The 72,089-nt window shown below is 40.9% G+C and overlaps 1 protein-coding gene and 1 long non-coding RNA gene across 2 annotated transcripts; one reads left to right on the top strand and one right to left on the bottom strand.

Annotated features, from left to right (window-relative positions):
* The first annotated feature begins 16,043 nt into the window (after positions 1–16,043).
* eno4 (enolase 4) lies at positions 16,044–43,969 on the top strand. The gene is given in 10 exon segments (XM_078160881.1): positions 16,044–16,129; positions 18,637–18,692; positions 19,364–19,533; positions 19,620–19,748; positions 19,981–20,092; positions 20,567–20,691; positions 20,883–21,008; positions 37,262–37,420; positions 38,869–38,977; positions 43,938–43,969. Coding segments are annotated over 10 exon segments (1,104 nt in total).
* Positions 43,970–56,035: 12,066 nt separating this feature from the next.
* Positions 56,036–59,748, bottom strand: LOC144458387 (uncharacterized). Its single transcript, XR_013487879.1, has 3 exons — positions 59,715–59,748; positions 56,751–56,868; positions 56,036–56,199 (listed from the first exon to the last, which is right to left on the bottom strand). It is a non-coding gene; the product is annotated as an uncharacterized LOC144458387 (long non-coding RNA).
* Between the last annotated feature and the right edge of the window lie 12,341 nt (positions 59,749–72,089).

Below are 72,089 nucleotides of genomic sequence, written 5' to 3'. Positions count from 1 at the left end.
CTAACGAGACATCACTGGACTGGAGAGCGAAGAGTCAGGAGAGGGCTGACCATGTGATGACTGCTGCCCAGTGGATTAATGAACATCTGAACAACATGCTGAAGGGCCAAAACCCCTGTGATCAATCCGATGTCGACCATATTCTCAGGTAGTGTTCAAATGTTTTTCAAGTTATTATTTGAGGTATATGTCTCTGGAGGGGTAAGAAGAGATTTTGGTGCTGTTTTTTGTAATAATCATTGTTGTTTCATATTTGTCCACACTTTGTATAAAATATTTTTTTCATGTTGGCTACTATTTGGTATGTTGTCTTATATTCAATTGTGGTGGTCAGTCTGTTTCCAAAAATTACTAGCCTTAAATTATTCTGTTACAGTGGAACATTTTGGTGTACTTTGTAATAAATGGTGCTGGAAAAGCTTTTATAATGTGAGAGTAAATTCTGGGAAAAGCAAAATACTTGCAATTTTTCATTTATATAAAAATGTCTTATTCATTGCATCTGTTGGTGGGGCTGTTTAATGAGTTAGCTTTGCAGTACACAAAAAAAAACATGCATACAGTACTTCCCCGGTTCTAGGACTCTTTCTGAGCAGACTGTATTTTAAAATACATTACCCTTGGTTTGTAAAAATACATAAGAAATGTTGGAAGTCTGAAATTCATTAAGTTAACAACTCTGATAGTTATTCACATTAGTCTTGAGTTCAGTCATCTTAATCAAAAACTACAAGCTAAACAAACAAACAAGAATAAATATGTAGTGCTTTGTTTTTGTGCATTAGGATCCAGTGGGGTTGCATATAGTTAGCTATGCATTGACCTCCTGGAATGGGGTCATGCCAGGGTTAAAGGACAACTTCGGCATTTTTCAACCTGGGCTCTATTTCTCCATGTGTATGTGTGCGTATGATTCATGGGTACCACTCGTTCTAAAATTGGTTCAGTATTGAGCCGCGAAACGAGCTAAAATGGTAATGGGGGCAAATATGTCCTATAAAAGTGCTTTTTTCGCCACTGACCTGTTCAGATTGCCAGTGCTATCTCTGTAAATAGCATATGGTAGCGGCCCTGGGGCAGTGGTGAGTGTGAATGAGTGGAGTCAGCTGTCAGTCAGTGTTGGAGCAGAAAGGCGGAAGGCGTCCCCGCTTGGTAATGTAAATGAGTATGTGTGTGTGTGAAGTGTGTGTTACGCTAGAAGAGTCAGAGGACGGAGTCTTTTACATGCTACCCCCTGGAGTGTTACCAGAGTTTTTGGAGTGCTCAAATAAATGGGCCTTTTACCCGAACGCAAGAACAGGATGTCGCGCAACACCCCGTACAGCTTTCACAGGCTACCTTTGTTGGATGGCGAGATGCTCAAGTTGTTGCTAGTTGTGCTACAAATGGATGCTAACACTCCTCTCCAGACACTGCGCCTTGCAGACCATCAGGTCTGCAATGCTCACTTCTCCTAAGATGACTACTGCCAGCTGAAGAAGAGAAGACATCTAATCCCGAAACACCTCTTCCTCAAGAAAACGGCTGTCCCACGAGTAGAGACAGCTACAGACACAGTGGAGCAAAGCTCATGACATCACACAGCCCAGAGGTAAGGGAAAGGCTAAGTTAGCATGCTATTTACAGAGATAGCACTGGCGATCTGAACCGGTCAGTGGCAAAAAAAAAAGCACTTTTATACGGACGAATTTGTCCCCATTACCATTTTAGCTCGTTTCGCGGCTCAATACTGAACCAATTTTAGAACGAGTGGTACCCATGAATCATACACACACATACACATGGGGAAACAGAGCCCAGGTTGAAAAATACCGAAGTTGTCCTTTAATGCTTTGCATTTGTTTGTCATTGTATTGTAGCCTATCATATCATCATGATGCACTAAGCCCCTCTCATGGTTTGCTTCTGAATTATGTCTCATGATCCAATAGAAAAGCTTAATGAGTTACGAGGCATCAGTACAGGGGCTGGGGTGAACAATGCCATATTTGTGTTGCCCTGCCTGTCTTGTAATGGATTCAAATTTTGAACTACATGCAGTGGAAATATTTCAGAAATAACAAATACATAATGTCTTATATTAGTTGTAGTTCATTAGTTTGGATAGATTGATAAAGTACTTTATTTATCCCAATGGAAAATGCAGTTTTAGACTAAAATATACTGTGTCTGCTATGTTATACTCAGTCTGCATCCTTAAAGGAACACTATGCAGGATTTTTCTAAAAAACATGTATGGGGCATTCTACCGAAATGTGTGCAAAGTTAGGCTGGAAATATTTTGAAATTTTGTATGTTTTATTTCCAAAACTTTGTCCCTATATATATATATTGTACCATATGTAAAGGTCACATATCTAGTAAAATGACGAAATGAAGTAAAATTTTTATATTGTATTTTCAGGCTGTTTTGGAATGTTTTTCCTCTCCCCAAATTTGTCACTACCAAAACATATAGTATTATATTATACAAAAAAAATATATCAACCTGTTATGCTTGTTCCTTCCCTTGTCTAAAGATTTAATTTTTTACAAATTTTGACTGAAGGTTTTCACAATTAAATCTATAAATATTAATATTTTAACAAATTTTGAAGTTCAAATTATAGAATTCTTCAAAATCTAAATGCAGTCTTTCTTTGTAAAATGCATAACACTGATCAGATTGATTTCAGAGTTAATAATTGATGAAACAGAACATAAATGTAACCGATTAGCATCATAATACTTTAGTTGATAACTCAGTATACTTTATTTTTTACAAAACACCCAGTGTTTTGGTAGTGACTGCACTGTTTCGGTAGTGACTGTCCTGCTTCGGTATAATAGAGGAGAGGAGAACAGAGTAGAGCAGAGAAGAGCAAAGTAGAGTAGAGTAGAGCAGAGTATAGTAGAACAGAGTAGAGCAGAATATAGTAGAGTAGAGCAAAGTAGAGCAGAGTAGAACAGAGCAGAGCAGAATAGAGTAGACAAGAGTAGAGTATAGAGTAGAGCAGAGCAGAGTAGAGTAGACCAGAGTAGAGTAGGGTAGAGAAGAGTAGATTATAGAGTAGACCAGAGTAGAGTAGAGTAGGGTAGAGAAGAGTAAATTATAGAGTAGACCAGAGTAGAGTAGAGTAGAGTAGAGCAGATTATAGAATAGAGCAGAATATAGTAGAGTAGAGCAAAGTAGAGCAGAGTAGAACAGAGCAGAGCAGAATAGAGTAGAGTATAGAGTAGAGCAGAGCAGAGTAGAATAGACCAGAGTAGAGTAGGGTAGAGAATAGTAGATTATAGAGTAGACCGGAGCAGAGTAGAGTAGACCAGAGTAGAGTAGAGTAGAGCAGATTATAGAGTAGAGCAGAGCATAGTAGAGTACAGCAGAGCAGAATAGAGTAGAGCAGAGCATAGTAGAGTAGAGCAGAGTAGAGAAGAGTATAGTAGAGCAGAGTATAGTAGAGTAGAGCAAAGTAGAGCAGAGCGGAGTATATCAGAGTAGAGCAGAGTAGAGCAAAGTAGAGCAGAGTAGAACAGAGCAGAGTAGAGCAGAACAGAGCAGAATAGAGTAGAGCAAAGTAGAGTAGAGTAGAGCAGAGCAGAGTAGAACAAAGTAGAGAAGAAAAGAGCAGAGTAGAATAGAGTATAGAGTAGAGTAGAGTAGAGCAGAGTAAAGCAGATTATAGACTATAGCAGAGCAGAGCATAGTAGAGTAGAGCAAAGCAGAGCAGAATACAGTATAGAGTAGAGTAGAGTAGATTATAGAGTAGACCAGAGTAGAGTAGACCAGACCAGAGTAGAGTAGAGTAGAGTAGAGCAGAGTAAAGCAGAGTATAGACTATAGCAGAGCAGAGCATAGTAGAGTAGAGCAAAGCAGAGCAGAATAGAGTAGAGTAGAGAAGAGTATAGTAGAACAGAGTAGAGCAGAGTATAGTAGAGTAGAGCAGAGTAGTGCAAAGCAGAGCAGAGTAGAACAGAGCAAGACTTTGGACCACAAAATTATGGGGTTTAACTACTGACCGTCCCATTTTGTCACTACCGAAATGATCATGTCACTACCAAAACTTTACCATAGGTTTCTGTAGTGACTGTTTCGGTAGTGACAATCCTAGCTATTTTTCAGGATAACTAAAGAATGCTAGCAGTCCCATGGCTAACAAGCCCATGTTTAAAGAGTTGTTCACACAGAAAAACATAATTTTGCATAAACCCCCCAAATTTTTACATAATTGAAGAGATCATGTGTTCGGTAGTGACAGTTTTTAAAAGTTACACACTGATTTTCAGACTTTGGAAGACATTTATTTAAAAAATGATGGGAGTCAGCGACTTACCATGCAGCCATCTGGGACAGGGGTGCAGTACTATCTCCCTTCTCAGAAATTCAGGGGTGTGGCTAAAATCCAGACTCAACCGGTGCATTAAAACTCTTGTGTTTCGGTAGTGACATGAAAACAAGGGACACTATTTTTTTTTTAGCATAGTTTCTTAATTTAAAAATTAATCCCACAATAAATCTAAATCTCTCAACTTCTATTTAAAGGCGCTGTATGTAAGAATGTGGCCAAAACTGTTACTGCACTCAAATTCAAAATACTGCCGTGAGTCGTGTCCGCCCCCCCCACCCCTACAGATTAGAGGTTGCTGGACAGCGGCACGCTGGAGACTGATTTGTTTGCCCATTGGCGGCTGCCATGGCAGGGCCGCGTCGCCATGTCCTTGATCTTCGGTTTTCCAGCGGACCATTCGAGCAAGTCCGGCTTCTCTGCTGCTAACGCTGCTGCCGGAATACAGCTCATGAGGAGCCGGCTGCTAATGCTATGTACCGGGACACTGCTAATGCTGCTTGCCGTGCTGCTGTAGCTCAGTCGTAACTGTAACTGATGCTGAGACTCTATTGACTGTGTGACTGGTAGACAACTGTGGGTGGCGCAACAGGCCTTCACAAATTCAAAACATAAACATGATTTGCGGACCGTAAAACCTTTTTTTAAATGCGAATATTCTGGCTGTACTATTGTTGTCGGTGAGATCAGTATTATTCCTTAGTGTCTGTGACATATTAGGAGGATTGTATGACTGTTTCCTTTATATTTCTTACATATAGCTCCTCCTAAACTTAATCACAAAGATGTTTTAAATTACACTTTCGAAAAAAATATGAAAAATGTTTTAAGGGTTATTTACATGAATTGCATTTTAGAGGTCAGGGTTGAGGACAGCTACTTCCCAATAGAAAGTACCCTATAAATGGTGATTTTGTATATATTTAGCTTATCACTTTTTCATTTAATGTCCTGGGTTTGAATATGTCATAACATAATCTTTGTAAATATCTATGTCTGAATACTCAATTTTATTATTTTTGTTGTTTTTTTGTTAAGGGACAGCACTTTGCATAAAATTGGTAGAATGCCCCATCTGGACTCATACAAAAGTAATCCTCCTTAAGATCCACTAGAAGTGTGTGGTGGTGTATTTATCTGCAGAAACTCTGTCCTCTGTCTGCATTTTCTCATTTTGCTATGTTTTGGACATTGCTGGGCACAGATGAGATTGGGACATTATAAAAAGATACCAGGTGCCAGTCAGAAAGCAGCACACCTCTAAGAGGAAGCTATGAAATTTGACAATAATTATTTAATAATAATAAACCAAGAACAGAACCTTGTGGCATCTCCCTTTTAAATGAGGTTGACCTAAGATCATCAGGAGAGATCACATGTGTTCTAGTTGACATATTAGGTGCTTAGTACTTTAACACTTACATTTATTTGGTGGCTTGTATAATTTTTGCCTCATGAAGAACCTTCTTTACAGATCAGCTTTGTTTAGAGTTTGTTCTTTTCGTGACCCAAAATTTAATTTTGTGTTCTGTTATTGTGCAGTAATTTCTTCATGGCCCGCTACCTGGAGGAGAAAGACATCCGGAACAAGGAAAAGGAAGAACATCGTTCACCCAGTGAGCATGAGGGAGTGTTGTCTTCTCCACTACCCCCACAGATGAAAGCCAAGAAAAGTATTGATAAAGGTAGGGAGTGACTAGTCATTCAGCAGTACTGCCTAATGTTTGGCATCAGTATTACAATTTCTCCACTTCTAAAATCTTGCGTCAGCAGCCAAAATCTGTACCTTAACATTCTTGTGTGTTTGCCTTACACGTTATTTATAGTTCTGCCTTGAATCGACGCGTAGGTTACGGCGTAGGCTCCACGTCGATTTGGAGCCTATGCCATGACCTATGACGTAGCCTGACATGCACCTTCCCAGAATTGTAACTATGCATCACAGTGACACAGACCTCCTGTCTGTCGCTGTATACTGACACCATTTCCCTCAGGGGACATGGAGCTTGTATTTACTTTTAGTGTGTGGCTTATCCTTCAGGGATTTATACTTTGGGACTTATCCAGGTTTCATATGAGAAGAAGGAAAGATCGCTGGCCGCTAGGCTAATCAATACAATGTAAAATACCATAGGCTTGTGATAATAACGTTAGCATGTATTTGTTTAAAAAACTTGTAACAGTCGAATATATGAAATGTGCCTTTAACATGATGTATACTGTGTCGCTTAACAGTAACGTCATCAAGCAGCGCTTGTTATCATTTCTGTCTGTTGAGAGCGCACCCAAACGCTGGTCGGACTACACCTATGTGCTCCCACTTTCCTTTATGTCTCTCAACACAACAGTAATGGTTGTAAGTACGTGTGGCAACTATTGTGTTCATGTGTGGAATTGTAGTAGCTGTACAACCGGGCTTGGTAAGGTTGGAGTGTTTTAAGTGGACGTAAAAATAAACGATGAGCATTTGTGAAATCCCACACGTGTGTGAAAGTGAGTTTCTGCCTGTCCTCTAACTCCAAAGAGCTACACGGACCCAAAACCATTACAAACGTGTTTAGTACAGGGCAGTTGTTTTGTCAGTGAACCTTTTGAGTTGTAATGGAGCCAAACTGCATGCCGTTACCTTTGTTTTTGTCATTGTCCCTGGTTTTATGTCCCTGGTTTTATATGAGAAGAAGAAAAGATTGCTAGTTGCTAGGCTAATTTATACAATGTAAAATGCCATAGGCTTGTGCTAATAACGTTAGCATGTTGTATTTGTGGGGAAAATGTGTCCAGATTAATACTAGTGTTTGTCTGTGAATGCTGCAAGTTGTAGTGAAGCCAATTTGTGTACTTCTTTTTCAAATTAATTCTTTTAAGCCATGTTTAATGTGTGTTTTGAATCAACTAAACTTTTTTTTTAATAATATCTTTATTGAAGCCCTCCCTCCCAAACCAACCCATGCCAGTCATCACCCTCCCGATCCCTCCCCAGCTAATCCATCGCTTACCCCCCCCCCCCCCAAAAAAAATAAAATAAATAAATAAAATAAAAAGTGGATAAATATAAGAGTGGTAAAAAGTACAATAAGAAGTACAATAAATAAAAATAAAAATTAAATTAAATTAAATTAAATTAAAGCGGAGGGTTACAGTACGTAGGCAGTAGCAGACAAGACATCAACAGTGGAGTACAGTCTTTTCATCAAATACATCATGTTGGGAAAATTTTTCTGATACCTGTTGTTGTTACACCATTAGTGGTCTTTGCCCAGCCGACCGTGTGATGTTTTGTAAGTATCCCTTAAAGCCACTCCAACATTTGTCAAAAAGATGGTTGTTTTTTTTTTTTAAGTTGAACATAATCTTTTCAGAGGCCATATATGAAGAAGTTTCTTTCAGCCACATAGAGACAGTAGGAGGGTCCTCACTCTTCCATAATATAGCTATGCATTTGTTTCCCAATCAGAGCTAGTTTAATAAAGCGTATACTTTTCCTCCTGTTAATAGGCAGGGTCGACGAGTCTAACAGAACCAGTCTTGGCGAGTGAGGGATCTCAGCTCCTGTGATCTTGTTTAGTGCATCCAAAATATAGCCCCAATATTGTCCCAATTTTGTACAAGTCCAAAACATATGGATGAGGCTTCCCGTTTCTATCTTACATCTAGGACACAGTTCTGAGATGGTACTGTTCATCTTGTGGAGTCTTTCTGGTGTAAAATAAATTCTATGGATGAGATTGATCTGTAAAAGTTTGTGGCGGCTATTTTAAGAGAAATTTTGAGCTCCCAGACAAATTTCTTCCCAATCACCGTCTTCAAAAGTGAAATTAAGGTCTTGCTCCCACTTAGCCCTGGATTTGAAGGTTTTGTTTGCTGAGAGGACTAATATTCTGCCATAGATTAAGGATAAAATACCCTTCGGGTGTTGAATGTTTTTAAAGATTTCATCAGTTAAAGGAAAGTCTAGAGGATTTGGGTGGCCCGTTGTGTGCTAATGTAGTGCCTAATCTGTAGGTATTTAAAGAAATGTGCAGCAGGGAGGCTGAGGGCGTCTCGTAACTGTTCGAAAGATCTGAGTATGTTATTTTCATAAAGGTCTCCAAATGTTTTAATTCCTTTATTATGCTACATCTTTGTGAGCCCATCCCTTAGTACAGACAGCAAAGTGGGATTATTATGGAAAGGGGTGTTTCTGTGTAGTGAGTTTACACTTTTGAGACGCGATTGTATAACTGACCATAATTTGGATGTATGATTTATAAATGGGTTGTCCATTTTATTCTTCAAAGTATAATATGACTGGATGAAGGGGATGCTGGCTAGCGGCACATCTGCTGCGTGGAACTGTTCTATTTGCCTCCAAGCAGGAGGGTTGCTCATCTCTGTCTGCCAAAACCAGATAGCTCTTAACTGGGCAGCCCAGTAGAAAAGTTTAAAACTGGGGAGCTTCAGTCCACCATATTGAGGAGTGTTATATAGGGTTTTGGAATCAACTAAACTTAACAGCACTTCACAGAAACCTCTGACGCTGACTAGTGTTTTGGAGGTGTAACTGCAGAGTGACACAGACACACACAGTGAAAATGCTCACAACAGCATAGGCGACATGTGTAGGTGATGTGCGTAGGCTACGTGCATAGGGTCAATGCACAACCATAAATCGCTCTCTAATGGGGAAAATAAATTATATAAAAAAATTTCCATTTGAATTATTTCTTGATAAAAACGCAAGATTTCTGTTTGTCGTGAAAAAATATTTTGCATATTGCAGTTGTCACAGTGGAGTATTAAAGTCTAACATTTCACTCATATGGATGGCAATGCCCCTTTTATCACATTAGAAGTAAGTTAACAACTAGGGCTGAGGAGTATGGATAATTGTGATATTTTTAGGCTTTACACAATACAATACGCAATACACAATATATATCTCAATATTTTGAAATCTCCTCTAAACTACTGTAGACTATTAGAATACAAAATTATTCAATGAACTGCAGTGACAATTACGTTAAATTAAAGAAGCTACTATAGCAAAAATTAACTATTGTCATAATGAAGTTAAACAAAGTACAGTTATAATAAAGTATTAAAAAAATACTGTTACATTAAAGTTAAGTATCGTTATGATTAAATCAATCAAATAATAAATAAAATAAAGAAATCTGGTGCTTTTATTTTGAAGTGTTGATGTTTTTGCTGTGAACTTGAAGCTTCCGGTAAACAGTTAAATGTTAGCAATGAGCAGAAAGAAAGATTTAGTCAGTGTTAGCTGGAACCAAACTAAAAGCTCTCCAGTTCATATCTTAATATTTGCTGTTACACCATGGTAGCAAATATGACTAAGTAGTAGCAATTTGGATTTCGATTGTTGAGATATATACTATGTATGTATATGAGAGTATAGGTATGTCATAATTATAATCATAATGTGTATAATAATAGTAGAAATATGACTAATAACAGCAATGGGCAGCAGGCAGGACCACAACAGCAGGTGCAACCACAGCCCGTGATAAGAAAAAACAAAACAGCTCCGGGGAAGAGGTCAGTTTATGTTAGTAGTTAGTTGAAATAAAGCTTTATTTTAGGTCACATTTTCATTATTAAGATAATGTATAACTGCATAGTATCTTAATTTCTCAAAATATAATGTTGGGAACTTGTGGTTCAAAGTATTAAAATGGCTATAGGAAAACAATATATTAAAAATAATTATTCATTCTTTTAAATTATATGCTTTAATTTACATTAAACCAACCCATGGGGCAACATTCCCGAAAAGAGAAAAACGATAGTAAATAAATTAATTCAGTCTCATCAAATATACTAAATTATCAAATTGGATCTCTGATTAATAGTTTAAATCATAACTATAATCAAAATTACACACTTTATATCCATGTACAAGTGTGGGTGTGTATATGTGTGTGAGTGTGTGAGAGGGAGAGTGTGTGTGTGTGTGTGTGTGTGTGTGTGTGTGTGTGTGAGAGGGAGGGTGTGTGTGTATGAGGGGTCAAACGTTTCACCCAACCACACTACAACGCGTCACTTGCGCCGGCTTAGGACACATCAGATCTAATCAAACCCCGCGTGAGCGCACGCCTACATTTTACATAGGGTTACTATGGAGACACAAGTGTTACACACATGCCCGCTACATGACGCACAGGCGTTGTTCGCTCCACTCACATGACACGCTCACACATCTTGTCAGTACACGTGCACAGCACGTTACACACGCTACACATACACTACACCTGCGTGTGCGTGTGAATCTTGCACACACAGTGCATGTACACATCATTAACACCTGAACGCGTCAAATTACTTTGGCAAACTGTCTGTCTCTATAGTTTACACGTGCAGGCAGGCGTGTGTGTGTGTGTGCTTCGCAAAAGTGGAATGAATAAATGAATCAAGTCGCTGCAGACATATGCCTGCATATACACACGCATGATTTTTTTTAAACTACTGACCACCCTTGATGTCTGGCTGTGATTTAAAAATATTTAACTAAGATAATATATAGGCTACAACAGCCTAGTTGTGAATATAGCCTATGTCCCTCACATTGAATTGGATCCTAAATGCTTCAAACCTCCATCTGTATGTTTTTAATCAATAGTTGTGTTTTCATAAACATTTTTTTTCACATTTTGCCCATCTGCGAATTTGACTGTTTATGGAAACAGCTTTTCAGACATCCTTAAAATCTTAAAAGATTTAGTCCCCCCCTCCCATTCCTAGTAGTGGTATATCCCACACTCTTTCCAACGGGCGAGGCTAGCAGCTGTTAGTACTTGGCAGCAGTAGCAGCTGTGGCTGGACCCGGCTGCCCACATCGCGCATCGGGGCATAGACGTCGGAACTAGGGGTGCAGGGGGTGCGGCCCCCTCCCATCCATCCCCCCTGCACCCCATCAGCCTAAAAAAAACTAAAAAAAAATAAAGAATCTGAATTTAACCTCAATTTGTCTGACTTACATTTATCTCTTTCATATCATTAATGCATTGATCTGTGCTTTTAATGTGATATGCAGCCTGCCTGACTACATACAGAGGCCCTGGACCTGCTGCGCTCAGAGGTGGAACAGCGGTTTGATCAGGAGGGACTTGCGTAGCTGCAGGGCGAGAGCAGGCAGTTCTTGAGGCAGCTCAGGGGAAACGAGTGGATGTGGGTTCCTCGGAACTGACCCCCTTTCCACGAGAGCAGCTAATAGAGCTTAGGTCGGCCCCAAAAATCCAGCCCGACTTGGCCCGAGCCCATGCACGTTATGTCCAGGACCGGCCCGGCCCGGCCCGGCTCGGCCCGTCCAATTAACTGTAATTATGGGCCCGAGCCCGATTTAAACCCGACATTTTTCAATAAGCTGGCTGTTATAATTAAGAGTATTAAACCGCAGTTCTTGTTATTTGAACGGCGCAACATGGAAGCATAATTATGTAATAAAACTGGTGTTTTTTAGGATCCAGGTGGTGAAGGGCTGTGCGCGCACAATGTCCCAACAGGGGACAGCCCTCCATTCCAAAACCCCGCCTTTCTGAATGACCCCCACTCCAAAATTGATTTTCAAGTCTATATAGTGTTTCCTGCATCAAACACTGCCGCCCACTCTCCGTCACTCGCACAACTCTGAAATTCGTTGTACTACAAAAGCTTGAAATGAACGTTCAACTCATTGTTTTTTATTGTTTTATTAAAACAAGTGGCCCACTCTCATTTTCCTATAAAGCCTTATGCTGCCAGGAGCTGAACCCACAAAGGAGTCCCCTCTACCTGCTTGTCCAGAGTCTGACCAAACCTTCAACCACTCAGGTCACTACATCACAACCACCTCAGCTTCAGGACACATGCTCCCCGAAAATTAGACCCAACCAAATTATGACAGGTACCCATTAGCTACTAGCCGCTCCATCACAACCGCTCCTCGTCTGCACGTCTTTCATGTTTGTCTCACTGACAGGTGGAGAGCCTACAGACAGGTACCCATACGAGCCGCTCCGCCACAACCGTGCGTAATAGTCGCGCGTAATGACCGCTCCTTGTCAGTTAGACTGCATGCCATTCATGTTTGTCTCACTGACAGGTGGAGAGCCTACAGACAGGTACCCATTGCTCCGCCACTGACTGCTCTTGTCCTGTCCTCTCCCTCTTCTTTCTCTCCTGTCCTCTCTATCACTAAACTCTGAGCTTAATCATTAGCTTTTAGCTTAGCAGCACTCCTAATTGAGTAGGCTTTTGAACAATGCAGGAGAAATGTTGCAGACAGTTTATATTATCAGCCTGGGCCTGGGGCTTGTTGTAACAGTAAATGGGATGTGTTGTAACTTGTGTAAGTTAAACTGTGTCTGTGTGAGTGAACATCTTACCCTGCGATGCGCGATGTGGGCAGCAGTTCCAGCCACATGCTGCTACTGCTGCCAAGCAGCCCCGCCCATTGGAAAGAGTGTGGGATATACCACTACTAGGAATGGGAGGGGGGGATTAAATCTTTTAAGATTTAAATAGCACATTATTGCGTGATTATAATGAGCACCGCTTACATTGTGCTTTCAATAAATACTACTGCATTGTTCAGAAATTATTAATTGTGTCTCAAATTATTCTAGGGGGGTACAGCTTTACTGAAGGGGGAATCATGTCCCCCCTGTCCCCCCCGGGATTTCCGCCCCTGCACACGCCTGCCTGCACGTGTAAACTATGGAGACAGACAGTTTTCCAAAGTAATTTGACGCGTTCAGGTGTTAATGATGTGTACATGCACTATGTGTGTGCGAGATTCGCACGCACACACAGGTGTAGTGTATGTGTAGCGTTTTTAACGCGCTGTACACGCGTACTGATAAGACGTGTGAGCGCGTCATGTGAGTGGAGCGCACAACGCCTGCGCGTCATGTAGCAGGCATGTGTGTAACACTCGTGTCTCCATAGTAACTCTATGTAAAATGTAGGCGTGCGCTCACGCGGTTTGATTAGATCTGATGTGTCCTAAGTAGGCACAAGTGACGCGTTGTAGTGTGGTTGGGTGAAACGTTTGACCCCTCATATACACGTATAAAGTACGCAGTGAATGCAGTGTGTGTGTGTGTTCGCTGATACGTTTCACCCCTCATATAACCACACGTCTAGGCATGTGCAGGCATTGCACGCACATTGCACATGTAACAAGTACGTGGTGAATGCACGCGCAGTGCACGCGAAGCAAGTACACGGTGATGGTTGCACATATAATGTACACTTATCAAGTACACAGTGAATGCAGTGTGTGTGTTCGCTGATATGTTTCACCCCTCATAGTGTGTGTAAGTGTGTGTGTGTGTGTGTGTGTGTGTGTGTGTGTGTGATTGGATGTGGCCATGCTTGAGTTTACAATGTCTAATGCCACACACTGTGCAGGACAAAATGGCTGACCAGGGAAAACTACACAGAAGATAGCCAAATCACAGCGGGGAGGTTCCGCCTCACCACATGTGGTTGGTCAGAGTTTAAGAACATGTGAAAGCTTAGGTTATCTCTTTGCATGAGTAGCTAGGTGTAAAGCCAAATTATATGAGTATGTGTCTGATCTCTGTTGTATAAAGATGAGTAAAAAGGATGTTTAGTTGCATGCAGGACTTTGTCTGTGGGATTAATTAATTTCACTTTGGCAAAGCCAACTACCCAAAACCTGAATACAACAAGATCACAACCAAAATTCATTGCAAAAATTAAAATCAAGACATGTTACAAAATACAGTGACAAATGTTAATAGTCTTGCTAAGACTGCACTGTTGGACTAATGCTAGGCCCAGTTGTTATGTTACCAGTACATGAATAAAGGAAGAGTTGCTTTGTTGTGCTGCTTGTTAGCTGGCAGTCATCTATTTTGGATGAGCAAAGATTTTAGCTTCCTACAGACTGTGAGATTTAAACAATCAAGCAATTTAGTGCAAGCTATACTATGTGACATGGATCCAGAGCCTGTGAGCGGAGCGGAGCTGAGCGGGGAGTGGAAGGATTTTGTGTTGAGCGAGGAGCGGCTATTTTTTTTAAAAGGTGGAGCGGATCCTTAACTCTCACTCCAATTTCACTCTGGTCGCTCACCCAGAATCTTTGCACCTACACACTATGGAGCTATATTTGTGTCTTTATTACATGCGAGAAAATAAATGATATGAGAGGGAAAAAAAATGTTTGAAAAAAATATTTGAGAGAAAAAGTTTTCACACTGATAGCAAAAAATAATAATATTTGAGACTAAAACAAGTTTTGAGAGAAAGTGTTTTGTCATAGAATATAAAAAAAATAATCTGAGATTTAAAAAATGATTTCCGAGAAAAAACTCTCTCAAAAAACTTTTACTCTCAAATATTATTTTTTTGCTATCAGTGTGAAAACATTTTCTCTCTCTCTCTCTCTCTCAAAAAACTTGTTTCTCTCGAAACATTTTTCTTCTCTCTCTCAAAACCTAAGTCTTTGCTCTCGTGTCAGGATTTTGCTGTCACTGTGAAAATAATGTCATGGGCGGGGCCACATTCCTATTGGCCAGTCTCAATCAAATTGACAGCTAGGTGAGAATCGTCTTGGGAGTCGAATTCAACTGAATCATTCATCCACCATGGTGGATTCACCGGCATAGATGTGCTGCGTTATTTGGGAGCGGATATGCATACATTAACGTTATGCATGTGTGGTCAAATGGAGAGGAATTGCACCCTAGGGAATACACTCAAACCTGTAGACTACTCTTAACAACAGAAGGTCACACAGATTCGTACACTGGTAAATATGGGAACAGGAGACGGACTTCCAAATATAACACAGAGGTCCAAAGCCGCATGAATGCACAGCCGCGTTACAGTGTGCTTTAATCAGTCTGTGGAAAACCGGCAGAACAGTGGAAAATGGAGCGGCTGCACCGGGGCTGGAGGCTGTGGATAGCCATCCTTCGGGATGCCCAGCTGACGGCCCACGTCACCGGGCTACGGAGTGCAGCCCCACACAGTGCGCAGAGGAGGAGAAGAAGCCACAAGCTGTGGCCTCAGCTACAGCAGGACAGAGAACAGGACAACCTGTTAACATAAAGTTAACAGAACTAGCAGAAGTAGAAATAAAAAAACAGAGCGAGCTTACCGGAGCGAAGGGAGCTTAACGCACAGCGCACAGCTCAAACCCAGTCACCGTCTTGCAGTGAGGAAGAGCAGACACCACGCTTTTCAAAGTCCCCTCCAAAGCTGCACACAACAGGAACGGCCAACACCGCTGTAAAGCGAAGAGTCATGGCAGCTGAGACACCATAATAACCGCTTTAACAGTACACAAACATTGCAGCACCCATGCCTGTTAAAATAATTCTGCAATAATTTAGAACTGGAGATCGGAGTCAGCTCAAAATTCAAACAAGGGTTTAATCTTGTACAAGAGGAGCATTCACAGAGCAACACGCAGGTCGGTTACAAAGTGAGGACTCAACGTCTGAGGAGAAAAGCTTGGTATTTATCTATCTCTGTGGGTGTGTTATCACTCTGCTCTTCTGCACTTAAAGGAATCATTCACAAGAAGGAAGTGATAACCTTGAGTATATATTCAATACCTTGAGTGATTATTCAATACCTTACTTGTGTCATGAAACAACACAAAGGGTCACAGGTCACAGGTCACATTACACAATTACATTGAACATTCCTGCATGCGACTTCAGTTCACATCTCTCTTCATGAAGTATAAAATTCCATCACAATGCCTACCGTATGAGTCCCAAGTTTGGGTACAGAAACCAGACCACGACAAACACAAAGCACACCAACCAGAGCACGCCACACACAGCCCTCGCCAGGTAAACGCCAGGTAGAAGTGAGCGTGCCCGTGAGGGGAAAACCAAATAACGCAGGTGCCACCACTGTGCAATTACAGGTGGGCCACACTGCCAGCGAAGTGCTGTGAAGAGCAGCGCATCGAAATTCTCGCGTGAGCCCGTTCACATCAGACGTGCATTTCTCCACGCCGGTCGACAAGCGCTTCTGCTCCCAGCTGTGTTGTCTCCGTCACATTTGGGGCTGTTTTTCCATCATGGGTATCTCTCTCTGTTTGAGTGTGTGTGCCCCGACCCCCACCCCCTATAGCTGGCCCACACTCTCTCTCTGTCTTGTGTGTGTGTGCGTGTGTGTGTGTTCGTCTCTCTCGTGCTCTGTTTAGATACCACTGACTAATATGTATAGCCTATATTCCTGCCCGGCTTGACACATTTGCTCGCGGCTCGCGCAGAAAATAGACCAGACGCCGAAACAATCGCTGCAGCATGGATGACACAATCGTTTAACATGGGCGCCAAAAGTAAACTTCGCTTCTCGGCGCTTCGAGGCTATTCGCAGTGCTTCCGTGTCTGGTGTGGCCCTGGCGTTAGGCTCCGACAACTGGAAATTAGGCCCAGCTGATGCCAATTAAGGGCGGAGGTGTAGCAGCGCTCACCCTGCCACACATGGAATGTTGGAAGAGAAAAGCACCGTAGTAAAGTAACGTTAATGGGATAACCTAGCTAGATGTAAAGTTAACACTAGCTGGCTAGTGCAGTTAATAACACAATCTCGGTAAATTAACGTTAGGTGAGAAAAGGTATTCATTATAGGAATGATTTTGATAACCAACTTGCTCAGCTAGCTACCCATCAATTGTATGTGTCACCATCTTACCCAAACATTGGAGTCTCTGCTCCCAAATAATGCAGCGCATCTATGCCGGTGAATCCACCATGGTGGATGAATGATTCAGTTGAATTCGACTCCCAAGACGATCCTCACCTAGCTGTCAATTCGATTGAGACTGGCCAATAGGAACGTGGCCCCGCCCATGACATTATTTTCACAGTGACAGCAAAATCCTGACACAAGAGCAAAGACTTAGGTTTTAAGAGAGAGAAGAAAAATGTTTTGAGAGAAACAATTTTTTTTTGAGAGAGAAAATATTTTCACACTGATAGCAAAAAAAATAATATTTGAGAGTAAAAAAAAGTTTTTTCTTGGAAATCATTTTTTAAATCTCAGATTATTTTTTTTTAGTATTCTATGACAAAATACTTTCTCTCAAAACTTTTTTTAGTCTCAAATATTATTATTTTTTGCTATCAGTGTGAAAACTTTTTCTCTCAAATATTTTTTTTTCTCTCAAACATTTTTTTCCCCTCTCATATCATTTATTTTCTCGCATGTAATAAAGACACAAATATAGCTCCATACGCACATCCACACTATTTTCTTTCAAAACTATGGAGTTTACTGTGTACTTCAGAAAAGAAACTGAGAAGTCCTACAAGTGTACCATGCCTGTAAAACTAACAGATGGTGATTATGTGGAACAAGAAAAAGAGCTACCAAGCTCATGTTTTATTTGTGAATAGAAGATTACAGGTTAGGGTAGTACGACGCAGTTTTTTAAGCGGAGTGGTGAGCGAGTGGAGTGGGATAAAATTTATGCTGGAGTGGACCGGAGCAGAGCGAAGAATGCACAGAACCAAGCGGAGCAGACGAGCGGCGCAAAGTGACAGGTCTGCGAGCGAGGAGTGGAAATTTTCACCCTGTCCGCTCCGCTCACCTGCTCTGCATAAACTTGGATATGACATGCTTGATATTTTCAGACTCTAAGATGACAGTGCCTACTCAATCACAGGTGAACTGTGAAGCACAAAATAAAGGGTCACATAATTAAATAAGCTTTAAGTTTTGTGGGCAGTGGGCACTAGCTATTTATTTCCATGCTCTGTCCTCTTTTACATGATAATTGTAAGAGCTGGAAGACACATCATACAGGTAAGGCTTCTGCTGCCACAACTCCACAAAGTTTCCCTCTTTGCTGGAAACCCCCACATTTTGTTTAACACATTTTGCCTCCAAGGCAAGCTGTTTTCTGTCTATTTGTATGGGTTTAGCATTGGTGCATCATTTCATGCTGCATTTCTATTGGTTGGTTAGTAGATGAAGGTCGTAACAGCAGTCACTCAGTGAGAAAGTCATCCCAAATTTCTGACACAGAACTCTCTCTCACTTTGCGAGGTACATTTCTTTCACGTTTGTCATCTTTAGTCTTGGAGAGCCCAAAATCACACAGTGTATACCAGGCTTTAGAAGAAAATGGTTCCAGTACAGTCTTTGCTGTATTCTATTCCAGTGGTGAAGGTAAGAGGAGTCTGGCCACTCTCTGTCCTTACAGAGTTAGCAGCTCTGCACTGATGAGGCTTTGTTCTCCTTTGCTTGAAAAGTAAGCTTGCAAACTTTGTGTCTGCCCAGCACTAACTTATTTGAAATGTTCTAACATTGAGAGGATTTTTTTGTGTCTGCTGGTTTTGAGCAGTCCATACGTGCTGAGAGCAAGGCCACAGCTCCTGGTGGGAGCTGAGCTGAGAAAAGGTGGGAGAAGGGCAGTTCCTCCTCCACCAAGGACTCTCCTCTGATGATGTCCCAGGAGAAAAGAAGAAGAATAGCAGATTTTTTTTAAATTAACTTGATGACAGTGAAAAGCTATGGGCCACAGTGACCAGTGGTGGTTTAATGGGCATGTTTTCACCAAAGGTATGAAAAAGTAAAGGTTAATTTGGCTGTCCATAATCTGAAAAGGCCATATCTACCATTTCAAGTGGGCTGAAATTAAAAGTAATGTCAGTTTACACAAATTAACAAAAATCATCTGTGAAGTCCAGAGGTCCCAACAATAAGGTGTTTCCAGTTTCAGCAACCAAAAGCTGAGGCCTAGTTGCCAGCCTGGCAGTCACTCTTAAAAGTTGGTGTTGAACCTTGCAGTGTCAGCTAGGATCAGCTCCAGTCTCCCCCTGACCTTCTAAATGATAAGAGGATATAGCTAATGGATGGATGGATGGATGGATGGAACTGCACTACACATCTGTGCCTATACTTTTTTTGCTACTATGGCACTTCAGTTTCACTGCACAGGAGTCTTATGTTCTGTTGCTCTTTTCAGTTGCTTTATAAAGGGCAGCACATGAAAATGTACATTTAGCCTCCTTTTAGCACATTAATGTCTATCCAGGTTTGTCACTTTGTTTTCTTTTGTAACATCACAGGTAGAAAGAGCAACACTGCAGAGAAGCCAATCCCTTCAGCAGAGCCACCCAAGCCAGTTTTGCCTGGGAGCTTGGCCATTGGCTCAGTGTCTCTGGCAGTGGCCAAAAGAGGGGCAAAAATACAGGATATCCCACTGTACAAATACATAGCAGCTCTGAAAAACAGAAAGGTTAGACCAGACAAGCACAAACATGCACATTCAAACAAACACTACACTGGAACTACATATGTGGATGTCTTAAAAATGTTATTCAGGCTCCAACACAGTTTCACATCCCTGTCTCTTTGGTAACTTTGCTGAACTATGGGAAGACTCCTCCTGGAAAACTGAATTTACTTGAGGAAGTCATCCTGATCCCCAAAGTTGGACAGCGAGTCAAACAAGTACTCACCACTCTTCAAACACCTCCATGTAGTTGTTGCATGTTCTATCTGTTGGCAGTTGGCATAGACGTGTTAACTGTATGAAGTCAGTGTTTTTTGTGCAAGTCCCTGTGCATCTTTTGTTGTTGCTATGATGTGGTATTGTTAAGGCACCTCAGTTCTTGTAAATTGTTTTTTTTTTTTTTTACCATAGCATTTGTTAAATACACTGAACTGTGAACTTCTTCAACAGATAATCACAATGACCCTTGAGATACAGAAGGAGATGATGAGAATAATGAACACTGCAACAAAAGCTGGGGTGAGGGACATTGCGATTTATTCACTGCAAGAATAGGGCCTGGGTTCACACAGGCTTTGTTAGAGCTCTCAGTGTAAAAGGTGGAGGCAGTATTCAAGGTTCTGTTACTGAGCTTTCCATAAAAGTTACTTACAAAAAAGGAGATTTGTTTTCTATTGTCATGGCTAATTTTCAAATTAACTCAGGTATGCAGGCCTGGAGGTATGCTTATCAAAGGATTCAATATATCTACTGTTTACCATTTCCTTCAAGCAGCATTTGCACTATGTACACAGAGTTATCTCCTGCATTGTTCAATAACCTGTAGCCCTTACATTCATAACATGAACAGTGAGGGGGGTACACATGTTCGTACTCTAATAATCTTGCAATGACAAACGTCTCCTTCAGAACCATGAATATATACTCATCTATTGTCATTCACATGCAGCTTCAGCTAAGCACAATACATAGATGTTGACAAAGTAACTATGTCTTTGCTCTGGGGCCATCCAGGCAATGCTGTGTGGCAGGGGAGTGATGGCTGCGACCTACGAGCAGCCTCTAGATCTGATCACTGAAGCCTGCACTAATGTTGGACTGGCACTGGGGACAGAGATCCATTTAGCAGTAAACTGTGCTGCCCCTGAGTTATTGGACTATGTAAGTCGACAAAGGGTAGTTGCTGGCTTTATGTGAGCCAACATGTTGGGAGTCCTTGTATATGAGTCATCGTGTAAATCAATTCTATATGCGTGCAGCTAAAGAGGTCTGTTCACATGCAAATGGAGTATAGCCACAGCCTATAGAGACAAGCAGCAAAGAGAATCTAATTTGTTTTCTTCTCTTCTCAGTCTAAGGGAAAGTATGAAGTTGTAACAGGAGTTTTGAAGTCACCATATGAATTAGTTGATCTGTACCAAAACCTCATCAGCAAATACCCAGCAGTGGTGGCCTTAATCGATCCATTTAGGAGAGAGGTAAGTCAAAGGCATTATTATTCTTTTATAAGTATGTCCAAGTTCATGCATATAGATAATATTGTTTATATATTGTATAAAATATTATTGTTGTATTTATTGTTTACTATACGGTCACCCTGTGATAGTCTGGCAATCTGTCCAGGGTGTGCCGCAACCCCTAACAGGATAAGCAGTTATGGAAAATGAATGAATGAATGAATGTGTTTTATGTCACCTACTCTGTACTTTCTGTTCTGTTTCTGAGTGTTAAGCAGAAATGTAGAAACAATTCTGGTAAATTCCTAAAAGGGCAATCTAAATATAGATTGCTTTGAAGTTGAAGGATAGGGATTATGGTATTTTATATTTTTGTGTTGAGAAGTCCCATGAAAAGACCAAAAGTAACTATGTATTGGTCTGTCTGTTAATTATTTTTGACTTGCCTCCCCTGTGTGTGTGGCTCTCAGACCCAAGTCCTTTGGTTCCTACTGAATAAGTAAATGGTAATGGATAATGGTATGTATGGACAGAACTTTGAAGAGATGGCATGTTTCTGCCAAGAAGTTTGTAATACCAGTAAAACCCTATGGCTGATGGCTGAAACCTGAAATCTAGCATGTGGGAGTTAACACTGAGATAACCTGATGACAGGCTGACATATTAAAAGTTACTATAGTTACAGATGTGGACTTGCTGATCTTCCTTACTGTGAACAGCTTGTAACTAGTAGGCCATAGAATAATCACTTCTGACAACAGCCAAAACAGACAGAAGATAGCATCAACTCTTCACTTGACCATGGTGTTTTGTTCGCATATTCAACAATACTGTAAAAAAATGTGGATGGTACCCGCAGCGGAAGAAGGTTTTCTTTGCCATTGTTCATGGTGAATGAGATGTTTGACCAATGGAAGTCATTTAAACACTCAAATGAATCAACAAGAAAAAAAACTCTAAATCATTTGTCCAAATGTTTGTTGACTCCACCAATCAAAGAGTTGACAGCACTCTGAAAGATTTGCAAGTTATTTAAAATAGCTCACAATCACCTCAGAAGGACATGGATGAGTTAAATAAAAAGCTCTGATAACTCTGCCAACCTTAGGACCATCTCTGACAGGTCTCTGCAACATTCTTATAGATGAAATAATTGATGAGAGAAATTAATTGTGGCAAGTCACACAATCTAAATCTAACCAACTGCTGGCTGATAAATTGGAACATGTCTCGAAACAAATTGAGATTGAATGGGCACATTGTAACGGGAAATATAATGCGCAATCCATCATGCATCAGATAATTGTAATGACATAACTCAGATGTAAGGATAAAGAAGAAATTCATAAAAGAGGGAAAAACTTTAGGGCACCAAGATCTACGTCAAGACTTCACTGAATGTATGAGACAGAAACAAACTGAACTGTGGCCAAAGGTCAAAGCAGCATGCAACAAGGGAATGGTAGCATATTTACAATATCACCCACCTCGAGATTTTGTATCTTGCCCCTCAGGAGTGAACTTATCGCCCTTTTCCTGCAGTGCCCATCTTGTTATGGACACTAATAACACTGTCGTGGACTCTTCCAAACCTGTAAGCAACTCTGTAGCACTTTTGAACTACTCAAACCTTTCACCTTTCTTAAATGCTGATTAGTGATGATCATTTCACTGTTTTTGATCAGAAGTTAGATACTTGCAAATACTACACAGAGGACTCTTTAAAATCAAGGTGTCTAGAAAAACATGAAAAAAATAAATTCCAATTCCAAAACACTTTAATTTATTAATTGACTACTTTACCTCATTACCTTTACACTTTTCTGTTGTCGGTCTTACTGAAAGTTGGTTAAACAACTTGAAAGTGTCTCTCTGCTCAAAAAATGGCCACAATCATCTTTTTACCAATAGAATAGATGGACAAGGTAGTGGGGTATCCCTCCTTATTATAGTGATTATTACATACACTCTGCCACAAGATTTAGTAATTGGTAATCCTAATACAGATAGTTATGTTAAATCAACTTTTATTGAGGTAATAAATGACTTTGTTTCCAGGCCATGTTATCATTGGTTGTGTACATAGACCACCAAGCCATAATATTAACTCTTTTGTTGATATTGTTGAACTTCAGAATGCTATTGTCATGAAGTGCAAAGCCTGTTCCATATTAGGTGATTTCAATATTGATTTACTGCAGCCCAGCTAAAAAAAAATTGGAATGAGCAGGAGACATAAAACTTGGCACCATAATTGGAAATGATGTCCTAATGCTTCAGATCAAATTTGATTCCATTTAGCCTGATGGTGGCGCTATAATTGATGGCCGAAAAAGGAAAAACTTTGACAGGCCATGCCCCTCACACCCTGAGTCAGACTGATTTGAAATTTGCAACACATCTACATCTCAGTGTCCTCTGCAAAGAGTCTAGTGGCCAATTAAGGGAACCATGATGGATTCTTTGGTAGTTTGCATTCTTTGCAGGGGCTTGGGCTTAAAAGGAAATAGGCCATGACTTTCGTTGTCTTTGAGCAATCCTGATTAAATTCAGTGGAGACATCTTGGTCTCATTTCCTAAACACACCCATCAAGTTTTTTTCATATCTGATTCAAAGGGAGCAACACAGGACTTTAGGTGTGCAATTACTGAAACACTGCATACACTGTAATGATTAAACAAGTATGTGATTTTTATCACTCCTTCTTTAGACAGAATTAAACCAGCTTAAACAACTTTGTTCGGCTTTGTGAAGCCTGAACCCCTCTTGCTTCTGCTTTGATTTTGGCAGTTGAGCTACTTCCTTCTGTTGGCCTATAAATGGCTTTAATAAGTGGTGGACAGAATTTTACCAAAGTTGGTGCACATGTTTGGGGTCAAGTATTAACCAAGATCAGAAGTGTCATATTGATTGGTACATGTTTGTTAGCATTATATGCTAAAAGCTCCCCCTTCACCACGACAGTCCTGCATAGCACTTGCGTGTCAGAGTCAGAACCTCTAAGTCTAAGTCCATGGTTCTCAGCCAGAAACTGCTAGATTGCTCCCTTCAGGTTGGAAGTGCGTAACTGCTCCAAGTGAAGGAGTTCAAGTATATTGGGGTCTTGTTCAGAAGTGAGCTCAATGTGACTGAATCAGATAGATTATTGAAGACTGTTAAGGACTCAAACCAGAGACTGTTATACCAAAAATATTTAGGATTTATTTTTAATGCATAGCATAAAATATACAGTACAGGCCAAAAGTTTGGACACACCTTCTCATTCAATGTGTTTTCTTTATTTTCATGACTATTTACATTGTAGATTCTCACTGAAGGCATCAAAACTATGAATGAGCACATGTGGAGTTATGTACTTAACAAAAAAAGGTGAAATAACTGAAAACATGTTTTATATTCTAGTTTCTTCAAAATAGCCACCCTTTGCTCTGATTACTGCTTTGCACACTCTTGGCATTCTCTCGATGAGCTTCAAGACGTAGTCACCTGAAATGGTTTTCCAACAGTCTTGAAGGAGTTCCCAGAGGTGTTTAGCACTTGTTGGCCCCTTTGCCTTCACTCTGCGGTCCAGCTCACCCCAAACCATCTCGATTGGGTTCAGGTCCGGTGACTGTGGAGGCCAGGTCATCTGCCGCAGCACTCCATCACTCTCCTTCTTGGTCAAATAGCCCTTACACAGCCTGGAGGTGTGTTTGGGGTCATTGTCCTGTTGAAAAATAAATGATCGTCCAACTAAACGCAAACCGGATGGGATGGCATGTCGCTGCAGGATGCTGTGGTAGCCATGCTGGTTCAGTGTGCCTTCAATTTTGAATAAATCCCCAACAGTGTCACCAGCAAAACACCCCCACACCATCACACCTTCTCCATGCTTCACAGTGGGAACCAGGCATGTGGAATCCATCCGTTCACCTTTTCTGCGTCTCACAAAGACACAGCGGTTGGAACCAAAGATCTCAAATTTGGACTCATCAGACCAAAGCACAGATTTCCACTGGTCTAATGTCGATTCCTTGTGTTTCTTGGCCCAAACAAATCTCTTCTGCTTGTTGCCTCTCCTTAGCAGTGGTTTCCTAGCAGCTATTTGACCATGAAGGCCTGATTCGCGCAGTCTCCTCTTAACAGTTGTTCTAGAGATGGGACTGCTGCTAGAACTCTGTGTGGCATTCATCTGGTCTCTGATCTGAGCTGCTGTTAACTTGCGATTTCTGAGGCTGGTGACTCGGATGAACTTATCCTCAGAAGCAGAGGTGACTCTTGGTCTTCCTTTCCTGGGTCGGTCCTCATGTGTGCCAGTTTGGTTGTAGCGCTTGATGGTTTTTGCGACTCCACTTGGGGACACATTTAAAGTTTTTGCAATTTTCCGGACTGACTGACCTTCATTTCTTAAAGTAATGATGGCCACTCGTTTTTCTTTAGTTAGCTGATTGGTTCTTGCCATAATATGAATTTTAACAGTTGTCCAATAGGGCTGTCGGCTGTGTATTAACCTGACTTCTGCACAACACAACTGATGGTCCCAACCCCATTGATAAAGCAAGAAATTCCACTAATTAACCCTGATAAGGCACACCTGTGAAGTGGAAACCATTTCAGGTGACTACCTCTTGAAGCTCATGGAGAGAATGCCAAGAGTGTGCAAAGCAGTAATCAGAGCAAAGGGTGGCTATTTTGAAGAAACTAGAATATAAAACATGTTTTCAGTTATTTCACCTTTTTTTGTTAAGTACATAACTCCACATGTGTTCATTCATAGTTTTGATGCCTTCAGTGAGAATCTACAATGTAAATAGTCATGAAAATAAAGAAAACGCATTGAATGAGAAGGTGTGTCCAAACTTTTGGCCTGTACTGTATTTTGAGTCAACTGAGGAGCAACAAAAGTTTAAATATGAATTCAAATGAAACCACATTAAACTAACAGCAATAATATAATTAAGGAATTGATTAATGTGATTGCTGCACCGTGGGGGAAGCTGGAGTAGGGCTATGAAATGAACAATGAAAAAATAAATAAATCACAAATGATGTAGGGAAACTATGGATTAAACACAACACACAAATGAGTCAATATAGATCAAATTAATCCACAACACTCAAAGTTTACCTACTTATAGAAAAATAATTCAAACCACACACATCACAAAGAGGTTTGCTGCCCTGCTAACCAGTCTCCTCCTTTAATGCAGCAAGGCCTCAGACAACAGAACAAAATAAATTGCCCAATAAATTAATAAATTAAAGTTGCAACAAAATCAATAAATTGTGGGAAAAACGGTGGTTGACTCCTCTATTTAGGTGTGGGTTTAAACTAAAATAAACAAAAGAAAATTAGTATAACAGAAAAAAACATTACAAACATTTTAATAAATATATAATTTTCAAACAAATTGTATACCTTGTAAAACAAGAAGAAAGATGATCCTCTCATTCAGAGACTTGCAGGTGATTGGATTCTAAATTCACAAGGAACTGAGTTAACTTTTGAATAAAATAAGTAAAATCTATTTATTAAACACTGTATTGTTTGGGGTGTTGGTAGTGTAGTGGATAGTGCCAGAACCCCATGTACAGAGGCATTGCCTCGCTGCAGCGGCCGCGGGTTCGAATCCGTCTCGCGGCCCCTTGCTGCATGTCAGTCCCTACTCTCTCTCTGTCTCCCCATTAGACTCTCTGTCCTGTCATTAAAGGCAAAAAAGCCCACAAAAATAATCTTTTTAAAAAAAACAAACAAACATTGTATTGTTTGGCATACCTTATTTCTTGGCTGGCATGCTTCAGCAACCACTCCAAGGTTTTACGTCAAACAGACTGGCCCTAGTCAAACATTTTTACCCATTAATTTTATTTATTTACTTTTTTAAATTTTATTTTTATTTAGAAAGGGCAGGTATAAAACGAGACAAAAACATGCACAGAAGATATATTGATTATTTTCCTTTCCTTTTTTTAGGGAAAGAATAGTCCAGAGTGTAATGTTGAACAGTCAGTCAGGGCACATAAAGGTGGGAATGTGACTTTAATCCAGTTCTCCTTTACTCCATGTGGATCCCACCCTATCTGGAAGTTGACCTCACCCCCTAGTGGGGGCCTATTATTGCATCCATTCAGCATGTTATATTAATTCATATTCATTTGGCAAGATCCAGAACAGAAGTTTAGAACAGACTGATAACAGTGAAGAAATGCCACATATGAATTAGATACATTGCTGTCCCTGGACATCAGGGGCAGAAATCCCGGGGGGGGGGGGGGGGGACATGACTCCCCCTTCAGTAAAGCTGTACCCCCCTAGAATAATTTGAGACACAATTAATAATTTCTGAACAATGCAGTAGTATTTATTGAAAGCACAATGTAAGCGGTGCTCATTATAATCACGCAATAATGTGTTATCTAAATCTTAAAAGATTTAGTCCCCCCTTCCCATTCCTAGTAGTGGTATATCCCACACTCTTTCCAATGGGCGGGGCTGCTTGGCAGCAGTAGCAGCGTGTGGCTGGAACCGCTGCCCACATCTCGCATCGCAGGGTAAGATGTTCACTCACACAGACACAGTTTAACTTACACAAGTTACAACACATCCCATTTACTGTTACAACAAGCCCCAGGCCCAGGCTGATAATATAAACTGTCTGCAACATTTCTCCTGCATTGTTCAAAAGCCTACTCAATTAGGAGTGCTGCTAAGCTAAAAGCTAATGATTAAGCTCAGAGTTTAGTGATAGAGAGGACAGGAGAGAAAGAAGAGGGAGAGGACAGGACAAGAGCAGTCAGTGGCGGAGCAATGGGTACCTGTCTGTAGGCTCTCCACCTGTCAGTGAGACAAACATGAATGACGTGCAGTCTAACTGACAAGGAGCGGTCATTACGCACGACTATTACACACGGTTGTGGCGGAGCGGCTCGTATGGGTACCTGTCTGTAGGCTCTCCACCTGTCAGTGAGACAAACATGAAAGACGTGCAGACGAGGAGCGGTCATTATGCACGACTATTATGCACGGTTGTGACGGAGCGGCTCGTAGCTAATGGGTACCTGTCTGTAGGCTCTCCACCTGTCAGTGAGACAAACATGAAAGACGTGCAGTTTAACCGATGAGGAGCGGTCATTATGCGCAAGTATTACGCGCGGTTGTGAGGTGTGCAGTGGCAGATCTCACAGCATACTGTTTATAAACCAGTTTACCAGTTTAATTGCAGGAAATGTTTAGTTTTAGTTTTAGTTTAGTTAGTATAGACATTCACTCTGCCTGTTGGAGAGATAGAGAGAAGATTAAAGCGTCAAATTGCGGTAAAAGATGCTGTATAAAAGACAGGCTACAACTTTTTTTCCTTGTCCCCCCCCTGGAATTATTCTCTAAAATTTTATTGTTTATTGTCCCCCCAACTATGAAATGGGATTTTCGCCCCTGCTGGACATACCCATTTACAACCCACCTTAACACAAGTTATCATCTAAAGGAACTATTCAAAAGAACTGTTGGGGGGGGCGGGGGGCACCTACCGCTATAGTCCAGTAAAAGAGGTATATTAAATTAAATTAGAATAAAAAATTAAGTTATATTACCTGTGTGATCAGATGAAATCTGCTCGGGTTGGGGTTATGAAAACTATCCAATTCTCCAACATTTTGTAAAATTTATCTTTCTGGTTTCTAAGTAGATAAGTAAGCTTTTCCATTCTAAATATTTCCAGGACAATACCGACCCAATCCTCTAATGTGGGTGGGATAGGGTTTAGCCATTTCCTAGTGAGTGATTTTTTGCTTGCCACCAAAAGAATTTGTATTAACTTTATATCCCTTCTCAATTCTAAAAATGAAATGTGACCCAGATAAAGAGATTCAAAGTTCAGAGGTACCTGAGTGTTAAAAACTTTGCTTTACCCATTAATTTTAAGATTTTAAAAGTTTTTTACCAAATTAAGCAGCAAACAGTTGCAGGTCTCAGTTCTCTCAGGTGTGTGTGTCTCAGTGCAGGCAGAAAGGCCCATATGAGTTCTCCTTCCCCATTTACAGACTCTGCCTACTTGCCTGGGCCCTAGTCCTGGGCCTGTTGTCCTTCCATGCTACATTAAAACTGAGGGTGAGATTGACAGGTGGATTGGTACAGTGTCAACAGTAATGCAGGCATTCTACCAAGCCATTGTGGTGAAGAGGGAGCTGAGCTGGAAGGGCAAAGTTTTCCATTTATCAGTCAGTCAGGGTGCCAACCCTCACCTATGGTAATGAGCTTTGGGTAGTGACCGAAAGAATGAGATCACAGATATAAGGAGCTAAATTGAGTTTCCTCCGTTGCATGGCTGGGCATACTCTTAGAGACAGGGCAAGGAATTTAGACGTTGACAGAGAGCTTAGGGTAGAGCCAATGTCCCTTTGGATCGAAAGGAGCCAGTTGAGGCGGTTTGGGCATGTGATCAGAATGCCCCATGGGAACCTTTTTGTGGAGGTGTACCAGGCATGTCCAACTGAAAGGACACCCTGGGGTTTACCCAGAACACACTAGAGAGATTATATATAATCATTTGGCTTGAGATCCTCCAGGGGACATCTGAAAACATTGCTAAGAAGAAGAAGAATGTTTGGATTACCTTGCTCAGCCTGCTGCAATGTGACTCAGTCCCAGATCATTGTCAGAAAACAGATGGATGAAACTTGTATTCAACATTACATCTGACTAGATATCTCGATTATAGTGACCAAATTATCACGGTAAACGATAATATTGCGATATTTTTTTAAGCGCTGTAAAATGTCCAAAAAATAGATACATTGAAATAACTTCCCTAAATCTTGTAACTTCCTTATCATACTAAAATGTTAACAGCCAAAATCTTATATTAAAATGAAACTTTCACATTAAAGGGGCAAGGGATTGGCACAGCAACAGAAAATTTTATTTTAAATTAACAAAATATGTAAACACATTACAGGATCAAAGCTTACTTGTCTGGTGCATTTTAACAGTCAGCAAAATATGTAAACAATTTATATATTATTTATTTATTAGCACGAGAGGAAAAATATATATCAAACAAAACAATGCAAGAGTAGAACAAAAGACATACAGTATATAGAATAGATATCACAAATGTGCAGGAGAAACCAAAAAAACCCTAAGGGCAATGGTCATCATTACAGAGGATAATTCAGAGGATTACCTGTATGAGAAAAGGAGTGCATGCTCTCGGTCAAAGGTTAACACGGCAGCATTTTATGTTGTTTCCTTGAGCTTATGTCAAGAAAGCATAACTGGCCGTCTATATCGATTCTAGCTCACCATACAATAAACATAATCACAGTGATTCAATCATAGTTGATCTCAATTAGCGTTACGTTACATCAGTTTATATTCTGTCGGCTCCGCTCAGTGTTTTCAGTTCTGTTTCGTTTTGAAACACTTACACGTTAGCAACATAGCTGCTAATACGGCTATTAGCTACTCAACTAGTATTAGCTCCTATGTGTCTTAAACAAAAACGGAAAACCTAGTCGCTGTTTAGGAGGACAGATAGGGCTCAAATGTCCCATATACGTTGAGAGTTACACATTATGACAATCTTAGTAAAACCGAAGTCCCTCACACAATAACTGACGTTTGCATAGCATAGCATAACTTGCATTGGCTGTAAAGCTGTGGATGATGGTCACGGAGATGAGCCAGCAGATGTGTAGTGTTGCTACCCTTCGCAGCAACTTTCTTTCTGCATGTTCTGCACACAGGATAGTTGTCCTCCACCAGCTGTCCCTCGGCATTCTTCAGAAACCCAAAGTATGCCCAGACCTCAGACTTTGTGCGTTTAGCTGGGGGGGGGAAATGTCCTGAGTGCCGCTGTCACCACCTTCCGCCATGTTTTCATTCTTTGTGTTTACACATGCTACGCATTCACGCAGCGCCTGCATCGCGAGACTTGAATGAGGCTGTTATTACATGTCCTGATAATCCACCGCGATAATGCAATTAATTTAAACATAAACGGTAATTCTTACCATGTAAAAATTAACTGAAATTTACCGTAATATCGGTAATCGTTACATCCCTACATCTGACTGCCTAATTATTATTGTCACCAACAGGTGTTGCTCTGCAAGACGTGCAGCTTACATAAAACTTTGATGAACTTCCATTAATTACAAGCAGGGCTCTGTGTAGAACTGAGGAAACGCCGCAAGTAATTTGGTTTGAGATGTAATTTGTCTTTGTACTCTTGTTTATGTTTATTTTGAGAAATGTGAAGTTAGCGACACCAGTGACCATAGTCAAATGTATCCCTGGGGCCAGGGTGGGTGATATTGAATCACATTTAAAACTGCTGGCTAAGAATAAACATAGATTCAGTAAGATTGTTATTTATGTCGGTGGTAATGACACCCAGTTATGCCAATCGGAGGTCACTGAAATTAATGTTAAATCGGTGTGTGAATATGCAAAGGTAATGTCTGACTCTGTAGTTTTCTCTGGACCCCTCCCAAATCTGGCTAGTGATCAGATGTTTAACCGCATTTCATTATTCAATCCAACCTTTCCAAAGAAAACCTGGTCTGATTAGAAGAGATTTCATCCATCCCACTTTTGTTGGAGCTTATTTCATCTCTGGAAACCTAGCCAAGTTTATTAGTGAATCCAAACCCTGACAAACCAGAGTTGAGACCAGGAATCAGAGTCGCGGTCTGAGAGGCCGTTTACACGTACACGGTGATTTTGATAAACGGAGACATCTTCCTTCGTTTGTGCCCTTCGTTTACACGCAAACGGAGATTTCTCCTCTGAAAACGAGTCTTTCTAAAAACTCCGGCCAGAGTGGAGATTTTGGAAAACTCCGGTTGCGCGTTTGCATGTAAACTGAGATAAACGGAGATAAACGGAGTTATAGGCAGCCGACGTCACAGTATGCGCCGGAACTTGCGCCTGTGTCAAAAGTGCAACCTATGTTGCTATGGTGACAATGGATACATGGAAGGCTTGAGCCTCTCGTTACACTGCCACCTACAGGTTTGGCATGCTCTTGTGTATATATACACGGGTAAGTGTAAACGAAGATCTTTTTGAAAATGGAGATGGTGAAATGTCCGTTTATGAAAATAGCCGGCGACGTGTAAACGGCCTCTGAAATGCTTCTCTGGGCTTCCTGCACTTACCCACCCATAATGTTATAAAACAGTGTATGTCCCCTAACCACCTAAATTATTTAAATCTAGTTAAAAAAAAGAGGAATTGTACATAAAAAACTAATAGAAATGAACACATTTTCTGTGAAAGAACAACAAAACAGGATAATTAAATGTGTACTTTAAAATATCAGATCTCTGTCATCCACAGCAGTGTTAATAAACAAATTAATATCAGATAATCATATTAATTTATTCTGTCTCACTAAAGCCTGGCTGTGTCATGATGATTATCAATTCAGTCAATCAATTTTATTTATAAAGCCCAATATCACAAATCACAATTTCCCTCACAGGGCTTTACAGCATACGACATCCCTCTGTCCTTAGGACCCTCACAGCGGATAAGGAAAAACTCCCCCCAAAAAAACCTTTAACAGGGGAAAAAAATAGGGAGAAACCTCAGGAAGAGCAACTGAGGAGGGATCCCTCTTCCAGGACGGACAGACATGCAATAGATACAATAGAATATGTTAGTCTAAATAAATCCACTACTCCCAGTCATAATGATACTCGCACTCCTTGAGGCAGCAGCTAAGGAGGGGGAGTTGCAGCCATTTTTGACTCTAGTCAATTACCCAACCCTAACCCTAAACTAAATTATAATTCCTTTGAAAGCTTTATCTTTAGTCTTTCACACCTAACCTGGAAAACCTCACAGCCACTTTCTGTTTCTGCCATTATCAAGTTATCATTGTAGGTGATTTTAACATTCATGTTGACATTGATAATGGCTGCCTCACTACTGCATTTATCTCATTATTAGACTCCACTGGCTTCAGTCAGGGTGTACATAAACCCACTCACTGTTTTAACCACACCCTCGATCTTGTTCTTACATATGGAATTAACTCAATAGTCTTTCCACAGAATCCATCTTTATCAGACCATTATTCAATAACTTTTGATTTCTTAATACTCAATTACATGCCACTTGGCAAAAGCTACTATACTAGATTTTTATCCGATAGTGCTGTAGCAAAATTTAAGGAAATTATTTTAGCGGCATTAAATTTATTACCATGTCCCACTGTAACAGAGACTTTCTATACAACTTTAAACTCTCCCAAATTGATTATCTTGATGATAGTGCTCAAGGCTCACTGCTAACAATGCTTGAGTCTATACAGTAGCACCCCTTTAAAAGAAGACAATGAAACAAAGAAAATTAGCTCCGTGGTACAAATCCCAAACCCGTAAATTTGATCAAATATAGTGAAAATTATGGCGTTTAACCAAGTTGGAAAAATCTCGTTTAGTCTGGCAAGACAGTCTCCACAATGCCAGAGCAAACTATTACTCAGCACTAATAGAAGAAAATAAGAACAATGCCAAGTTTTTTTCAGCACTGTAGCCAGGCTGACAAAGAATCACAGCTCTGTTGAGCCTTGTATTCCTTTAGCCCTCAGCAATAATGATTTTATAAGCTTTTTTAATGACAAAATTCTAACTTTAGAGCAAAATTCATGACCTCTTGTCCTCACACAGTACCAATCTACCTTCAATCACAGGGAACTTAAACACAGCTGTAGGACTTGATATATATTTGGATTGCTTCTCTCGGATTACTCTTCAACAACTGACCTCAATGATTGTGAAGAATTCCCTCCATCTCCGCTGACCGCGGCCGTATCAGTGCATTCCTGTTCATTGTGCGCTCTATATAAACTGCCTGGATACGCAGGGCATACTGACTACAGCCGGTTATGAGGAGGAAGCGTCGGAGAGCCGTGACTCATATCCTTATATGTTGTCCATTCTTATATTGACTGATCGATGAGTGATTGCACATGTAAGTCCACCTTTATTGTCTGTTTGTCTCTGGAGACAAGGAGGTTGATTAGTTTCTCTGAAGTTAGTTTGCTATGTGTCGCACTGGCATGCTGCCAGGTTTATTTGCCACGCCACCACTTCCCTAATTCATTCATTAGGTTGTGACGTGGGACACTTGCTTTGTGTTACGGTTTGCATTAGTCAAAAAATTGATTTCCTTTGTTCAGTGAATTAATATTAATGAATGTTAATCGCTGCAGTTATAGCCAATTAATGCATTTTTAGCACCTTGTTTCCAGCCTTTTACACAATGTATTGAGACCACTGTTCAATGTTAATATCACTCATCTGTGCCATTAAGGCTATATTTATGGTGAACGCCTTTGCTTTCAGTCTCTTTTGTTCTACTGTTTTTCAGAAACCATTTATTAGTCAACCCAGCCATCAATCATCAAATTCCTGTCACCTGTTACTTATGGACATCATGTATTGCCTGTGTTGTAACCCCCTGCTCATTTCCATTTTCAATACAAATTCTGAACTATAAAGCTGGACTCTGCCTGTTTTGTATAAGTGAAGCCAGTGAGTGGGATTCAAGTTACCCAGCTAATTACAAATTGTTTTCAATAATTTCTTTATCTAAATCATCAACGTGTCTCTTAGACCCATCCCAACTAGGTAACTTAAAGAAGTCTTACCTTTAGTTAGTTAACACTTCTATATTAGACATGATCAATATGTCTTTATCAACAGGCTATGTACCACAGTCCTTTATGGCAGCTGTAATTAAACCTCTTTTAAAAAAGCCCACCCTGGATCCAGAGGTGTTAGCCAACTATAGACCCATATCTAATATTCCATTTCTTTCAAAGAAAGAAAGCTCTGGCCTCTAGCACAGCTGTAAGAAACCTCTGAGTAATATTTGACCAAGATTCGTCTGTTACCTCCCACATTGAACAAACTTCACAGACTGTGTTTTTTCATCTGCATAATATTGCAAAATTTAGGCCTACCCTGTCTCAAAAAGATGCAGAAAAATTGGTCCACACATTTGTGGCATTCAAGGCTGGATTACTGCAATTCCCTATTATCAGGTTGTTCTAACAAGTCTTTAAAAACTCTCCAGCTGATCCACAATGCGGCAGCCCAATTACTGACAGGAACTAAGAAAAGATATAATATTTCTCTCGTCAAAGCTTCTCTGCACTGTCTGTCCATAAAATCCAGAAATGAGTTTAAAATCCTTCTCCTTACTTACAAAGCTCTAAATGGTCAGGCTCCATCATATCTTAGAGAGCTCATAGCAGAGATGGGACCAAGTCACACATGTGCAAGTCTCAAGTAAGTCTCAAGTCTTAACCTTCAAGTCTCAAGTAAGTCCCAAGTCATTTTTTCTTGGGCAAGTCAAGTCAAGTCAAGTCACAGGTTATGTCAAGTCAAGTCAAGTCAAGTCCTGTAATAGGTCAAGTCAAGTCCAAGTCAAGTCACCTTATTATTGTAATTTTACCTGCAGAATCTGATCTTAATAAAGTGAAAAGACAAGATATAAGTAATTGTCAGTAAACACTGACTTCATCGCTGCAATGTTTACTTTGCAGGGGCGACCCCCATGCGTGCGCGCGCGCACACACACACACACACACACACACACAATAACCAAGGCAGCGGCCAAAATCACCCATTTAGCTCATTTAACCCTGTGTTGCTCGTTCATAAAATGTACAGCCGGTCTTGTGATGAACCGGTTGGAATGTTCGCTCACGTTTTCTGGGGTTAATGTTAGCAAATAAATTAAAAAACAAGTTCCACCAAACCGACCCACCCCCCCACCCCACCCCCGTATCGTATCAAGTTAACGTTAGCTAACTACCGACTAACCAGATAATATTAGCTAATTGACAAGCACTTACTGGGCAGAATGGCTCTTCAAATGACGAACAAAGTTTGAAGTTGTCGCCTGGCTGTCCGAGATGTTTATGCCACATGTCTTGCACTGTGCTGTTCGTCTTTTGCCGTAATAATGGTAATTCCGAAAGCCGAAGACGATGACTCTCGGTACGCCTCCCGCTGACATGTTGATGCCTATTTGATATAAGAGGGCCTGTTTCTCCAATAAACACGTAAGGTACGTAGAGAGGGCATGACTGATTGACAGGGTAGTGATCCAATCATGACACCATTCTCAGCCTGCGCTCCTACCGGGTAATCGACATCATTAAATTAATTTATTAATTTTATATTCTAACCGAAAACATGATGTGAATAAAACTCAAGTCATTCAAGTCATTGTGTCTCAAGTCAAGTCAAGTCCCGAGTCTTTAACTTCCAAGTCCGAGTCAAGTCTCAAGTCTATTTTTTGTCAAGTCAAGTCACAAGTCATCAAAACAATGACTCGAGTCCCCATCTCTGGCTCATAGTGCCATATTATCCCACTAGAACACTGTACTCTGAGATTACAGGGTTACTTGTGGTTCCTTCAGCTATCAGGCTCCTCTTCTGTGGAACCATCTTCCTGTTTCGGTGCAGGAGGCAGACACTGTATCCATATTAAAAAGTAGACCTAATATTGATAAAGCTTATAGTTAGGACTGGCTCAGGCTTGCCCTGGACCAGCCCCTAGTTAGGCTGATATAGGCCTAGTCTGCTGGGGGACCTCCTATGATACACTGAGCCCCTTCTCTCCTTCTCTCTCTCTCAGATTCTGAAAAGTTGGTTCTTCTTCATTTGCTATAACTGCATGACACTAACTTACCCTCTTCGCCAGAGCTTTTGTCCTCCTCTGTCTCATAGGTTCCCTCGAATCATGGTTACGCCTGGATTGTGGATTGTGGTTACACTGCTGACGTGGTCCTGTCTGATGCCGACTGCTACTGCTATTATTATTGTCATACTTCTACTATTATTACACATTTGATTATTATTGTCACATACAGTATCTATACTGTCATATTTTAATATTTAGGTATAACATATTATTATTATTATTATTATTACTATATTATTACTAAAATCAGTGTTATTGTAGCTATTGTCATTACTGTTTTCCTGCATCTCTCTGTCTCTGTCTCTCTCCGTCTCTCACTGTGGAGATATGGATAATTGTAAATTCATTATGTTGATCTGTTCTGTACACATGACATCTGAGGCAAATTGTGATTTGTGATGTAGGGCTTTATAAATAAAACAAATGAAAAAATAAAATTGAATGTGTGTTTGTGAGGCTGATTATGTGTTAGATGTAAAATGTTTGTATGCATATGCATGATTATGTCTACAGCATGTTCTTAACTCAAATGTGTATCTTTGTCCTTGTGTGTTTGTGCTCTGTAAGGACATAGACCAGTGGGAAAAGTTGAGCAATGTGATTGGAGGCTCATGTTTGCTGCTCTCTGACATGACTTAGAAGTTAAAGGCTCCGCCCCTTCCAGGAGTCAGAGGTCACATCTTAAAACACATTAATGAGACAACAGTCAGTGATTTGATCACCAAGGTAACAGATTTACTGAGGTGGCATTGAGAAAAAGAAACATTGAATGCTGTGTAGGAAAGATAGCAGTACTACTGCTCAGTTCAGCTGTTAAAGTTGGGACACAAATGTATATAAAAACAGAATGAAATAATTTGCAAATCCCTTTTGTACAGAATTCTTTTGAATTCTGTACAAAAACAAGATGTTTAATTGCCACTGATAAACTGTAACGTCTTTTGTAAATTTACGCTTATTCTGAATTTGATGCCTGCAACATGTCACAATAAAATTGGGTCAGGGGCATGTTTACCAATGTGTTACATCATCTTTAAGCAGAACGCAGTAAGTGTTTGGGAACTGAGCAAACTATTGAAGTTTTAAAAGTGAAATTCTTTCCCATTCTTGCTCGATATACGACTTCAGTTCTTCGGTCTTCATTTTTGTGTTTTGCTCTTCATAATGCACCACATATTTTTAATGGGAGACAGGTCTGGACTGCAGGCAGGTCAGTATAGCACCTGCACTCTTACTCACAATTTCACTATGAAGCCAAGCTCTTGGAATATTTGTACAGAATGTGTCTCATTATCTGTCTGCAATAATCAGGGACGTCCAGAGGATACGATGTCCATGAAGGACTGGTCAGACCACAGCACACTTTTCCTCTTTGTTAGTCCATCTCAGATGAGCTCAGGCCCAGAGAAGTGTGCTGTGTTTCTGGATGTTGTTGATATATGGCTTTCACTTTGTATGGTAGAGTCTTAACTTGCATTTGTAGATGCAGCGATGAACTGTGTTTACTAACAGTGGTTTTCCAAAGTGTTCCTGAGTCCATGTATAAATATCCTAAATACAATCATGTCAGTTTTAATGGTAAATGGTAAATGGACCTGCATTTGTATAGCGCCTTTCTACCCAGATAGCACACATACATCTGGCCAAAGTCGGCCTGAGGACGACACATCGGCCCTGAATTTGTAACGTCTGACAAGCGTCGGCCGCATGGGCGGATATCTTTAAATTTAATAATCTTTTGTCCCAGCTCATCAAATGGCTCTGTTACATCAGCTTTGGGTCGGCCCAGTGCCGTAGAATGTCTGCCCATATACGGAAGTCGCCACTGAAGGCGGAATTTCATCTCCGCAGTGTTTGTTTGGAACTGAGCTCGCAGGACACAGCATCTCATCGCAGTTGGTTTCAGGTTAGCTAATTGGAATAAATTGGCAGAAAATAGCTATGTTGTTTCTTCTGTGACCATTAAAAGAGGTTCCTGGTGAGTGGCAAGGCACGACTGGGTGTATATAGCACATGTCCCCACCAGCTAACGTTATCTTTCGTTAGCTGTTAGCTAGTTTAGCGGTTTAGCTCATGTTAGCTAACAGGCTACAGCTGTGGTGTTTTCATTTTATTTTCCTTAGTTGACGTTATCTGCTCATCTGGTTATCGTGAGCACTCCTTTTGGGTTAAAGTGGAAGTGCACGGAGCTGCCACCCATGGTCCCGCGGCCCCCCGGCCTGACCTCTGGGGCCCTGGACAGGTGCTCAAGTGTGGGTGAGAAGAGCGGAGAGGACTACGGAGGTCAAATAGTGAAGTTTAAGGATGCCTTCGGTATGTTGTTAATGTGATTTTATGGGCAGTTTATCAGTCGAGGTCTCCTCCTCTGCAAAGCAAACCGCCCCGGTGGCTACAGGTAATAGCGCAGTTTTGAAACCACTGTTTTTCCCGAGATGAAGGACTGATTGTTGAGCTGCTGTTAACAGTTAACAGAGTTAACGCCGGATCCCGTTATTTAATAGTTTCAGCACTAAATTAAGCAGAGTGACGGACCCAAAGCCTTCAATCTGACTAAAAGAGGATTTGTTTCTTGAAGTTACGTGCTCATCGTCTTTTCTGTGTCTTGCAGGCTGCCAGGAGAAGCGGACTGGCCATCAGATATTGTTTGTGGAAATTTGAAAATAAAGTTTGTCAAATTGACTTTTGTCTCTTCATTGTGCACACTTACACACTAAATAGGGTCAGCTATTTTTGAATGTTAGCATTGATTTCTCACATTGAATGGTGAAATATTTGTAGTTTGAAAGGTCTGACCTAAATGAATAAAGGTTGTAGTTAACGAAGCATATGAATATTAATGAAGGAGCGCCTACTGAGAGCAGCTTTTTTTATTGATCGTTTGAACGTCGCGTGGTGGTCATTTTCGATTAAAGGCCGACGTCTCAACAACGTCTTGGCAATGAGCAAATGCTCTCCCTGCTACATCTTTACGATCTAAACTTGATACATCGGGCCGACATCGGCCAGATTATGCGTGCTATCTGGGTAGTCATCTAGTGACCATTCAAAGCGCTTTTTACACTACGAGTTACGTTCACCCATTCACACACACATTCATACACTGGTGGCCAAGGCTACCATACAAGGTGCCACCTGCTACTCAGTTTTCACACACACACACACACACACACACACACACACACACACACACACACACACACACCGATGGAACAGCCATTGGGAGCAATTTGGGGTTCAGTATCTTGCTCAAGGATACTTCGACATGCAGCCTGGAGGAGCCCGGGATCGAACCGCTGATCTTTCGATCTTTCGATTGGTGGACGACCCACTCTACCTCTGAGCCACAGCTGCAGTGCCACCTAAGGGGTCAAAGGTCACGGGCATTCAATATTTGTTTCTGGTGTTGCTCCTTCTCTGAATCTCTTGATGATATTATGGAATGTAGATGGTGAAACCTCTAAACTTCTTGCAGTTGTGCATTGAGAAAGGTTTTAAACTTTTTAAAACTGCATTACTAATGCAGTTTTTCCACTATGTGGTGAGCGTGCACCATCATTGCTTGTGAACAACTGAGTTTTTCAGAGGATGTCCCTGTCCCAATCATAATACTGTCACCTGTTAGCAATTAACTTGTTTACCTGTGGAATGTTTCAGGTGTTTTTTAGGAATCCACAACTTTTCCAGTCTTTTGCTGCCACTGTCTGAACTTTGTTGAAACGTGTTGCAGGCACCAGATTCACAAGGAGTGTGTATTTAGACGAAACAATAAAATTTTCAGTTTGAACATTAACTTAAACATTAATCTTGTCTTTGAACTGTATTCAACTTAATATAGATCAAAAAGGATTTGCAAATTATTGCAATCTGCTAAGGTTTATGTTTTACACTGCATCCCGACTTTTTTGGAACCAGGTTGTTATAGATTTAATGCCTGTGGCTTAAGAACAGATAATATTATCCTGGCCTTCCTCCTGGCTAAAAATTCCATTTCCAGACACACTGATGTGAACAAATACTCTTATTTTCACTGAAATATTAAATACTTTGTTTCTGTCCCAGCACTCACTAACCACCCAGCCAAGAGTATGAGTTGTTTTGTTTGCATCATGTTGTGTTCACACCGGGTTCAAGCATTCAAACTTGAACACAAAATTTGCATCACGCCCAGTGTGAACACAACATAACAGTGTTTGCCATCCACTCCACACAGATCAGAGACATTTATGTCAGGGTATTGACCATTTGTGGCAAATGCTTTTACAGTTAGATTTGGCAAAAAAGGTTTCTAATGCTAATTATGTCTTTGTTTCTACACTAGGATCAGTGTTAATGGGAAAAACATGCAGTGAGCCCTGCAGTGATGACTCTTTGTCAGATATAGTAAGTGTTATTACCTCTCTGTCATTTTGTGTTTCCAGCATCGTGTCATTTATCTAATCAGAGAACAGTATGGCATTTCTTCACCACATTATGTGGACAAGTGTTGAAGTGCTAAATATTATGAAAAGATCCATGTAAAGCTTAATTGTAAGTTTCAGCCCAACACTTCACTGCTTTGGTTCACTGTCACTGCTCTCATAGCGTTGTTTCTGGCTGCAGCAGGCAGCTATTTTCAACACAAATACTTTAAAACACACTTTCTGTTCAGCAGCGAACAGCGGACAAAGTTGAGGCTAGCTGATGAACACAGAGGAGCATTTAGCAGTTAGAGAGTCAGACATTTCCCTCAGGAGTTGGCAGAATCCAAAAGGAGAGAGAATATTGGACTTACATGTACAGCTGACCAGAAACTCAGTTCCAAATGAATTATAATGTTGCTCAGTTACTGCTGGATGTGTAAATAAACAAGTGTTTGTTAACAAGTTGATATCAACTTGACACCAACACATTCTCACTCCAGACTCATCGAATACTGATGCTTGGTCAGTGGCACGTCGCGTCAAGATATGAAGCGCTAGGTACCCTCTTGCGTCAATTTTGAGCATTTAGGGATGGGGTGTTAATTTACCCTTGTTACATGCATTGTATCTTTCAAAATAAACTTCCATATCCACCGGACATTTACAGTTTCTGCTTGTTAGATGCATACAGTGTTTTTAAAAATAAACTAAAAATTATTTTTTGGGTTTAATTCCTGATGTGTGAGTGTAAGCAGAGATGATAGTAGAATGTTTCAGGTCATCTCTTCACAGCTGACCTCATCATCATCTTTCCAGAGTGGAAGAGAGATCCACAGAAAGCACTGTAACTAACATTTACTACTTATAATAATTGTGGAATAAAACCTACCAATCAACAAACAAGTTAACAAACTTGGAAAAGCTGACCTAATGCAGGTCAGTGCTCACTTGAAACATGTGGCAAAAAGCAGTTTTATTGATTGTGTAACCCACTTGGCACATGTGCCACCAAGTTTATAAACAGATAAAGTGCCTAGATTCTAAGAGGAGTGTGCAACAAATGAGTGAAGTGCACAATGACATTACTTAATCCTTACCTTAATAACTAACAGCAACAACCTGATACCTTTATGTCTTATTTCCATTCAGATAGAACAATAACCTTGCATATGTTTATTCACTACACCTTCCATTTTGTCACAGGAATCATTGAACTCGTATTCCTCCTCGGCATTAAAGAAAATTGCACCCACAACCAAAAATGATACAGAATTCCAACTATTGACGAATTAACAGTGCGATTTCACAGAAAAGCTTAATATGGCTAACTGAATTATTCAGTGTGGCAGTCAAAATTAGCTTGGGAAATTTGGTTAAAACCCAGTGTCCTTGAACCACAATTTAAAATGTTGAAACCCATCAAGAATAACAACAAAAAATAATAATAAAACTGAGATACTGAAGTAAAACATTCTATATTTTTCACAAGAATAACCAAGGGAGTATAAAATCATGTTTGTCCAATTCTGTTTCATGAGCTTTTGATTGCACTCAACTTCCTACCAGCGCCCTTAGCAGTGAAAACTGTCCATCCTAGCTCCCAAGAGAATGAAGATAAAGATTGTTAAGTCTGATGAATAGCAGGGTTCCCACAGTCATGAAAAACCTGGAAAAGTCATGGAATTTCATAATTACATTTTCCAGGCCTGGAAAACTCATGGAATTAGTAAAAATCATCAAAGTTTTTTTTTGTTGAAAAAAAAAGGTCTGATAGGTGGTTTCTCGCATGTAGATTAGACAGGGTATTTTATCAGTTTGTTTTTGTTGATGATTTGTCAGTGCATTTAGAGTAGAAATCCAACATTACAATATTTATTTTCTGTTTGGAACATAGTTGCATTCTGAATGGATTAGACATAATCCTCTCTGCCCAGCTTAATGAACTAGTTCACTGTTAAAGTGACACAACAAATTGACAGAAAATATAGAAAACTTGGACTGTCTTCCCTAAATTAGCCAAACAACTAGCTTCTTTCTAAATGCATGACATGCAACAATTTCAAGGGAAACCATGCCATTGGTAGCTTCATCAGATTAACAGCAACAATTCTTAAAGTAAGCAACAAATTAAGGTAAACAACAACCAGAGTGCCAATTCATTGTTCAGATAGCCAGCTAGCAGCTAACTTAAGCCTCTTTTCCACTGCACAAAAAACTTGCTAACGTCTGGCTTTTTAATGTAATGGGAAAGGTTACAATCAGTATTAACACATGGGTCAAATGACTGCAGTAGTCTCAGTATTTATCAACTCCAGCTCTAATTGGCATTGACAGAAACACAACACCCAGGTGAACATGCTAATTTTAGCTCCTTTCCTAGCAGGATGCAATGACGTGCCACCTCAAAATAACGTCCGTCTCTGCCCAGGCAGCACTCAAACATCGTTTCAAATTAATCTGTACCGAGTGTGAAAGAGAGACTGAATGTACTTCTGGTATGGCGCAGAAGTGAGTAGCAGCATAAGCCAGAGGCTCCCAGACGGTCTTACTCTCCCATGAAAAAGTACTGGATGGATAGGATGAAAAGCTGTTTATTGTAGTATGAAAGAGGGAAAAAAAGAAGTTAGCCAGAAGCTAAATGCTATTGTCGCTGATTTAAAAGAAATAAAGGATAGAGTCAGGGGAGGATCATCAAAATGTATGCCCCTGGGCACAAGTCTGACATGCCCCCACACAATTCCTTGCCGGCCAAACATATGTCACATAATCATAACAAAAACTTCGCAATTTAGGTATAGTTAGACACACGCTTGTCTCTCCCTTTCCTTTTCTCTCCTTGTTAGATGGCGAGCCACAGTTAAGGATTGCTGTTTGAGGCGTAAGGTAATGGATAGCTGCTAAATTTGTAGAATTTAATAAAATGTAATAAAGACTATTGTTTGACAGTGGACTTAGAACTTGGCACATGTGTCACAGCTCTCCTCTGCTGGGTCTCTGTGTCTGTCTGCCTGTCTGTCTCCACTTCTCCACTCTCTCCTCTGCTGGGCCTCTGTGTCTGTTTGTCTCCACTTCTGTCTTCTGATTATAAAATGTTGCAAATAACAACATGGGCCAATCAATGTAAACTAATGTCCCATTTTAAAGATGACACAGTAGATCATGTCTGCATTTACATGTTATGTCTAATGTAGTTTGTACTGTCAGACACGCAGTCAGACATATACCTGTCCTCTCCTCTCTCTCTCCTCTCCTGTCCTGTCCTCGCTCTCTGTGTCTGTCTGTCTGTCTGTCTCCACTTCTCCCTTCCAATTATAAAACACACTGCACAACCGCCGGGCAGGGTTCTGTGACTGTGGTGAACCATGATTTACCTGACTGGCTGCCCCTTGGACTGTGCCCCCTGGGCACTTCCATGCCCCCAGACACATGCCCAGTTTGCCCGTATGATAATCCGCCCATGGATAGAGTTGAGGAGATGGAGCAGAGAGTGGCCGACATGGAGGAGTGGAGTCCCTTACGAAACAAAAATATATTGCAATATATTGGAAAATATCATGTGATGTATTAGGCAATATATTTCCATATATGGGATTTAATATTTATATTTTCCAATATATTGCAATATATGCATAGATCATACATGTGTATATACTGATACATATAAAAAAATATATTGCGATCAAGACCAAAAAGGCACTATATTTTTACATGTAATATATGCTTTAATATACTGCAATCTATGCATGTGCCATATATACATACATATATATATATATATATATATATACTGTATATATGGCTTTTTCGGCCATATATATTATGGCATGCCGTTCAGGAAATTAATATTTGAATATATGGAATGAATCCTTGAATTTATTGAATGGATCCTTGAATATATTGAATGAACCTTGAATATATGGATTGAACCTTTGAATATATTGAATGAAACTCTGAATATATGGAATGCACCTTGAATATATGGATTGAACCTTGAATATAAAGAAAATAGTGAAGACAAAAATCTGCATTACACAAATAACAGTTTTATTGAAACAGAGTTGCAAAGGTCAAATTCACCCTTTAGTGTAAATTAGAAAGATTATAAAGATATTCATAGATTTTTTCTTGGCAATTAAAATGTACTTTGCCCTTAAATGTTAAATCCTTCACACTGGATCTTTGTCCTTAAATGTTCAATCCTCCACACTGGATCTTGGAGGTATACATGTGTAGAGGCTTGCATATTGTGGCAGATCAATTAGCATACATTTTCTTTCGAACAGTGTCACATCAAATATCTGTTTCCTGCCCCGGAATTCCCTTTTCAGACCATCAACATTTTCAACATTAATCAGTGTATTATGTGATCTATCATACTTTCTTCCAAAAGCAAAACATTTTCTGTCACCATTTTGCTCTACTACAATGTAGTAGTATACAGTGATTATTTGTCCATTCTGCAACAGTACAGTGAAGCTGTTCCTTTTCACTACCCTTGTGAACTCCTGTGAGTAATACAGCTCTCCGTTGACTAGAAGTCGGCTGAATATTTTCACGACTGTATCTGTGGTGACAGAAAGTTGCTCTCTCATGACCAGTGTCTCTTCACTAGAAAGTTTTCGAGAATAATGCAAACCAAGGGTAACAACTTGATCACAGACTGTTTCAAACTGCTTCAGTCTTTTTCGGCCAGTTAAGTTATTAAATAGCCGGATGCATTCAGGAACAGCATTTCTCAGTGCATCATTCCTCAAAAGAGGCAATATTTGTCTACATGAGAATTGTTTCATTATCTGTAAAGGAACAAACTACGTGCCATGAAACATTTTCAGTATTTCACAGTTAAATGACTCAAAAATATACCTAGAATGAGCCCACAATGGTCCCCAATTCCTGACAGATTCTGGCAAATGAAGACATAGTAAATGTACATTAAATGACACATGGGTCTTTCCATACAGTGTTTCAAATTGTTTGACAAAATCTACAACAAGTTTTTCACATTTTTTTATGTCCTCTGTTGTAATAATGTCCTTGCAAAGTAAGTACATAAATGTGACAAGGACTAACCAGTGCTGGTAAAATACCCGGGGCAGAATTCCTTTTAGCACAAATATACTATAAAACAGTAACCAGTTCTGCCATTCAGAAGCCTTCCAAAACTTTCTTTGCTGAAGATCGGGGCACTCTTGTGATATTGCATGGAGGCTTGATTAGCAAGAGCTGTTCATCAAGTTCATTCACTCTATTGCCAATGTAATATGGCTTCTCATGGTTATCACTGTCCAGCCACATGCTTGCCATTTGGCGAACCACACCAAGATGTACATTATGCATATGGTCAGGAGGCATGCCAGATATGATGTCAAAGTGTGGAATCTTTATCAGAGATGTGGGCCCTTTAACACCCCTCACAGATTTTTTGGTCTGTAAAGCCTCTCTTGCATCACTTATGGTTGAAGCGAGGTCCCTCTTTGGAACGTCTTTGTATGGGTATACCCTGACAGTGCCATGACCCTTTTCAACTTGTTCAACGGGATGTAAGCAGAGGCTGCATCCATACTGACCATTAAACTGGGTCATGTTTTGAAGTATGGGCCTAGCTACCGAATCGCACATCATAAGAGCTGCCACAACTCTACATTGTTCCAAAATGCTGTTTCTTTTTATCTTAAAGCCCACAGTTGACAACTTCTGACACTCTAAAGTGAATGGCTTTAAAAATGTATTAACATTTGGCTTTTTATCACCAAACCACAAGCCAAAAAGTAGAACATTTTCTTTGCGCACAGGATAAGGAAGCTCATTTACAATCCCATATAATGGCCAAATACCATAGAGTGATGATTTGAATACAGGCACTCCATCACAGTTGAGTGTTAAGGAGTATCCATGAGTACAGTGAAGCGGGCCTCCAACTTTGTACAGATTATCGTACATTTTACCACTTCCAATATCTTCATAAGTTTCAGAATTACATGTGCCATCTCTTGACTTGAGACAATGTGCAATATCTTCCCTTTGAAGAAGATGTTCCAACTGTGTTTGGATTGGTAAGTAGATAAAGAAGTTTCCATTCTTTAACAAGCTGTTTTTTATCCCATGTTGTGTGGCATACAACACATTGTCCTTCACTATCCTGGTCACCAATGTGGTACTCACAGTTCGGACAATATATGTGACATTGTAGGTGACCTTCTACTGTCTTAAGCTCTTTTAAGAACAGATACTTCGAGGTTAACTTTGTGTTTTCTGGACAGTGAATATTGATCAAATCTAGGAGATCAGAGAGAGCCATGCCTGTGAGTCCGTGTCTCAAAACAAATTAAAGTATAAGTAAAAAACTCTGATCTTGAGTTAGTCGTGAACCAGTGTAAAGTGGCTCTTCGTTTTCCAGAGGAAACTGTTCATGACTGACTTCTCCAAGATGTGATTCCTCATTTACTGACTCATCAGGACTGTCTTCCATCAGCATACAGGCTCTATATATGGAGGAAAGAAAAAAACAAATTCTGATTACAAATGTTATTTGACTTTGTTATTATTCACACACACACACACACACACACCCACACACACACACACACACACACACATACACACACATGCACATGAATGAGCAGACACCCATTATAAAAGCATTTGAAGGGTGATTGTTCAGTGCTGTTTCGCTGTTTCCATCTGTTTTGCTGTGTAGACTAGTATACTGTTGTATGCTGAGTTCTGCGATTAAAGTAACCCCGTTGGCTGTAACTTTTCTCCGTGGTTCTCCGAGTCTCTTCATTTCAGTGTTTGCCAAAGTTGAGCATTTTCCTTACAATAGTACACTGTACAAAACAGGTGTCTCGTCGCTCACAATCCTCTATACCTGGGAGGGGCCTAACTCTAGGTAGGCCTAATTTTCTGAGGCAGGCTATGCACGAGCTGCTGGTTACCTGTTTGGCAGAGTACTCTAACCACTGGTAAGACATATTAGATCTCCACGTGGTAGTTCTAATTAGTTCGGTGTCTCGTGCTGGCGCGTTTCTGGTTCTCCTACGGGGTTCTGGTTTTAGTTTGAGCCATTGCTGAGCCAGTTCTACGGGTACTGTGAGCCCGGTGTCTATGTTGGCACAACCTTCATTGTCACACCATACTCTTGCTGTCACCATCCCCTCTGCACTACATTGTGGTCCTATAGACTGGCCATGCGACCTAATATTTCCTGGAGCTTCCACCAACACATCATCATAAGCATGCCACTTGTAGTAAGGTCAGCTGCACTACCTCTCTGCTAGGCATCTGTCCTTGTTTTACAGCCATGGATCCTAGTGCGAGTAAACAATGGTCAGTCTGTCCCTGATCCTGATCGCTGTTCTGCTCCCTCACTTGGCTTCACCCCTGTCATGATAAGCAGTAATATTAGTAGCACTGCAGCTATTATCCCTGCCTGAATTCCTCCTCCTATACTGGTCTGGCTTCCTACATCTGGACTTCTCTGGCTATGTGGCCTGCTGGTCTGCTGTTCCCTGTTCTGACCCTGCATGTCCTGTGTCTGCACCCCTTGTGTCTGTGTCTCCTGTGTCTGCGTCTGCACTCTCTTGGCTCTCTGCTATGCCTGCTTCTGAGCTGCGGCCTTCTTCTTCTTCTTCTGCAGCTTCCTCAACTTCATCTGCTCTTGCTGTCCCTGTGCCTTCATCATCATCCCTGCAGCTGTCAGGTGTCGACTCATGAGACTCATCGCTAGCCACTGTGGAGGAGGTGCTCCCCTTCGTGGTGCTCTCTGGTGATACCCTCCCTGGCAGCGACCCACTGCTGTCACTCCCGCCTGGCCGGCAAGCGTGAGGCTCGCCTTGTCCCTTGCTCCTGCAGGGAGGCATCGCCTTCCCCTTCCGGATAACCCCCTACCCCCCTTGGGGTGGCCTTGCCTTCCCCTTTCGGCCCAGAGGGAGGTGCTCTCCGTCTGGTCCTGGGTTGGGGTATAGGTCTCTCCAGGGTTGTTAGCTCTGCAGCAGTGGTTAAGATAAAACCAAACGTCCTTACCATCAACTTTCAAGGCTGTTGAGGTTGCTAATACGACCTTGTACGGACCTTTCTTTCTCGGCTGGTCCCACTTTCTTTTGAACACTTTGACGTACACCCACTCTCCGGGCAGTATTCTCTGAAGGTCCTCTAGGATCTCGACTCGTCTGTCCTCTGTGGCCCCTTTCACCTGCTGGAAGATGGCCCTGTGGATACGGGTTAGACTTCGTAAATAGTCAAACATTTCATTTTGCAATTGCTCCAATGGGGGCCCTTCGTAGGGAGCCCTCAAATATAGTATTGGCATGGGTCGACCCGTAAGCATTTCATGCGGTGTTAGATGCGTGATTCTGCTGGCTTGTGAGTGCATTGACATTAGTGCAACCAGTAAAACATCAACCCTGTTAACCTTGTCCCCGCTATCTGCTACTATTTTAGCTATTTTTGTTTTCAGAATCCCATTTGCTCTTTCTACTGCCCCCTGTGATTGAGGGTGATAGACACAGCCAAACTTTTGTTTGATGCCTAGTTGCTTCAATGTTTCTTGTATTACATTAGATACAAAGTGTTTACCGTTATCTGATGATATGGTGTCCGGCATCCCAAATCTCGGGAAGACTTCTCGGCAGAGGAATTTTGCAACTGTCCTGTGATCTGATCGGGCTGTGGCTGTTGCTTCTACCCATTGGCTGTATCTGCATATGACTACCAAGACGTATCTCATTCCTCTTACTCTGGATTGTGCTCCCATGTCTATGTAGTCTAACATGAGGTGTCTGAAAGGACCGTCTGGAGGTGGTATATGCGCCAGTGGGGCTGTGAAAACTTTCCTGATGTTGTACCTCGCGCAAGTTTCGCATTCGCTTAGTACTCTATCTACCGTGGCTGCCATGAATGGTGACCACCATGTTGTTTGCAACTTCCGTAGGATCTCCCCCCTTGCGCAATGGTCACTACCATGCGCCCAAATTATAGCATGTCATAGCAACCAGTGTTGGGTAAGGGTTACTTTAAAAGTAATCAAAGTATGTTACTGCATTACTCCCTGAGTAAAGTAACTCAGTTACTTTAAAAGTATTTCCAACGTTACTCCCTGAGAAAAGTAACTCAAGCACTTTCAAAGTACTTTTGAGTATTCTACATTTCCTATTGGGCAATGGACTACAGGGCGCTAAGCCTACATTATTTTGTCTCCAAAATTAAAGTTATGGACCACTTGCCCTTCACTGAGATCCAATTCTCCCATCACAGCCGTCACTTTGACCAGTAGAAACACAGAACGATCTGCTGCCGTAGACAACTGTATGACAACAACACCCCAGCGTTTTTAATATTTCCTCTAGGGATGTTACCACACAGAGTAAAAGGGGGAAATGATGGTGTGAAACAGCAGAGGCACTTTGTCAACCCGCTGAGTTAACATTACTGTCATTAGCATCAAGCTAGCAAACTTACTCACCACAACTGCAGAGGCTCCCAGCTTCATTTGAAACAAACTACATTATAGACGGTCCGCTATTTATTAATCGCTCTGTGTGTTTATATATTTACTTTTTATCCACTCTGTTGTCTTTGTAAAGTTAACATATCGCACTGTCATTTCAAACTCAACACTTGTTTCAGATTAAAAGCCCCTTATAACCTCGGCTGAGAGAATCCCTCCATTTTCTAAATAGGCTTTTATTCTGAAACATTTGTCAGAACTTCCTGTGGAAGATACAGTAGCTTGATAGTTTACTTATGGCGCTTCAAATGTAGCTCCTGCCATCTCCTGACACTTTTAGGTGACTACAACAACATGTCAGCTGTCACATGAACAGACACAAATAATAGTAAAAGTGATAAAAACAGGACAAGAATAACCCGATGACATCACACACGCCGTGAAAGACAACCAGGGATAATTGGTGAGTACCAGCGTGTAGCATGTACCAGGCATAATGCAAGTCCTGAGTCTGAAATATGTCTGTCAGCGAGTCCTACTCCACCTACTTAGACTCCACTGTAGACAACGGCAGCATTTCTCCGACCATGTAGCGAGCCACAAGCTCCGTGGCTTCTTTCAGACTGATAGGTTTAACGTTATCTCCGTTATTAGAACCAAACGACAGCCGTTGCTGTTTCGGAGCTGAAGGACCAGCGTTCTAAAAGTAACGGAAGTAACTGATGTCTTGTTTGAAAATGTATTTAAGTATTTGATTACTCAAACAGCAAACTAACGTGTTAGGTTACTCGTTACTGCAAAAAGTAATCAAAGTTGCTTTGTAACGCGTTATACCCAACTCTGGTAGCAACAGGGTAGGTAGTACAAAACTGCCATGACTATCTCACCAGATACCATTTGTTGGCCCCTGTGCTTGTGTTCTGATGGCGCCACGCTTGATCCACAGTTGTTTTTCAGCCTCACTTACTCTGTTTTGCGTGGCTACAAGAGAAGACATTGTAGTGAGGGGTTCACAGTCTTGAATGGTTAATATGGGTGCCATTACTGCACCTATTGCTGCCTGTTTGGCTGCTACATCAGCTAGGTTATTACCCTTGGCTATCAACGAATCAGTCTTTTGATGGGCTGGACATTTGATTATGGCTAGCGCTGTGGGGAGGAGCATGGCCTCCAACAAGTCGACAATGGCCTCCCCATGTGTGACTAGGGCGCCATCTGCTCTGCGAAACCCTCTCTGTTTCCAAATGTTTGCGTGGATGTGGCACACTCCATATGCGTATGCTGAATCTGTATATACATTCAGTGACTTTCCCTTTGCTAATCTACACGCTGCTGTTAGAACTTTTATCTCTGCAAGCTGGGCGGAGCAGGGCTGAGCAAGTTTACATGACTGTATAGTTACAAAGTCCTGATCGTTGTTGTTGAGCTGTACAATTCCATAGCCTGCATGACTACCTGTGGCGTCCCGAAAGCAGGAGCCATCAACAAACAATGTGAGGTCAGCTGAAATGGGCTGAATGTGCAAATCTTCTCGAGCACACATGAATTTGTCTGTGTCATGAAGACAGTCATGTGGTGTACCTTCTGTAGGTAGAACCATTTTGGTGGCCGGATTAATGATGGTACAACGTTGAATGTTGAGCTCAGGAGTGGACAGGATGACCTCATATCCTGTGGGTCTGGCCTGTGTCAAAACGAATCTGGGACTTGTCAGCAGGGCAAGAAGCTGGTGAGAGGTATACAAAGTTACAGGATGTCCCATTGTTAACGAGGATGCTTTTTGAAATGCAAAGACAGCTGCGGCTAGCCCCTGATAACAAGGAGGCAAACCAGCCTCTATGTTATCAAGCTTAGTGCTGTAATATGCTAGTGGTTGTTTACCTGTGGGCGTGTCTTGCATCAGAACGGCACACGCAAACCCAGATTTCTCTGCTACATAGAGATGAAAAGGCTATGGCCAAGGTCACTGTGAACCTTCCCTCGACTTGGCCCTCCATTGTTGTTGTTGCTCTTGCCTCCCCTACCGAGTGCAGGGGGTATTGTCCCGTCTCTGATGGTGATGTGTCTTGTGGGTATGGTGGTGGTTGTGCTGGTAGGGGTGGGGCTGTGGGTATCACATCCGTCGGTACCTGTGGGTCCTGTGGGTCCTGTGGATGCTTGCTGCGCTCTACTTGCACCATTTGCTTCCTACCCCCTACCTATCTAAACCACCCTAATACCTCCCTTTCTTTAGCCCTTTTGTTCTTTTTCTTATAACTCGCCTTAGTGTCTTTTGCCTTGTCTTAGTTCTGATTCCACCTCGTCGCAACATGCCAGGTTAAGGTTCCATCTTTAGGCCAACGATTTTTTCCTGATGTTCTTTTGTGCCATTTGGTCACACAGCGTTGGATTCGGTTTCTCCGACCTGGGTGTTGTGTCATCACTATCTCTGTGGGTGTCAGAACCACTTTCTCCATCTTTCCTTGGTTGGCTCCCATGAAGCCTTGTTTAACTTCTCTTGCTCTTGGAATTTGTGGTTGCTCGTCTGTTTCGTCTGTGTGTATCAGTACTAGTATTTTTTCCCTACTGTGATGACAGTTTTGTAATTCTTTTCTCTCCAGGGGTTATATTCTAATTTATGTGACCCATCTCCTAGGGGGACTTTGGTTAAACATCCAGATTTTCCTGTCTCCCATTCAACTTTTCTAGGCACGACAACAATCTGCAATCTTGGATTAAATTCCACTCTGTTCTCTAAATCTTGAAATACTACCTGGTTCAGAGGAAGTGAAGCTACGGGTCCACTTTTATATAATTATCACACACATTTATAAAGCTAAATTTATTACTTATTTTATTTATTTATCAAGCTAAATTTATTACTTATTTATTTATAAAGCTATATTTATTACTTATTTTTATTTATTTATAAAGCTATATTAAGATAACAAAAATTTCTTTTTTATTCTCCCCTTAACAGCCAACCAGTTTGTATGGGGTTCACCCAAACAACTGGTTCGATCAGTGAAACATATGGACTTTCGTTGACACCGTTAGGTTTCCAGTCCCCAGACAATTTGTTGACACCATTAGGTTACCCTTGTCTGGCTTTATTTCACTGAGACACTGTTAATAACTACCACATTTAACAAACCTTTAAAACAAATCACATAAAATAAACACACAGATACCAGATTATGATGAAAACATTGAGGCACCAAAATGTCAAAAGAATTTTCTTTGTCGTGACCTTTAAACCAATAGAGATCAGAGCGGAAGTATTAAATTTTAACAAAGCTTTGTTTTTTCTTGTATAAGCCCACTTCTGTTGGCTGTGTGCACTTTTTCTATCTACCTCCTATGCTCCTTGTCTTAGTCTACTCGTTAGTCTATTATGTTCTCAGTCTTTTTATCTACACACATCTATTTATCTTTACTGTATTCACAACAACTCCTGTCTTCTCCTATAATATTTACAATTTTTACACTTTGATCGATCGTCGTCGCAGTCTTGTCGGCTCCTAGCGACTTTTATCTCTTACTGTAGTCCTTTCGAGGCTCCTAGCGATTTATTTCTCCTTACCTACCGCAGTCCTCTCAAGGCTCCTAGCGATATCGCAGTCCCCTCAGGGCTCCTAGCGACTTTTATCTCTTACTGTAGTCCTTTCAAGGCTCCTAGCGATTTATTTCTCCTTACCTACCGCAGTCCTCTCAAGGCTCCTAGCGATATGGCAGTCCCCTCAGGGCTCCTAGTGATTTTTATCTCTTTACCGCAGTCCCCTCAGGGCTCCTAGTGATATTTATCTCTTTTATCTTTTATCTCGCAGTCCCCTCAGGGCTCCTAGCGATATTTATCTCTTTAGCATTCTGCCCGTGCAGACCTGTTTTCTAACACAGCTCCCCTGCTTTCAAGCTTGAGGTGTTGCGAGATTAACAGCGGTATCCACAGAATGCTTTTATGTATTATTCAGCTTATTTTTCCTTTTTTTTTTCCTTCGCGTGATTTATTTTCTGCTGTACTGTACTCGACACTTCTTTTATGTCTTTAACACACACACATTCTCCTTCTCTGCCTGCTTGGTTACTCTAGCTTACACACACACACTCATTCTCTGCCTGCTTATCGCTCTAGCTTACACACACACACACACTCTCTGCCTGCTTATCGCTCTAGCTTACACACACACACACTCTCTCCGCACCAAGGTCACGCTGTGTTGCACTAGATTCAGTTGTCTCCAGCAATATATCAGCTATGTCCCAATGCTGTGTTATTAGTTAGTAATTATTACATCACATTTTAGGTTCTTTAGGAGAGGAATCTGTCAAATACCTCCGACCTGGGCGGCTCCCAACACTGCACCTCAGACGCACCCAGTTTAGGCAGGAAAAAGGCTCTGCTTACCTTATCTGGTGGCCACCTGTATGTCTGATGCGCAGCCCAGTGCCCCCGGTCTCAGGATCTGACCTTCTCGCCCTCCGACGCTGGCTTGTCACAAATAAGAAGCAGAATTCAAGGCCTGGAGCTGGGCCAGAAGGCTCGCAACCTCGTTCCCTAACTCCCGAACAAACTTTCTTGGTTTTCTATTAAATGTCTAAAACTCGAATACTCAGAGGTCAAAAAATCACTGGAGACAAGTAGAATCAGGTGCAACTGAGTTTAATGTGCACGCAGGCAACAGCACATCACAACTCAATGAGTCAAGCTCCGGAGTAGGACTGAAGTTATCCCTTCTGTGCATCCCTTTTTAAAGCTGGTGAAGATTCTGTTGAGTCTCCACCTTTTTTCTTTAATCCTACCCACTAGAGCTGAACATAACGGTGTCACGGCTCTCCGTTCTTCCCTTGAAGCCAGCCTACCCACTTGAACTTGTACATAATGGTATCCCAGCTTTCCCTTTTTCCCTTGGAGCCAGTTTTACTGTGTAATGCATTCCTGGGCAGTCTAGGCCCGCCTCCTATTACCAGGGTCATATCAGGCCAAGCTGGAATTCCCCTAACTTTCCACTAATATGTGTGAGCTCATCCTCCTGCTATTTTTTTTTTAAATGATGCACAGTGAATCCTAGGTACTTTTCCACCACAATGCTTAAGTGCTCAATGAGTGTATGTGTGTGTCATAGAGATACATGAAATAATGAACCGGTGTGTGACTGTAAGTGCACAGAGTACATTGCTTTAACAGGTATCTTTAAAGGGCAACTTAGAGGTACAGCATAAACCCTTCAGTAAATGAGTACATTACACTACAAGATACAGCATACAGCACCAGCTAACAATGACACGTGCACATCTGAAGTAGCAGCGAGATGTCTGTGGATTGTAAAACCTGTTTTTATTGAAGGTCATGTTTACCCACTCAGCCTTCGTGTTGATTTTTTTTAAATCACAGTTTTAGAAAAAAGCAGAACAGTAACACTAGATTAATGCAATTTTTTATATAATCAACTCAGCAGATTTTATAAGTGAAATCCTGACATGCAAGTATACAACAGAATTTGATTACGCAGGTAAAATAAGATGTAGTAGCACTGACACATTTGAAGACTTGCTTAAATCAATCATATTTTTGGATAAAAACAAGCTGTGAGCTGTGATCAGGCCCAGAGAGCTCTACGCAGTAGCTGACTGCTCCTTAAGTTTTTCAGTGAACAGTGGAAGGGGGTGCCGCTCCTTGGAGACTGTGGACGGGACAAAATAATGGAATTACTTGAACAGACAAAAGCTGGACAGCAGACGCTGCAGATATGTAGACTGAAATGATGTTTCTGCTGCAGCAGCTGGAGCACACTGAGTCTTTCACTCCGCCTCAGTCTGCTCTGCACTTCAGCATGAAGCATCAATACAAACCTTACATACCAATAAACATGTTAACCAATTTTTTTTTATATGGGAACAAATTACACACAGATTACACTCATCTTACATTAACCCTTCAGTGGTACTTATTGGGCAATGACTGAGAGGAAAAGTATTTGTCACTGTGTGTAATTGGGGTGGCCAAATAACAGATCCAAGGGAGGGGTTTTCATTCTTCCACTCACACACAAATACACATTTGTATAATTCCTCTCACACAGTTTCCTTTCATGTCCAAAACAGAGAGAGAGATCAAGAGCAATGTGTTCTCAAGCTGACGGATTACTACCTCTCTCTGTCTCTGGCTTTGTCTGGCCTCCTTTTTCTCTGTCTGGCTAAAAAAAAGTCAAGGGAGGAGTATAAAAAAACCTACCCAAGATTCCCTGTTGGGCCAGTTCTTCCTCTATAGAAATCAGCCAGTTGTATTTAGTCATCCTCTCAGCACCGCTCAGACCTCCCAGTTTGATATAGTCGAGGTCCAGACCCACAGCCTGATGGAAGAGAAGAGCAGCACCGTTAGACACAAACTGGTGCTGAGGAAAGGTGTTTGAATCCACAAGAAAGCAGGACATTGTCTCTAAGGTTACACTGATAAGTTTGATGCTGTATTTAGACATTGAAGGAGGAAGGGAGGGGGAATAAGTTGGGTCCAATAGCAGTTGAGAAAGCTGACCTAAGGGTGGGGGGTTGGGGGAATTGGCATTTTAAAGGGCAGGCATGTCCAAAGTCTTGCCTGCAAATCGTGGCTTGCAGACCTGTTAAAAATATTTACTATATGTGTCCCTACACACAATATTGGTTTATCAATCAAGTTCACTTTGCATTTTTTCTGTTCACCTTATGATGGCAGGACACAGTTTGAAGACATGCACCAAGTAGCAAGTACGCAGGCAGAACTAGTGTGTTTTCATAGGCAGGCACTAAACAAGCAAAGGAATGTTACCTAGCTACAGACATTTCCTGCTAGCTAGCAGACACGGCCACAGCAAAGAAGCATAAAGTTAACAGCAAGAGCCGCCGCTTTCAGGAGCAGAGGACAGTTGAATATTATTTCACTAAAAGGTGAATCAATTGTTTTTGTTTCATTTGTCAGAAATTTTTTTTAACCCATATGATGGCAGAAGCAGCTGGCCCCCTGGTATTTTCACATTATTTTTGTTGCCGGGGTGGGGGTGGGGGGGGGGGGGTGGGGGGGTTGGTAGATATTCAGTTTACTGTCATAGAAGACTAAGAAAACCATCAAATAAGCACATTGAGGAGCTGGAATCATTACATTTTTGGCATTTTGGCTTAAAAAAAATATCTGACTTTGATTTTTTTGCCAGGTAGGTTTTCACATACAAGGAATTTGCCTTGGTATTTTGCTGCATAACAATATGGTAGAGACAGAAAAGAGAAAAAACTTGTACCGCAAAGGTAGAAAAATACAAAATTTACGAAGTACGAAAAATGTATGAAGAAAATATGTATGAATGGAGCTGCATGGTGTTTCGAACAAAGAGGATGGAATGTGCAAAGTTCAAAGACTCAAGTTGATAACTTTAACTCTCTGTAACAACAGAGGGTTATTTTTTTTTATTTTATTTTGTTTTTTTACTATTATCAACACAACCCTCTGAGAGACCAAAAACAACATTGAATTTATCATACAAGTATTCAATCAATCAATCAATTTTATTTATAAAGCCCAATATCACAAATCACAATTTGCCTCACAGGGCTTTACAGCATACGACATCCCTCTGTCCTTATGACCCTCGCAGCGGATAAGGAAAAACTCCCCCAAAAAAACCCTTTAACAGGGAAAAAAAACGGTAGAAACCTCAGGAAGAGCAACTGAGGAGGGATCCCTCTTCCAGGACGGACAGACGTATTGCCTGATATACTGTATTTTTTTCCTCTGTGTCATCAAGCTGTTGACCAAACCCATTCGAGTCACTGGTTTGCATGTGGTGGATATAGTATTCCTTGAGCAGAAAAAAAAGACATGTATGAGCATGTACAGCGATATCTGTCATGGCAACCATCTACCTACAACAAGTGTTGTCTGTGCAGACGTTAAGCAATTGTAGCCAGCTAGTCTAGGCGAGTCTTTATGAACACATTATCATCAGACAGTTATGTCAACATTAGAGTAACTTCTCCCTCTGTTATTCTTGGTCCCTGACTGGAAAAATTAAAAGAGGGTAGTGAGAATACATTTGACAAGTTCTTTGTTTTTTATCCAGCGAGACACATGCATGATACTGGTGCCTGCAGGTTGCTCTCATGCAGAGTTGAAATGGTCTAACCACTGTGACGAAAACTAGCAACGATGAAATGAGGGGAGATTCTTCAAAGGGTGAAAGGTGAGTTATACAACAGCCATGGTGTGTGTATCAATCATTCCAGTAATACTCCTTTTCTACCAAAATTAGCACGTGTACACAGGTTTTTTAAACACGAGTAAACCTGCTAAAAATAAACTATAAACTCCTTTCCCATTGCCAGTACAGCTGTGTACATGGCTCTGAAGCAGATGATTATGCCTTTCTGTCCATGTGTGGGTTTTTTGTTTTTGGTGTGTCACAGGCCACCGGAAAACAGGTTAGTAAATGGTAGAAAGCAGTATGGAACCCTGTGAAAACTTTACGGTGGTTACCTCTCTTTATATATCTCTTATTCAGTTTCTCTTTTTTTTATACTTTTTTAAAAAAAAATTTTACGAAAGAAAAAACAGACAAAACCAATTACAACAGGCAGGGACATCATAGGTAAAGGTGAAATGCTTAACATCCTGTGAAACAGAAAATGAGAAGACAATAGGTTACACTGTAGTATCATGGATAATGGGTCTTTTATGTCCATGATTGTCCTTTAAGATTATGAAGGTCCTTATGATCCTTGACTTTGATTTATTGAAATCCAGAGTAGTTTTAAGGAGGGAGAAATCCTCCACACTGTATGTCTTAATACCAGGGGGCATGAGACAAAATTCACCAAACAATAAACATATAACTAAAAGATCACTTAAAAGTCAAATAAGATTTCCATTTTTTCCAATATTTTTCACATTTTTTTAGTGGGGGGGGGGGGGGGGGGGGGGGGTCGGAACGGCGGGGTTTCGGAATGGAGGGTTGTCCCCAATATGGGGAATGGTGGGGGCTGTAGAAAAAAATGGGAAACCCTGTCATTAAGGAGAATGGAGGTCAATTTTCAGAAAGGCAGGAAGGCTGTATTCATAGTTTATGTTCTTTCAAACATGTTACTTGGCTAAGCATAACGCTTCAACTCATTATAATTCAATAACATTACATGATTTACAACGAGGGGGTAATAAGATAAATGTGTTACTTACAGGTTGAGATTGATCCATGTCTCTGCCACCGTTTCAGTCTAGCCCGTCTTGTTTGAACACTGCAAACAGTTAGTCCAGGGCCCAAGGCAGATTTTGGTATCACTTAAAGGGACCAAGCAATTTTGGTATTTTTGACTTCCTCTATGTCTCTAGTTTACATTTTGGTATGACAGACCTGCCTATCTAGTAGCTTAATAAAAAATTTGGATGATCTTTGGGTCCTCCCCAAAATTGAAAATAGTCAAAATTGAGGCTTCTCCAAAAGGGACAGTGTCTGCCTCATCACATGAATCTCAGGAAATAATTATCAGAATGTCACCAAATTTGGACTGAATGTTCACAGACAGTTGCTGCACACAATGCAGCAAAGATTTCATCAGTATCTTGCTCCTTTTAAAAAATGTATACACCTAAACACATGAATTATAGGCGGACATGGAATAACGAATAAAAAATCCAAAAGGCATGTATATATGTGTTTGCCATTATTAATGTAAATAAGCCAATCACCCCAAAATTGCATTTATATGTGCCAAAAAATGTCATCTTATCATAAAAGTAGGTTATTAGATTATTCACCTCACCATCTGATGTCACCAGCCCCTGACAGGTAACTAGTGCAGCCAGAACTTCAAACAGACAAATAGAATGGGGCCCTATTAGTACAGGGGCTAAAGGGATCATTTTCACAACTTGGTAGGCCCCTATCACCCACGGGGACCAAACAATTTTGGCATTTTTATCTCTCTACAGGTCTCTAGTTTATATTTTGGTATGATAGCCCTGCCTATCTAGTAGCTTAATTATAGTTATCACTCTGTAAACAAACTTAAACCCGTGTAGGCAAAACACTACAAATAGGGTGAAAAATTAACTAATAGATATCCCCATGTAACTTGCCCAGTTGATCACTCCTATTAAGACAAGTATTTTTTGTATTACAAATTTTCTGAAATATCTTATTTAAATATGCACCAGTTTTGTAATGAAGACAATCCATAAGGAGGGGGAACTGATTACGCAGTTACTGTGCTAACACTCAGTGTTACTGTAGCCTACAGTAGACCTACTAGCACTCAGAGCTGCCCAGTTGCTATTTGACCCATAACTAAGAGGCAAAGGGAGTGCTACCGCTTGCCTAAGGCGGACTCCCAGGCTAGCAGAGGGAAGGAGGTGCCTTATTTCTCCATTGTAGGCCGTCCTAAAGTAGGGTGGTCCACCTGCTGCCCTCATCCTTGATCAGTACTTCCTAAGAAATCAGCTGGATGAAGTCCAGCGACAGGTAGAAGGATATCAGTAACACTGCCACTGAGGAGGAGGAGGGTTTGTAAGAGAGGATGCAGGTGACACTGAGGTCAGTATGCCAGTCAGAGAGAGAACCATGGAGTAAAAGGTTAGAGTTAGATGGCCTAGGGCAAATGACAGTAAAGAATGGGAGATAGTTAATAGAGATTTGTTAGTAATCTTAAGCAGGCTTAGAGGAAATGCAATACAAATGTTAGAAAAGATGGGAGATATAAGTTACTCACATGGTGCAGAGAAGTTTGGGGTGCATGAGAGAAAGAGGGGTGAGAGGGTGCAGTCAGGTAAGTCTAGGCGGCAAAGAGAAATAGAGAAGTTAGTTAAAGGGCCAGTGTGTAATATTTGGCATGGTTTATTGTCAATCTGAATCTGAATCTGAATATTCTACCCATTAATGTGTTTATACAAGTGTATGATCGCTATAAAATAAAATTTGTTTGGTTTTCGTAGCCTTATAATTATGCTTTTATATATATATATAGTAAGGGCCTTGCTTTAGAGAGATCGCCATCTTGCGCCGCCATGTATGTACGGCAGACCGAGCAGACAATCCAGCCAGCCAGAGAACGCGTTTCGCGTAGGCTTTTTGTCCCTACGAGGCCACCGTCATTTACCCGACGGGAGGGGTGAGCGAGTGAGCCCTGCAATCTAGAATTTGACCACTGATGTCACTGTTTCCAACGGTTTTCAACCCATTTTACACACTGGCCCTTTAAAGCCCCTACAAGGAACTTTCATTTTGAGTTGATTTTGGCGACACTGTGGACAAAAGCGGTAGTGTTTTGCCGGAATGAAGCCTACATTTCCCATGAGCTCTAGCGTGTATTGTCGTAAAGACGCTTACCTGGCTCGCGCATGTGTTTGTTTTGGGGATGAATGAAACAACAAGATGGGAAAACTTTGCCCCCGCTCCTATCGGGGATCCCAGCTCACCTCTGCCGCACCCCAGCTCCACCTCTTCAGCATAAGCGCCTCTACCGCCGGGGTAAACGCAGCGGTCGGCTGGTAAGGCTGAAGACCTGTTTGGCGAGCACTTCCACATCTTCTTGGACTGAGTATGGAGCGGTGCCTTGCCTCTTTATTTCTCGGCACTCGCTGGTACCTGTCGTCGGCCTGGATGAGGTGTTCCAGCCCCGCGGCCCCTGCTCTCCTCGTCACCGCTGGCGCGGGGTGAATCTGTGCACCCTGCAGCCTCTGTGTATGGCTCCCCGGACAGCTAACACTGTAGACCCGCCGGCTCCTGCCAGGATTGGGCTGGTAAATGCTAGATCGCTAGCAAACAAAACGTTTATCCTGAAGGATTTCCTGACTTCCTGAGGATTGGATTTTCTCTGTGTGACTGAGACATGGCTGACTGTTGGTGAGTCCAGTGCTTTCACAGAACTTTTACCCGATGATTGCTGCTATTTTGACTCCCCGCGGTCGTCGGGTCAAGGAGGAGGAATAGTGACTATTTATAAGAGTCACTATAAATATAAGCAGCTAGGTAAGATGACGTGGACCTGGGGCAGACCTGGAGACAGTTTCCTAAAGGTATGGATATACACTATATATAGAAATAGCTTATCTTCACACCGATGGTCTCATTTGCTGTTGTAGGTCATGCACAGACATCAGCAGAAAGGAGAGACTTTTGCATATCCAGTTAAAAGTTCCTTGTAGCGGCTTTAAGGAAAAGAGACAATTAAGAAAACAGTGGAAAAAGGTTACAGAAGAAGAAAGGGAGGGAATTAATGTGTTGCAAGAGGAGTTGAGAAGCAGGCTAGCAGTTCTTAGAAGGGCAGAGCATCTCAGGAAAAAGAGGAGGAAGAAGGAACATGTAAGAACAGGTTTTTTCAGGGACCCTTTTAAGTTTGTTAAAAGATTGTTTAGCTAGGAAAGGGGAGGGCACCTTAAAGCAGAAAGGCTAGAGGTTGAAGAATATTTGAGAAATACATAGATTTAGAGAAGAACAGGATAGTAGGTTTTCCACCGGATATCCCTCCATTAGGAGGGATAGAGCATGAGATGGATGTCAGGCCACCTAGGAGGAAGGTGGTGGTCAGACGTGCAAAGGCTTCTTTGGCCCCAGGGCCTAGTGGAGTCCCCTACCGGGTTTATAAACGTGCACCTGATATCCTTACATTTTTGTGGAAACAGCTAAGAATAGTTTGGGAGAAACAAATTATCCCAAGAGCATGGCGTAGGGCAGGGGGTGTCCTCATTCCTAAGGAGAAGGAATCTGTGGACTTTAGCCAATTCTGGATGATTTCTCTCTTGAATGTGGAGGGGAAGATTTTCTTTAGTGTAGTAGCGCAGAGATTAGCTAGCTACTTAGAAAGAAATAGCTTAATAGATACTATGGTGCAGAAGGCAGGAATACCAGGTTTTGCAGGGTGTTTAGAGCATACTAGCATGATCTGGCAAGAGATTCAGGCAGCGAAGATTAAAAAAAGGGACCTGCATGTAATATTTTTAGATCTTGCAAATGCGTTTGGTTCAGTACTGCATAGCCTCATTTGGAGTGAGTTTGACTACTTCAAAGTGCCACAGGTAGTTGTTAACTTAGTGAAAGCATATTTTCAGGATATTAGGTTATGTCTAAGTATGGCAGGTTTCACAACAGGTTGTCAGAGGCTAGAAATAGGCATCATGGCAGGGTGTACAATTTCTCCATTAGCATTTACTATGGAGATGGAAGTAATCATCGACGGGACGGCAGAACGGGTTGCATCTTCCACCAGTTAGGGCTTACATGGATGACATGACACTGGTGACCACAACAATGCCATGTACAAAGAGGCTACTAGAGAAGGTAAATAAGAACCTCAAGTGGGCCAGCATGAAGATCAAGCCTAGTAAGTCTAGAAGCATCTCGATACGTACACTGTAAACCCGAACAAGTTAGCAGAACTCAAAAAAATTGAGGTAATCAATTTCCTCAAATTTCCCTCCCATTTTTAAGTTGATAAACTCAAAAGTCAAATGTTTTAAGAAATTAAATGTTTGGATTACATACTACTCGTACATTTTGATTACAGGTAAATTAAAGTGCCCATTAAGTCAACTCATATCTTTTCAATTACTATGATTTAAATTTTTAAGTTTTCAATCTATGGAAATAAGTTAACAGAACTTAAAAAAAATAAGTACACAAACACGTTATTTTTAATTTAACAAAAATTATGTTTATTAGTTCTGTTGTCCTTGTTTTAAGTACATGCAAATCAACCATGTTGACTTACTCATACTCAAAATCATGCCACTCCAAAGTTAAAACGTTTGAGGAAAGCAATTACCTCAATGACATTGAGTACAACTAACTTAATGTGTAAAAGTCAAACATTTTCTTTTTGCCCCTTTCCATTTTAACACCCTGCAATGTTAAAACAAATAGAAAAATAAATAATAAACATTAATAAATAAAAAATAAATAGAATAAAATATATTTGTAAAATTTACATAAAATTTAGAGCTGCAAAAAATGTTTTGTTTAATTGATTAGTTGCCAACTACGAATTTAATTTTGATAAGTAATCATTGAGATATTTTCAAGAAAGAAACTTCCAAATTCTAAGTCTGGGTTAGTATGTCTGTCTGTCTGTCTGTGAAGGTCTGGGTTAGTCTGTCTGTCTGGATGTGAAGGTCTATGTTAGTCTGTCTGTCTGTCTGTCTGAATGGTATGGGTTAGTCTGTCTGTCAAATTCTCTGATTCTAGCCTCCCAAATGTGGAGAGTTTCTGTTTTCTATTGTCCTCTATGATTTATCTGTTGGTTGGGATAAAACTACATATTTAAAGATGTCACTTTAGGCTCTGGGAAATAGACATTTTCTACAAATTTCTGATGTCTTATGGACCAAAAATCTAATCAATTAATCAAGAAAATAAACAGTAATCAATAATAATAGTAATAATAATAATAATAATTAAAGCTGGAAGCAGCTGTGACTGGGTCCTCGCTCTCCCGCGTCTACGCGGGGGGGCAGCAGCGCGCATCACTGAAGCGGTTATGTGAAAACTCAGAGTAAGTTAACCCTGACGTGGTGTGAAGTTTCATCTTCCTACTCCAAAAAAACCCCTATGGGAAGGGTATGTTGAAAATTTCAAGGGGGCGCTATAGAGGCATTTTGTCACCCCCCATGGGCGACGCCCCTATCAGATGTATGAGCTCGCCATTTTTGACCTGTGTATCAATTTCATGTGAATATGATGTCACTGAAGCCATCAAAAAGCCAAACATATTTGGTGGCGAGGGCAACGTCATAGTAGCCACACCCCTTGACATAGAGAAAAGCTTTTAATAACTTTTGATCAGCATGGTCTCAGGGGCTGAAGCTGTTGAGCAACCAGGGGCTGTGGGGAGACCCAGAGCAGGCATGGATTGGTGGTGTAAATGTGGAGCTTACTGGCCACTTTATTAGGTACACCTGTGCAATCTAATACAAGTCAATACAACAGCTCTGCCACACATTCTACATTTACAAAGCTTTTACTTTTTCAGCTTTTGTCAGAAAGGTGATTATTCTACTTTATTATTGAGGTCGTAGTGGGTGGTGTTGGTGTACTGGAGTGCAATATATTTAAAAGTGTTCCTAATATTTTGTCCTCCTCAATTAGACAAAATTAGGAGGGCCACCTCAGTACACCACCACCATTCACTATGACCTCAGTAATAAACAAAGTAGAGTCACCACTTTCTAGACGATGTCAACAATAACCGAAAATTTATAAGCTTCAGGGAAAAAATCATGGTATAGTCGTTTTACTGGATTGCATTAGATTACACAGGTGTACACAAAGTGGCCAGTGACTGTATGTTACATACATACAGATTTCCTCAAATAGTAGCCGGGGCTACTATTAACAAAATAATAGTTTGGGACCAGGCTACAAATAGGGGCAGGCTACTATTTGAAGGAGGCTTTCAATTAAAAAAATTAAAAAAAAAAAAAAAAAATCACAGCCAAATTTGAAAATACAAATACTGTATTTTTTTTTATTTAAATAGCAGAAATATTTATGTAAACCTGTCTTTACAGTAAAAATGAATATTTTCTATATAGTATTACAAATAAAGTACTATATTATTTACAGTAACAAACTTTACTTTAACAGTAAAAATAGTTTTTGGTGTTTTTGTAAATCAACACTATTTACTATTTACTACAGCACAGTGTACTAGTTGTCCTGCCTTGAAACAGTGAATCATCTCATCCTCTGTTCCATCTGCAGCCACTGTGAGGCCACACACCTTACAAGACAACATGCCACAAATTAATTTGAAAACTAGGCTACATTCATAATTATGACTTTTTATCTCACATTTTTGATTAGGATTGGTGATTTTTTTCCATTACTGGCGAAAATGGGCTTCCATAGATAAAAAGATGGTTACGGTAAAAATATCAGTGCCAGAGGCGGTCCTGGCTAGTTTTACACCCTGGGCGAACCATCCCTCGGCGCCCCCCCCAACTCCCCAACCCCCCACCTCTCCCCACCCCCCACGGTACGATACCAGTGAAAGTATCACGGTTCTGAGTAGTATCACGATACCACGGTAAGAATGAGGCAGATGTGCCTTTTGTCATTTATAAAAAGATAAATCACTTTTCTATAATACATCACTGATATTTCAATGGAATAAATTACTTATTGACTTATTCATACTTCAAAAACAGCATCAATAAGTGATTAACCCTATGGGCCCTACGAGTTTTTGGGGTATTTGTACTGCCTTTACTTTTAAGCTAATATCACAGTCATTATAAAGGCTACATACACATTCTATATCTTGTTTTTTTCAGGACAATGTGGGCTATCCAGATTTGCCATCCTTTCATGTCCTTCTATGTGCCTGTATTTTATATAAATTTTTATATCAATGAAAAAAACAAATTTGTGTTACTAAATTCTGACATTTTTACATGTATCTCAGCATAGCAAGTTGGAAAATGACATATTCTGCCATATCTGAAGAGGGGAGACTCTCTGGAATCTGGCATTACAAGAACCATGATGCTGGGACATTCTGTCACTTCACAGTTGTGCAAAACATGTGGTTTGTGCCAGGCGGACATGATTGCCAGTATTTTTTCATTATTGCAAGAAATTCCATTGACTCATTCACAAGTCAAAAATGTGTTTTATCTGAAAGAAACATGCAATATTTACATCTAAGATCATAGAAAAATATATGGTGACTACGGCCCTGTCTTGCATTAGGCTGCAGTTGTCTGGGTGCGCAAAGGTGAAGTGGCTGGTCTTGTCATACAAAGTTTGATGGAGTGTCAACTGGACAATATGGAGATATTTCCATCTTAAAAGCTGGACTACAAGTGTGGATAGACAGGGAGAAACACACGCAAGCCTAAGATGTGGTAAGATACGATATTCCTCACTATATGAAGTGACTGATAACAAGATCTGTATAATGGGCTGTAAAGAAATTCGGCAGGTTTTTATTTTGTAGACAATTAATCTGGATTTATAGCATGATGGGATGACAGCACAATGATGTGTGGTATCATTGGAAAGCTCTGCTCCTGCGCTTTCATGTGATATGTGTGGCATTTCTGTGCGTTCACGAGTAATCCACCCAAGAGTAATGTGTGTGCAGAGCTGTATGAAAGCTCTGTTATACATAATTTTAGTGTAATTTTATCATTTTTTTTCACTATGAAAACATTGGACTACTGACAAGTGCTTGGTCTTGTTTGAAAGCTATGATTCCACTGTTTCACGTGATATGTGTGGCTTCTCGCTATGACGCACGGTCGTGGAGAAAATCCACAGAGAAGAACAGGTGTGAATTTGGACGGACTATGCGTCGTTCGGGCCATAGTATAATCCACTTAGTGGGGGATCGGTGAGTCCTTCGTCAGATATCCTCAGGAGGGCATTGACAATAATTATACCAAGTTTCGTGTTAATCTGCCCAAACGATGTTGAGATATAAAATACTTAAATTTAAAGAACGCCACCTGGTGGTCATTGCCTGACATTTTGAACAGTGCCTCAGGGGCTCATGGGGAAGTAGTAAACTGAGTTTCATGTCATTCAGATACACCAATGTGGAGATATGCAGCACTTCCTGTTTCCAATTGGTGAAATTGCCTGGGAGGAGTTCGAAAAAGTAGGTTTGCGACATTTTGCAAATTTGTGAAAAAAAAACAGTAGGCGGAAATGGCCGTGACCTATACCACAAGATTCAGCTCAATTCACTGAACGCGTGGATATAAGGTTTTCGAATGTGCGACAAAGTATATGGGAGTTATGAGCCAAAACGCACTTTCTTTAATAATAGCACCACCTAGTGGTGGAAATTCAGGATGACAATAGATTATAAAAATTTTTCGCCAGGTGTGACTTATATTCCAAGTTTGGTGAGTTTTGGGTTATGTTCAGGCAGTGAAAAATGCGATCATATGGGTGGAAGAAAAATAAATAAATAAATAAATAAATAATCGGGAGAAAAACAATAGGCACGTTGCAGGTCTCCTGCTCGGGCCCTAATAATAAACAGCGCGATTACAATAGGGTCCTCACGGACGACTTTGTCGTCGCTCGGGCCCTAACAATAATAATAATAATAATAATAATAATAAACAGCGCGATTACAATAGGGTCCTCACGGATGACTTTGTCGTCGCTCGTGCCCTAATAATTGAAAGTGAAATTTAGGGCTGTAGTCAACCAAAGAAAATCTTGGTCGACTAAAGTCGCACATAATCTTCAACTAATCGATTAGTCGTGGAAAAAAAAAATTGCACGTTATTTTTACTTCTGTGGTGGTGTGTCTGTCACTCCGCAGTTACACATCCACAACACTAGTCGGCGGTGGAGGACTGTGTTAAGTGCTGTAAAGTTTAGTTCAAATCAAACTTTATTTATATATTTGATTCAAGATGCACATTAAACATGGCTTAATAGAGACAATTTCAAACACAAGTACGGAAATTGGCTTCACTATAAATTGCAGAACTGACAGACAAACACTTTATCTGGACACATTGTCCCCACCAATACAACATGCTAATGTTATTAGCACAAGTCTATGGCATTTTACATTGTATAAATTAGCCTAGCGTCTAGCGATCTTTTCCTTTTGTCATATAAAACCAGGGACAACAGCAGCATCCGACAAAGGTAATGGTACACAGTTTGGCTCCATTACAACTCACAACATTCACAGACAAAACAACTGTCTTATACTAAACACGTTTTCCAAACAAATACAATATGCTAACGTTATTAGCACCAGCCTATGTCATTTTACACTGTAAAAAGTAGCCTAGCGACGAGCGGAGATTTCCTCTGCTCATATGAAGACAGGATAAATCCCTATGTATAAATCCATAAAGGATAAATCACACACAAAACTTAAAAGGCTTTACTGTCTTCACAATTTATTGTTTCTTATCTGTGAAATACAAGTAAATAAAAGCTTCATTTCCACTGAGGGAAATGGTTTCAGCTTACAGAAACAGACAGGTCTGCATCACCGCAACGCCTTGAGCGTGAGGGTGGGCATGTCCAACTTTCTGTCAACAGAGGGGTTTTGAAAACACCCCCATTTTCACAGGTAACTTAGCCTGGCTGAACAGCTGCAGAATAGTGCAGCAACTATTAAGGCATTGCTTTGACAAGTGACAGTGGAAAAAATGCCTTCAACAATACCTCACCCCACATCTTTCATAGAGATGAGTTTCTCGACACGTACCATCAAGTCATTCTTAACAGTCTGCAACCTTAACAACAGTTTACTATCTTCTAGAACTAAGTAAAATCTGAACAAATTCAAATATGTTGGTCAGTGTTTTGGGATAGTTGCGGTGTAGTGCATAGATCGGTCCAAACATTAACTGAACTAGGGGACATGCCTTCAATAATACCTCACCCCACATCCTTCTAAGAGATGAGTTTCTACACATGTACCATCAAGTCATCCTTGAGAGTCTGCAACCTGGGCGAGAGTTTACCATTTTCTAGACCAATTAAAATCTTCTGAACAAATTCAAAAGTGTTGGTCAGTGTCAAGGAAGGCATCACCAAATCGGGGGAGGCTGATCACAATGTCACTTTCAATGACGACAGAGATCTTCACAGACTGGTAGTGAACTGGACTGGTGGCATGGTCACTGATGACGGTCAGGAGGGCCACTGCAACACCGTCAAGGTCTGGCTCATCCGGCTCATCCTGAATGAATGAAAGAGACATACTAATCACAGACTAATCCATGGTTTCAAATGGGGATGCACCAAATATTCGGTAACCGAATATATTCGGCTGGATATTGCAAAAAACATACATTCGGTATACGGTGGAATAAGTGAAAAGCAAGGCCGAATAATAGCGGCGTGTTTTGATGACGCAATCAAACAGCATGCGGTGACGGACGGAGTAAAATCAAAGATAGGATTAAAATGAAGAAAAGCGGTTTGCAAACAATGTAATACTGAACTATCTAGAGTAGTGTTGCAGGGTATACTGGTACCGCGGTACTAAAACACAGTGATTCGTTTTCCACAGAGCTCTACAGTGCAAGCATTTTACTCGCATTTGCGACTAAAAATAGTTTTGTGCAAGCAAAAGAAATCATTCAGGAGCACGCTGCGCGAGTACAGATTTCAACCAGCAGCAGAAACGAAAATCCTGCCGGTTGCGGGTTGAACAGGGGTCACAGACACAGACAGGAATGTATTCCTGTCAAATACGGCGGCCATAGTGCTCCGCGGCGCAAGATAGCAGCTTACCAGCGACGGAAAAGCCCAGCTCCAGTTCCAGGTCCAATAATTTCCTCTTCTTGGTGTCATGACTGTCCAAAAGTACCTGGACAGCCAAGCTGTGGCGGCACACAGGTATGTGACGTGTCAGAGGAGAGACGAGCCATTCACATTTTTCTCTTTGTGGCAGGTAACGGTCCACAAACCTCACCGCACTTTAGGGACTGTTCTTTACTTATGAAAGGACTGTTCTTAACTTGTCAGGGGAGGAGGGTGGCTGGTTGATTTTTGGTTGATTTTTATTTTATTTATTTTATTTTGATCCCCCCTATGTTAATCACTTATTGATGCTGTTTTTGAAGTATGAATAAGTAAATAAGTAATTTATTCCACTGAAATATCATTGATGTATTACAGAAAAGTGATTTATCTTTTTATAAATGACAAAAGGCACAGCTTCCTCATTTTCGCTGTGGTATCGTGATACTACTCAGAACCGTTATGTTTTCACTGGTATCGTACCGTGGGTCCCAATTTTGGTACCATGACAACATTAATCTGGAGGGGGTTCATCTGCAAAAACTAATGAAAAACTAAACAGCGGCATTCGGTATTCGGTACTTGGCCAAGCGGGTGGTATGGAAGCTAAGACAACAAGTGAGTCGTTGCGGCATGGAAGCCACCGAGCGAGCAATCACAATGTGGAACAAGGCTAAGGCTAAAATATGTTAGTACTTTGAAGAACTGTTCACTTAAAGGAGCACTGCCACGCCATGTTAACTTAAAGGGGAACTGTCACGCTAGGTGAACTTAAGGTTATTTGGATTGAATGCTTAAGTTATGTGTGTAGAGTTTGTATAATCACCGTCAGCGGAGCCCTGTCCTATAAAACACAGGCTAGAAAACCAGTCCAGTGGACTCCTTTTGGCCTACGAAAATGCCCTTTTTATAGGACAGGGCTCCACTGATGGCGATTATACAAAGTCCGCACACATAATTTAAACATTCAATCCAAATAACCTTAAGTCAACCTAGCGTGATAGTGCCCCTTTAATATACAGTGGTACTATTAATTATTTAAGGAGACTCACTGTGCAGGTCTTGAAAAATCCAGACACTTCCTCGCGCAGATACACAGGAAGGGCATGGAGAATAGTGGTACGGCTGGTGTGGATGTCAAGCATTTCCTATTAAGATACACAGAGGAGTATACTAAAATGTTCACTGAACAAAGCTAAAAAGTCCTGTTCACATCTTTAATGCAATCAGACAAACAGCAAACACAAAGAGGACTAATTATAAAATTCAGAAGCTCATTTGAATAATTTAACCTAGGGGTGACCCTGAATAGTCGATGATTTGGTGATTCG

The sequence above is a fragment of the Epinephelus lanceolatus genome, chromosome 17, assembly GCF_041903045.1.
Source record: "Epinephelus lanceolatus isolate andai-2023 chromosome 17, ASM4190304v1, whole genome shotgun sequence".
Taxonomy (NCBI): Eukaryota; Metazoa; Chordata; class Actinopteri; order Perciformes; family Serranidae; genus Epinephelus; species Epinephelus lanceolatus.
This window is presented reverse-complemented; position numbering and strand designations above follow the sequence as displayed.